The 56,025-nt window shown below is 42.8% G+C and overlaps 1 protein-coding gene across 1 annotated transcript; it reads left to right on the top strand.

Moving 5' to 3' along the window:
- Positions 1–28,488: 28,488 nt before the first annotated feature.
- Positions 28,489–34,151, top strand: LOC127342473 (NEDD8-activating enzyme E1 catalytic subunit). Its single transcript, XM_051368432.2, has 9 exons — positions 28,489–28,716; positions 28,825–28,988; positions 29,442–29,644; positions 30,057–30,289; positions 30,362–30,424; positions 30,512–30,568; positions 31,833–31,954; positions 33,105–33,222; positions 33,687–34,151. The coding sequence occupies exons 1-9, from the start codon at positions 28,597–28,599 to the stop codon at positions 33,972–33,974; spliced, it is 1,368 nt and encodes a 455-aa protein (XP_051224392.1). The 5' UTR covers positions 28,489–28,596; the 3' UTR covers positions 33,975–34,151.
- The last annotated feature ends 21,874 nt before the right edge of the window (positions 34,152–56,025 follow it).

Raw genomic sequence — 56,025 nt, forward strand, 5'->3', positions numbered from 1 at the left:
GTGATGGTCAATAAAGCTCAAAGTTTTCCCTAATGAGCTTTACTTTATTATAATTGTTCATCTTATTTATTATTGTTCATTTACTTAATGAATTTCCTTAATTGAATTATTTAAGGTAATTATTTAATGTTTGAATTTGAAATTCAAATTCAACCTTGGTTTGAATTCAACCATGTCATATCATTTAGAATTCAATCAAGTAAACTCTCCCCTCTCTTCTCAAAACCCTAAACTAGTGAAGTGAGATGCAAGTTTGTCGCACTCTCGAAACCCTAACCCTGTAAGGTGTCGAGAGAGAAACTTGTCCCCCTTCGATGCAGTTTTTGTTTAAAAGCGCGAAATTTCCCCAGAATTTACTATGCAATGCACATCCCTTTCTAAATTCTACCCCTCGATCGTCTCTAAACCTGGGACATTACAGTGCCCCTCCTGTCGACACCCAAAACATATGATCTTGGGTTTCCGGCAATCTTGTGAAAGATGCCCCTTAAACCCACAAATGCGGCAAACAATCTGGTTTGCGGCTTGGTTTCCTTGGTTCCTCCTGTTATTGTAGCTGTTGTTGTTGTTGTTGTTATTGTATCTGGGCTTGAAACTCAAGCTTGTATTAGGCTTGTTACTAACAAACCTCTTAGGCTCAAACTTGGCCTTTTTCCTCTTCTCCTCCTGCAATTGCTTGAAATCATCCTCCAGAGTGATGGCTGCGTCCACCAACTCTTGAAACTCCATCGCTCTCATCATACGGAGCTGTACTTTGAACTGGGGACTTAACCCCCTCAGATATCTCTTTTTCTTCTTGTCCTCGGTATTGACTTCCTCGACAGCGTACCGGGACAGTTTAGAGAACTCCCTGACATAGGTCAGGATTGCCTTGTCCTTCTGCTCGAGACTCTCAAATTCTCGACGCTTCAGCTCCACAATACTTTCAGGGACATTGGATTCCCTGAACTTCCTCGTGAATTCCTCCCAGGTAAATACCTTTCCAGCCGGGTAAACGGCTACAATATTATCCCACCATGATGCGGCAGGTCCACATAGCAGATGGGTAGCATAACGAACCTTCTCTTGGTCGTTACATCCAACAGTGTTGAGCTTGCGCTCTGTATCCATCAGCCAATCTTCCGCGTCCATTGGCTCGGGCGCGTATGCGAAAGATATCGGCTTGGTGTTTTGGAAGTCTGCTAATGTGACTCCCTGGTTCTCAGGTCTCTCCACCCTATTTTGCTGCAACAAATCCTGAAAGAATTTGTTCTGCTGCTCCAGTGTTACACGCGGTCGTTCCTCCACCAGCTGCATGTACTGGATAAAGTTTTGCTGCGTCATGGGTGGTGGTGGTGGTGGAAACTGATCTCTGGCTGCACCCTCAGCCTCTTCCTTTTCTTTTGCTTCGCGCTCCATGCGCTGCGCTTCAGTCTCGTTTCCTAACGTTCCCGACATAATCCCCCTAGTTCTGCAACACAAGATGATACTCATAATTACTCCATGCGCAAGTTTTCTGAGCTCAACTTTGTGCACAGAACTAGTCACGCAATGGAAATCAAGAAGCAAATCCAAATCATACAAAACATATACCCTGTATATACATACTTAAGTGGTCTTATTACAATACTCAAGTCGATGTGAGTATGCAAACTCACTTATTAAAGTATATGTACAAATTTATACAAATATTACAAACTATAATACACGTGGTACTTGTGTATTATAGCCTCGCCTCCCTTGGTGGACTCTAATCGATCTTCACTCCCGATACATTCCAGGCTTCCATCCGGTCGAACGTGTCGTCCTCCTGATAGACCCTGGAACATAAGGTCTCCCCGTTGGCTGGTAATCCGAATCCGATGATGATCCTAGAGAGAAATCAGTGTTCACAAACTGATCGTTGAGTGCATCATAGTCCACCCATCGGGTGTACTCTCCTGTAGCCCCACCATAAGGGTTACCAAAACTCATACCCGACTCAACTTGTGTCGGATATCCTCCATCCACTCCTTCATTACTAGGATAGCTCTGGTTCTGGGTTGTTGCGTCATCATTCATCTCTCCATCATAGTACACAGAAGTACTATGAGTTCCAGTATCCGATCCCCAACGCCAACCCCTGGAATTCTCGATAGGAGTCTCGGAACGCTGGTTGTTTCCGGATTCCTCTCCGCCTTCGTATCCCCCATAAGAACTACCCAGGTAGTTCCCAGGTGTAGCAGGTGTAGGCTCACGTGCAAGTGGATCAATACTGATGTAGTCACCAGCTGAATAAACTGGTGTGTGCACTACATTCTCCATAGGTTCTTTCCCCCTACTCTCCTCCTTGGGTTCAGTAAATTCCTCAAGCATCGTATCAATTGCTCCTATCAGATGATGGTTCAACTGAAAGAGTAATGATATGAAGTTGTGGCTATTATCCATATATTTTGCCGCTGCTATGGGTTTGCGTTTAGCATATTTGTAGTGGTTGAGCATGGGATCTTCTTCCTCCTGATTATGAGGAATATGGGAGAACTCGGAATCCATAAGCTCTTTTGTCTTATGTTCCCGTATGTCGGTTATGGCTCTCATAACAGCTATATGGTAGGCTGTGTTGGTTGTCCTAGCTTCTCCAGCTGGCATGACTACGCTCATTCCCAAAGATTCGGGAAGTCGCAGTCCTACTCTGCACTTGGCCAACACCGGACCATCATAAAACATGTACTTCTTTACTGGAATCTGGGGATCGCACCCAAATTCCAATAACATGGCTCGTAGGATATCAGCAAGTCCTCCTTGGTATTCGTTCAGTGTGGAATCCATAACTTTCACATTTCTTCCCGGTCGTGAACTTGCCATATTGGCTGTAGAAATAGAAAGATTACAAGATTAGTAATAATGCATCATAATAGAGATAATAAAGAATTATCGCACTAAAAGATATGATTGTTGTATTCTCAATTGAATATGCACCATATTTTTAGAGAATTCTTTACTAATCCTATTTGACTCCTAACGTTTGGTCCCATTTACTAGGTTCCAACCTAAGGTCAAAGCTTTTGCTCTGATACCAACTGTGGTGACCCTGCATACCACTGCATGTTGTAGTATGCCAGTCGTTGATATAACATTCACGAAGTACCATTCCGCAAATATTACATCCCTCAGAGTAGTACAACAGAACATAGCAGGGTCCATAACTCATTCATTGATTATTACAACTATCATACACATGTCATCTTGGAGCTCCTCTTGGGTCCTAAGAGGAATACTCCTGGGTTCGAGGTGAACCCAACTTAATTTACAATATAAGAGTCGCATTAAACTAAACATTTATTTCCTCGAGCAGCTAAATACTAAGAGTTCGGGCTGCTCGGTTACTACTACTCATCAGATATCTCTAGGCTTGTTCTCCTCCGGAAGCCTCCCCGGATCCGTAGACTATGAGATAGTCTACGCCTTCAACTCCTCCTGAGAGGTCTGGTTCCTCGTAGCCGATGATCTCGGCTCCATCATTGCTGTCGTAGTCCTCCTCCAGATGATTCAGACAATCTAAGCATGGGATTTAAGAGTGGTATGAGTACGAGCGTACTCAACAAGTTCATTATAGGTAAGAGGTGTTTAATGCACTAGCTACGATATTAGACCAGAAAGTCTAATACCAATGCAAGTTTTGATAAACATTTCTTCAAGAGATTGCTTTTATTTCAAAGAGCTATGTCCGTCAGCCTTCACCGGTTTACTAGAACTTCATGGAGCTCCTTTCCGGCAGCGTTCGCAGTTCCTTATCCCGGAACAGGGAGTGACAGGTCACAGTTCTTTACACTCTGCAGAGGTGTGTTGCTTTACCCATAAGAGATCTTAACCTTGGTGCCAACCGGGCAGCTTTCCCGTCCACACTTCCTTAGGTGTGAGGCCCGGTATAAGGTCTAGCCAATCATGTTCCTCCGCTACCTCGAACACCCGCCCTTTGTTGCATGCCCCGACCCTGGGTCCACGCCGGTCCCATTATTCCCGTAATTTCAGGGTGGACCCCGACCACGACGACGATGCGGGATCGAACCAAACTCCTTCGCCGGTAGCTGCAACCCATCATAGACCGCAATACCGTGGGGACTTAGAATGGGTTCCCCACCCACAAGTTGTTCCGCAAGCCGCAACCGCTACGGTATGCACAGCATAACCGTGGGGACTTAGAATGGGTTCCCCACCCACAAGTTGCTCCGCAAGATACAACCGCTACGGTACGCGCATCCGTTGATGAACGAGAGGTGGAAACACTTTTGACTACTCCGTCCCACTCCGGATCTTATGGTTAACACGGATATTACGGCACAAGAATCACTGGCGACAATTGTTGTTTAATCCTAGATGGATATAAACCCGTGCAATGGAACCTCCACCATATCAACACAATCCATGGTTCCATTGCCCACCACATAGTCATATTCATAGTTATGAAAGTAGTGGTTTTGATTTTTGTGCAATAGTGGTAACCATAATACTTTGCAAGTAATTTGATAAAAATATTCAAATGACATGAGCAAGTGATGAACTTGCCTGAACACTGCAAAGTTTTGCAGTTGGAAGGTGTGGACTGACCCTTGTCCTCTGCTTCTGAAAAATAGCATCATTGTCCGATAAGGGCAATGGTTAAAGAGGCAATTATGCATGATTCCATTTTTAGGGTTTGTTCCCCCCCTTCCGATGTCGTTATTATTTCCTGTAAGAGGTTAATACTAAGAATAATTTGAGGATACTTGATTTCAAGTAAAATACAACCTTGAAATGTTGTCAAGGTGTTTTTAAAGTCCAAATACATTAATGGACTTAATTTCATTTATAGAAAATTAGGTGTGTGATTTAAATGATTATTTAAATCATCAAAATAGGGCTTATTCTTAATTGTCTTTCAAATTTCTCTTTGATATTTTATTTTAATAGAGAATTTTATGCTGATCATTTTTCATATTTTTAAGTTATTTTTAAGAGCTTTTAATAATTTTCTATTGAACTTCAAAATTTCATATTTTTATTAAATTGTAAAAGGTCCTTTTTGCCCCTGGGCCCACCTGTCAGGGTGGCCCAGTGGTTAACCCTAACCCGGGCCGCTCGTCCGGCTCGGTCGGACGCACCCGTCCCCTTCCTCTCGCGCACGCGCTAACCCTAACCCTCTGAGCTCTGGCGACGCACGCGTCGCCGCCCCTTCGCCGAATTATTCCGGCCGACTCCGGCCATCGCCGTCGGCGAGATGTGGCGCATCTGAACCGCCACTCGATGGCGATTCAGATCCACCGCGTCGATCTGTGTTTCGCCGCTTCCTCGACGCATCCCCTTCGCCTCTGCTCGTCTACCGTGGTGTGCTGCGGCGAGTTCGTCGCCGCCGACGCTCCTGGTGTCGAGGCCGTGTGCCTCGCCGTGGTGATGCTGGCGTTGCGGCGGGTATTGCCTGGCTAGGCTTGGCCTGGCGCCGCCGTTCGCCCGGCGTGTGCCGCCGTGCCGCCATGGTCGATCTTCTCTCCGCTCACCAGTAAGTGCTCATCTCCTCCGTCCTTCTCTGCTACTTGTTCTACTGCTTCCCCTTCCCTTCGTCTAGCTTGGCCACTGGCCTGCTACTCCCTGTGGGGATGCATGCTGTGCCGATGTGCTGTGCTAGCTGCTGCGCCTTGCTAGCTTACGCGTATGCTGCTGTGCTATGTTGCTGTGCCGATGCTGCTGCTGCTGTGCATCTGTCATGGTTCCAGTTTGTTGTGCTGTGCTGTTTTTGCTCAATTACTTGCTGTTGCAACTCATGAACTATTGCTCATGAGCATACTGGGGTGCTCTGTGTAATTTAGCAGCTCCTGCTGATTCTCTGTACAATACTCCTCTCCTGTGTATGCCATGAATTGCTCTTGGCTTGATCATTTTGTGATGATCCTTGCCATTGGCAAGTGCCAATGCTTCTGATGTGCTATTATTTGTGCTCTAGTTTATGGATATGCTCAGCTGAGCCTAACTGTTGCATTATCAACTCCATCCTTTGATGGAGTGCTCCTAGATACAATTGATATGCTCTATTCACTTATCTGTGATGCAATTGTTCAATTATATGGTTAGCTTAACTGTCTGGGCCTTGTGATGATACTATGCTTGGCTATAGTGATCTGTAGCAAGAGCAAGTGTGTGCTTCTCTCTGTGATTCACTGGTGCTCACCAGTGCTATTTGTGCTTCATACAGGCTTAGCCTGGTGTGTACTATTGCTGACTTAAGCAACTGCTGTTGCTTGCAGTGATCCATTGGATCACTACAAAGCTCTGGTGTTTTGATTTATTTGCTTAGTTCACTTATCTGTATTTGCCTGAATCTTACTAAAATGGATAAGTGATGTGAACTGCTTGCAGTAATGATCATTTCATTGAGTTTGGCAGGGCTAGATGGATGCCACCACTTGGTTGGGTACCCTAGCCCTCCTTTTGAACCCATCTGGGTGATGATAACTGTGCATGGCTTATTAATTTGGGCTGGTTCAGTGGTTGAGGTGACCTTGACAACAATTCATTGCTGTTTAGGTAGCTCCCACCCTTGTTGGCTTGCTATGGCTTAGTGAATGCATCACTGGGTAATTCCTTGTTGGATTTCCAGTGATCTTTGATGTTGACAAACAAGAATAGACACATATTGTCTATCTGGCTGATGGTGTGCTAGGTTTTAGGTGCTAAGTGGCTTTGGTTGAATAGATAGGATCATTCCCTTGCTGGATTGCCTTGGTTATGCCACTGTTTTGGTCTAGCCAGTGTTCCCTTGGTGATTTCCTATTGGCTTCACCCATTTTTGCTTGCACCAACTGACTTGGTAGCCAGATGATGATACAATCTGGGTATTCTACCCTTCTGTGTTCCTGTGATGCATTGTATGCTTATTTATGAGCAAAACTTGGTTTTGCTCAGGTTGATCTGTTTATACCTCACTCCAGCTCCTAGAAATAGTGTGTTGGTGTAGAGGTTTTTCTTCTGTGGTGATTTCTTGGCTTGCCCTGCTCCTCCTTGTGGCTTGTGCTTGATCTACTCCATGGTTTGTTGCTCAACAGGAAACAGTTCCTTGCTTGAGCTGTTCCTGGATGAAGTTCTGGCTATGTGTTCTTCCTGTTCTAAGTGTTCTTGTTTGCTGATGACTTACCAAGATGCCTGCCGATGAATGAGCTAGGGTTTGGCTCAAAAAGGTTATATATGATGCCCTCTTGCTCTCTCTGGTCGACAGCTTGGCCTGGTTACTTTGGTGACTCTCCCAGGCTGTGTGTGCTGTTGAGCATGCACACTGCCTGGTAAGCAGTGTGGCTGTGTGTGTGTGCACACGATACTCGAACTTGGTTTGGAGATGATCAGCTCGGCAGAGCTGATCCATATCCACAACTTTCCATTTCTTTCTAACCTGCCAAGTGGCTATGCCACTTGGCATAACTTCTATTTGTTGTGTTTATGTGCAGGAATTATCAATTGATCACATTGGACAGGGAGTTCATCAAATCCAAGATCAAATGAAGATGATCTTGTAGAATTTAGACTAGGTCATTACTTGTATTTTTCTTTTCATTTTTCTTGTGTTTTTCAATTTCACCAATTCTTGTAATGTGTTGTAATTCATTTTATTTTCTCTTATGAATATTGTAATGACAATGTATATTGTGTGATGATCAATAAAGCTCAAAGTTTTCTCTAATGAGCTTTACTTTATTATAATTGTTCATCTTGTTTATTATTGATTATTTACTTAATGAATTTCCTCAATTGAATGATTTAGGGTAATTATTTAATGTTTGAATTTGAAATTCAAATTCAACATTGGTTTGAATTCAACCATGTCACTTCATTTAGAATTCAATCATGCAAACTCTCCCCTCTCTTCTCAAAACCCTAAACTAGTGAAGTGAGATGCAAGTTTGTCGCACTCTCGAAACCCTAACCCTGTAAGGTATCGAGAGAGAAACTTGTCCCCCTTCGGTGCAGTTTTTGTTTAAAAGCGCGAAATTTCCCCAGAATTTACTATGCAATGCACATCCCTTTCTAAAACCTACCCCTCGATCGTCTCTAAACCTGGGACATTACACTAATGCTATGGAAAATTCTAAGCTTGGGGAAGCTGGTTTTGATGAGCATGATATTTTTAGTCCCCCAAGCATCGATGAGAAAATTTACTTTGATGATACTTTACCTCCTATATATGATGATTACAATGATGACTATCATCCACCTACTATTGAGGAGGAAATTAATTATGATTATACTATGCCTCCTATATTTGATGATTATGGTGATAATGATAGCTACCTTGTTGAATTTGCTCCCACTACAATTAATAAGAATGACTATGCTTATGTGGAGAGTAATGATACTTTTATGCATGTGAATAAGAATGCTTTATGTGATAGTTATATTGTTGAGTTTGTTCATGATGCCACTGAAAGTTATTATGAGAGAGGGAAACATGATTATATGCATCTTAATAATATTAAGTTTCCCCTCTTTATGTTGAGAATCTTGAAGTTACTCGTGTTTTATCTTTCTATGCTTGTCACTTTGTTCTTCATGAATTTGTTTATTTACAAGATTTCTTTTCATAGGAAGTGGGTTAGGCTTAAATTTATTTTGAATTTGCTTTTTGATGCTCTCTTTTGCTTCAACTATTATTTCTTGCGAGTGCATCATTAAAATTGCTTAGCCCATCTTAATGGCTATAAAGAAAGCACTTCTTGGGAGATAACCCATGTTTTTATTTTGCTACTGTTTTGTTGTGTCTTGGAAGTTGTTACTACTGTAGCAACCTCTCCTTATCTTTATTTTATTGCATTGTTGTGCCAAGTAAAGTCTTGATAGTAAAGATGATACTAGATTTGGATTACTGCGCAGAAACAGATTTCTTACTGTCACGAAATTGGGCCGCCCCATCTGTAGGTAACTCAGAAAAATCTTCCAATTTACGTGCGTGATCCTCAGATATGTACGCAACTTTCATTCAATTTGAGCATTTTCATCTGAGCAAGTTAAGTGCCCCAGAAAAATTCGTCTTTACGGACTGTTCTGTTTTGATAGATTCTGCCTTTTTATTTCGCATTGCCTGTTTTGCTATGTTTGATGGATATCTTTGTTCCATTAACTTTCAGTAGCTTTGTGCAACGTCCAGAAGTGTTAAGAATGATTATGTCACCTCTGAATATGTGAATTTTTTAATATGCACTAACCCTCTAATGAGTTTGTTTTGAGTTTGGTGTGGAGGAAGTTTTCAAGGATCAAGAGAGGAGGATGATACAATATGATCAAGGAGAGTGAAAACTCTAAGCTTGGGGATGCCCCTGTGGTTCATCCCTGCATATTTCAAGAATACTCAAGCATCTAAGCTTGGGGATGCCCAAAGCATCCCCTTCTTCATCGACAACTTATCTGGTCACCTCTAGTGAAACTATATTTTTATTCCGTCACATCTTATGTTCTTTACTTGGAGCGTCTATGTGTTTTATTTTCGTTTTGTTATTTTCATTCTCTGAATAAATTCATGCTTGTGTGGGAGAGAGACACGATCCGCTCGTTCATATGAACACTGGTGTTCTTAGCTTTACTTTTAGTGTTCATGGCGAAGGTTGAAACTGCTTCGTTCATTGTTATATGGTTGAAAACAGAAAATGCTTCATGTGGTAATTGGTATAATGTCTTGAATAATTTGATACTTGGCAATTGTTGTGCTCATATATATCATGTTTAAGATCTTTCATCATGTACCTTGCACCTATTAATGAAGAACTACATAGAGCTTGTTAAAATTTGGTTTGCATGATTGGTCTCTCTAGAGTCTAGATATTTTCTGGTGGGGTGTTTGAACAACAAGGAAGACAATGTAGAGTCTTATAATGCTTGCAATATGTTCTTATGTAAGTTTTGCTGTACCGGTTCATACTTGTGTTTGCTTCAAACAACCTTGCTAGCCTAAGCCTTGTATTGAGAGGGAATACTTCTCGTGCATCCAAAATCCTTGAGCCAAAAACTATGCCATTTGCGTCCACCATACCTACCTACTACATGGTATTCCTCTGCCATTCCAAAGTAAATTACTTGAGTGCTACCTTTAAAATTCTATTCTTTGTCTTTGCAATATATAGATCATGGGAAAATAGCCTAAAAACTATTGTGGTATTGAATATGTACTTATGTATCTTATTTCTTAATAAGTTGCTTGTTGAGCGGTAACCATGTTCCTGGGGACGCCATCAACTATTTCACGTTTGTTGAATATCATGTGAGTTGCTATGCATGTTCGTCTTGTCTGAAGTAAGGGTGATTTATCATGATCAATGGTTTGAGTATGCATATTGTTAGAGAAGAACATTGGGCCGCTAACTAAAGCCATGAATCATGGTGGAAGTTTCAGTTTGGACAATCAATCCTCAATCTCTTATGAGAATATTATCTGTTGTTGAATGCTTATGCATTAAAGAGGAGTCCATTATCTGTTGTCTATGTTGTCTCGGTATGGATGTCTAAGTTGAGAATAATCAAAAGCGAGAAATCCAATGCGAGCTTTCTCCTTAGACCTTTGTACAGGCGGCATAGAGGTACCCCTTTGTGACACTTGGTTAAAACATATGGTATGCAATGATAATCCATGTAAATCCAAGCTAATTAGGACAAGGTGCGGGCACTATTGGTAATCTATGCACGAGGCTTGCAACTTATAGGATATCTTATACATAACACATATGCTTTATTACTACCGTTGGCAAAATTGTTTCTATGTTTTCAAAATAAAGGCTCTAGCACAAAAATAGTAATCCTTGCTTACCTCTGCGAAGGGCCTTTCTTTTACTTTATGTTGAGTCAGTTTACCTACTTCCTTCCATCTTAGAAGCGACTTGTGTCAACTGTGCATTGATTCTTACATGCTTTCTTATTTCACTTATTATTCTACTTTGTGTTGACGATTATCCATGAGATATGTATGTTGAAAGTTGAAAGCAACTGCTAAAACTTAAATCTTCATTTGTGTTGCTTCAACGCCTTTACTTTGAATCTATTGCTTTATGAGTTAACTCCTATGCAAGACTTATTGATGCTTGTCTTGAAAGTACTATTCATGAAAAGTCTTTGTTATATGATTCAGTTGTTTAGTCATTGTCTTTACCATTGCTTTGAATCACTTCATTCATCTCATATGCTTTACAATAGTATGATCAAGATTATGTAAGTAGCATGTCACTTCAGAAATTATTCTTGTTATCGTTTACCCACTCGAGGACGAGTAGGAACTAAGCTTCGGGATGCTGATACGTCTCCAACGTATCTATAATTTCTGATGTTCCATGCTAGTTTTATGATAATACCTACATGTTTTGTTCACACTTTATATCGTTTTGATGCATTTTCCGGAACTAACCTATTGACGAGATGCCGAAGTGCCAGTTCCTGTTTTGTGCTGTTTTTGGTTTCAGAAATCCTACAAAGGAAATATTCTCGGAATTGGACGAAATCAACGCCCATTATCTTATTTTTCCCGGAAGCTTCCAGAGCACCGAAGAGGGGCCAGAGGGGAGCCAAGGGGGCCCCACCCCACATGGCGGCGTGATACGTCTCCGACGTATCGATAATTTCTTATGTTCCATGCCACATTATTGATGTTATCTACATGTTTTATGCACACTTTATGTCATATTCGTGCATTTTCTGGAACTAACCTATTAACAAGATGCCGAAGTGCCGATTCTTGTTTTCTGCTGTTTTTGGTTTCAGAAATCCTAGTAAGGAAATATTCTCGGAATTGGACGAAATCAAAGCCCAGGGGCCTATTTTCTCACGAAGCTTCCAGAAGTCCGAAGGAGAGACGAAGAGGGGCCACGGAGGGGCCACACTATAGGGCGGCGCGGCCCCCCCTGGCCGCGCCGGCCTGTAGTGTGGGGCCCCCGTGCCGCCTCTTGACCTGCCCTTCCGCCTATAAAAAGTCTCCGTGACGAAACCCCCGATGCATCGAGAACCACGATACGGAAAACCTTCCAGAGACGCCGCCGCCGCCGATCCCATCTCGGGGGATCCAGGAGATCGCCTCCGGCACCCTGCCGGAGAGGGGAATCATCTCCCGGAGGACTCTACGCCGCCATGGTCGCCTCCGGTGTGATGTGTGAGTAGTCTACCCCTGGACTATGGGTCCATAGCAGTAGCTAGATGGTTGTCTTCTCCCCATTGTGCTATCATTGTCGGATCTTGTGAGCTGCCTAACATGATCAAGATCATCTATCTGTAATTCTATATGTTGCGTTTGTTGGGATCCGATGAATAGAGAATACTTGTTATGTTGATTATCAAAGTTATGCTTATGTGTTGTTTATGATCTTGCATGCTCTCCGTTACTAGTAGATGCTCTGGCCAAGTAGATGCTTGTAACTCCAAGAGGGAGTACTTATGCTCGATAGTGGGTTCATGCCTGCATTGACACCTGGGACAGTGATAGAAAGTTCTAAGGTTGTGTTGTGCTGTTGCCACTAGGGATAAAACATTAGTGCTATGTTCAAGGATGTAGTCACTAGTTACATTACGCACCATACTTAACGCAATTGTCTGTTGTTTGCAACTTAATACTGGAGGGGGTTCGGATGATAACCTGAAGGTGGACTTTTTAGGCATAGATGCAGTTGGATGACAGTCTATGTACTTTATCGTAATGCCCAATTAAATCTCACTATACTCATCATGATATGTATGTGCATGGTCATGCTCTCTTTATTTGTCAATTGCCCAACTGTAATTTGTTCACCCAACATGCTGTTCGTCTTATGGGAGAGACACCTCTAGTGAACTGTGGACCCCGGTCCAATTCTCTTTACTGAAATACAATCTACTGCAATACTGTTTTACTGTTTTCTGCAAACAATCATCTTCCACACAATACGGTTAACTCTTTGTTACAGCAAGCCGGTGAGATTGACAACCTCACTGTTTCGTTGGGGCAAAGTACTTTGGTTGTGTTGTGCAGGTTCCACGTTGGCGCCGGAATCCCTGGTGTTGCGCCGCACTACATCCCGCCGTCATCAACCTTCAACGTGCTTCTTGGCTCCTCCTGGTTCGATAAACCTTGGTTTCTTTCTGAGGGAAAACTTGCTGCTGTGCGCATCATACCTTCCTCTTGGGGTTGCCCAACGAACGTGTGAAATACACGCCATCAAGCTCTTTTAAGGCGCCGTTGCCGGGGAGATCAAGACACGCTGCAAGGGGAGTCTCCACTTCTCAATCTCTTTACTTTGTTTTTGTCTTGCTTAGTTTTATTTACTACTTTGTTTGCTGCACTAAATCAAAATACAAAAAAATTAGTTGCTAGTTTTACTTTATTTACTATCTTGTTCTCCATATTAAAAACACAAAAAAATTAGTTACTTGTTTTACTTTACTTAATATCATGCATGTTTTTATTTCACTAGTTAAGCATAATGGAAAACAACAAAAATATGAGAGATCTTTATGAACTCTATCTTGAATTAGGACATGATGTGTTTGAAGAGAGAATTAAAAAACCCATGGAACTTTATATGCATGCTAATGGGAATGTTATTACTATGAATGATTTGAACACCATTGTTGCTAATGCTATGGAAAATTCTAAGCTTGGGGAAGCTGGCTCTGATGAGCATGATCTTTTTAGTCCCCCAAGAATTGAGGAGAAAATTTTCTTTTATGATTGCAATATGCCTCCTATATATGATGATAGCCACTTTGTTGAATTTGCTCCCACTACAACTAATAAAATTTATTATGCTTATGTGGAGAGTAATAATTTTATGCATGAGACTCATGATAAGAATGCTTTATGTGATAGTTATATTGTTGAGTTTGCTCATGATACTACTGAAAACTATTATGAGAGAGGAAAATATGGTTGTAGAAATTTTCATGTTACTAAAATGCCTCTCTATATGCTGAAATTTTTGAAGCTACACTTGTTTTATCTTCCTATGCTTGTCATTTTGCTCTTCATGAACTTGTTTAGTTACAAGATTCCTTTTCATAGGAAGCATGTTAGGCTTAAATTTGTTTTGAATTTGCCTCTTGATGCTCTTTTGCCTCAACTACTGTTTCTTGTGAATGCATCATTGAAACTGCTGAGCCCATCTTAATGGCTATAAAGAAAGAACTTCTTGGGAGATAACCCATGTGTTTATTTTGCTACAGTACTTTGTTTTTTTTTGTGTCTTGGAAGTTGTTTACTACTGTAGCAACCTCTCCTTATCTTAGTTTTGTGTTTTGTTGTGCCAAGTTAAGCCGTTGATAGAAAAGTAAGTACTAGATTTGGATTACTGCACAGTTCCAGATTTCTTTGCTGTCACGAATCTGGGTCCACCTCCCTGTAGGTAACTCAGAAAATTAAGCCAATTTACGTGCATGATCCTCAGATATGTACGCAACTTTCATTCAATTTGAGCATTTTCATTTGAGCAAGTCTGGTGCCATTTTAAAATTCGTCAATACGAACTGTTCTGTTTTGACAGATTCTGCCTTTTATTTCGCATTGCCTCTTTCGCTATGTTGGATGAATTTCTTTGATCCACTAATGTCCAGTAGCATTATGCAATGTCCAGAAGTGTTAAGAATGATTGTGTCACCTCTGAATATGTCAATTTATATTGTGCACTAACCCTCTAATGAGTTGTTTCGAGTTTGGTGTGGAGGAAGTTTTCAAGGATCAAGAGAGGAGTATGATGCAACATGATCAAGGAGAGTGAAAGCTCTAAGCTTGGGGATGCACCCGGTGGTTCACCCCTGCATATATCAAGAAGACTCAAGCGTCTAAGCTTGGGGATGCCCAAGGCATCCCCTTCTTCATCGACAACATTATCAGGTTCCTCCCCTGAAACTATATTTTTATTCCATCACATCTTATGTGCTTTGCTTGGAGCGTCGGTTTTTTTTTTGTTTTTGTTTTGTTTGAATAAAATGGATCCTAGCATTCACTTTATGGGAGAGAGACACGCTCCGCTGTAGCATATGGACAAGTATGTCCTTGGTTTCTACTCATAGTATTCATGGCGAAGTTTCTCCTTCGTTAAATTGTTATATGGTTGGAATTGGAAAATGATACATGTAGTAATTGCTATAAATGTCTTGGGTAATGTGATACTTGGCAATTGTTGTGCTCATGATTAAGCTCTTGCATCATATGCTTTGCACCCATTAATGAAGAAATACATAGAGCATGCTAAAATTTGGTTTGCATATTTGGTTTCTCTAAGGTCTAGATAATTTCTAGTATTGAGTTTGAACAACAAGGAAGACGGTGTAGGGTCTTATAATGTTTTCAATATGTCTTTTATGTGAGTTTTGCTGCACCGGTTCATCCTTGTGTTTGTTTCAAATAAGCCTTGCTAGCCTAAACCTTGTATCGAGAGGGAATACTTCTCATGCATCCAAAATACTTGAGCCAACCACTATGCCATTTGTGTCCACCATACCTACCTATACTACATGGTATTTTCCCGCCATTCCAAAGTAAATTGCTTGAGTGCTACCTTTAAAATTCCATCATTCACCTTTGCAATATATAGCTCATGGGACAAATAGCTTAAAAACTATTGTGGTATTGAATATGTAATTATGCACTTTATCTCTTATTAAGTTGCTTGTTGTGCGATAACCATGTTCACTGGGGACGCCATCAACTTTTCATTGTTGAATTTCATGTGAGTTGCTATGCATGTTCGTCTTGTCTGAAGCAAGAGGGATCTACCACCATATGGTTAAGCATGCATATGTTAGAGAAGAACATCGGGCCGCTAACTAAAGCCATGCTCCATGGTGGAAGTTTCAGTTTTGGACAACAATCCTCAAATCTCAAATGAGAAAATTATTAATTGTTGGTATATGCTTATGCATAAAAGAGGAGTCCATTATCTATTGTCTATGTTGTCCCGGTATGGATGTCTAAGTTGAAGAATAATCAATAGCGAGAAATCAAATGCGAGCTTTCTCCTTAGACCTTTGTACAGGCGGCATAGAGGTACCCCTTTGTGACACTTGGTAAAAACAATGCATTGTGATGACCCGGTAGTCCAAGCTAATTAGGACAAGGTGCGGGCACTATTAGTACACTATGCATGAGGCTTGCAACTTATAAGATATAATTTACATGATGCATATGCTTTATTACTACCGTTGACAAAATTGTTTCATGTTTTCAAAATCAAAGCTCTAGCACAAACATAGCAATCGATGCTTTTCCTCTATGGAGGACTATTCTTTTACTTTCAATGTTGAGTCAGTTCACCTATCTCTCTCCACCTCAAGAAGCAAACACTTGTGTGAACTGTGCATTGATTCCTACATACTTGCTTATTGCACTTATTATATTACTCTATGTTGACAATATCCATGAGATATACATGTTACAAGTTGAAAGCAACCGCTGAAACTTAATCTTCTTTTGTGTTGCTTCAATGCCTTTACTTTGAATTATTGCTTTATGAGTTAACTCTTATGCAAGACTTATTGATGCTTGTCTTGAAGTGCTATTCATGAAAAGTCTTTGCTTTATGATTCACTTGTTTACTCATGTCATATACATTGTTTTGATCGCTGCATTCACTACATATGCTTTACAAATAGTATGATCAAGATTATGATGGCATGTCACTCCAGAAATTATCTGTGTTATCGTTTTACCTGCTCGGGACGAGCAGAACTAAGCTTGGGGATGCTGATACGTCTCCGACGTATCGATAATTTCTTATGTTCCATGCCACATTATTGATGTTATCTACATGTTTTATGCACACTTTATGTCATATTCGTGCATTTTCTGGAACTAACCTATTAACAAGATGCCGAAGTGCCGATTCTTTGTTTTTCGCTGTTTTTGGTTTCAGAAATCCTAGTAAGGAAATATTCTCGGAATTGGACGAAATCAAAGCCCAGGGGCCTATTTTCTCACGAAGCTTCCAGAAGTCCGAAGGAGAGACGAAGAGGGGCCACGGAGGGGCCACACTATAGGGCGGCGCGGCCCCCCTTGGCCGCGCCGGCCTGTAGTGTGGGGCCCCCGTGCCGCCTCTTGACCTGCCCTTCCGCCTATAAAAAGTCTCCGTGACGAAACCCCCACACCGAGAACCACGATACGGAAAACCTTCCGAGACGCCGCCGCCGCCGATCCCATCTCGGGGGATCCAGAGATCGCCTCCGGCACCCTGCCGGAGAGGGGAATCATCTCCCGGAGGACTCTACGCCGCCATGGTTGCCTCCGGTGTGATGTGTGAGTAGGCTACCCCTGGACTATGGGTCCATAGCGGTAGCTAGATGGTTGTCTTCTCCCCTGTGTGCTATCATTGTCGGATCTTGGGAGCTGCCTAACATGATCAAGATCATCTATCCGTAATTCTATATGTTGCGTTTGTTGAGATCCGATGAATAGAGAATACTTGTTATGTTGATTATCAAAGTTATGCTTCTGTGTTGTTTATGATCTTGCATGCTCTCCGTTCCTAGTAGGTGCTGTGGCCACGTCGATGCTTGTAACTCCTAGAGGGAGTGCTTATGCTCGATAGTGGGTTCATGCCTGCATTGACACCTGGGACAGTGACAGAAAGTTCTAAGGTTGTGTTGTGCTGTTGCCACTAGGGATAAAACATTAGTGCTATGTTCAAGGATGTAGTCACTAGTTACATTACGCACCATACTTAACGCAATTGTCTGTTGTTTGCAACTTAATACTGGAGGGGGTTCGGATGATAACCTGAAGGTGGACTTTTTAGGCATAGATGCAGTTGGATGACGGTCTATGTACTTTGTCGTAATGCCCAATTAAATCTCACTATACTCATCATGATATGTATGTGCATGGTCATGCTCTCTTTATTTGTCAATTGCCCAACTGTAATTTGTTCACCCAACATGCTGTTCGTCTTATGGGAGAGACACCTCTAGTGAACTGTGGACCCCGGTCCAATTCTCTTTACTGAAATACAATCTCTTGCAATCTTGTTTCTTGTTTTCTGCAAACAATCATCTTCCACACAATACGGTTAACTCTTTGTTACAGCAAGCCGGTGAGATTGACAACCTCACTGTTTCGTTGGGGCAAAGTACTTTGGTTGTGTTGTGCAGGTTCCACGTTGGCGCCGGAATCCCTGGTGTTGCACCGCACTACATCCCGCCGTCATCAACCTTCAACGTGCTTCTTGGCTCCTCCTGGTTCGATAAACCTTGGTTTCTTTCTGAGGGAAAACTTGCTGCTGTGCGCATCATACCTTCCTCTTGGGGTTGCCCAACGAACGTGTGAAATACACGCCATCACGGCGCAGCCAAGGGGGGGGCGCCCCCTAGTGTGTGGGCCCCCCAGGACCCCTCCGAGGCTGCCCTTCCGCCTACTTAAAGCCTCCGTCGCAAAAACCCTAAACCAATAAGCCACGATACGAGAAAAGTTCCAGAGCCGCCGCCATCGCGAAGCCAAGATTCGGGGGACAGAAGTCTCTGTTCCGGCACGCCGCCGGGACGGGGAATTGCCCCCGGAAGGCATCTCCATCGACACCACCGCCATCTTCATCGCCGCTGCTGTCTCCCATGATGAGGAGGGAGTAGTTCTTCCTCGAGGCTAAGGGCTCTACCGGTAGCTATGTGGTTCATCTCTCTCCCATGTACTTCAATACAATGATCTCATGAGCTGCTTTACACGATTGAGATCCATATGATGGGCTTTGTAATCTAGATGTCGTTATGCTATTCAAGTGGATTTTACTTATGTGATCTCCGGAGACTCCTTGTCCCACGTGTGTAAAGGTGACAGTGTGTGCACCGTGTGGGTCTCTTAGGCTATATTTCACAGAATACTTGTTCACTGGGTTATGATTTGAGTTGGATGTCTCTATGAAATTGTGGTGTGTTAGTACCTCCTATGAATGCTCACAGTGACAGCGTGGGGTGTTTATTAGTACTTGGGAATACATCTTTAAGGTTTGCCTACATGATGAATTAGTGTTCGTTATCTTGCCAAAGAGTAATTCAGAATAACATAGTGAAGTGCTTATATTTATGTTCAATTATGATTGCAATGTTGAGAGTGTCCACTAGTGAAGGTATGATCCCTAGGCCTTGTTTCTAAGCATTGAAACACCGTTTCCAACAAGTTCTGTTACATGTTTGCTTGCTGCCATATTTATTTCAGATTGCAATTAGTACTTACAATTATCCATATTACTTGTATTTTACTATCTCTTCGCCGAACTAGTGCACCTATACATCTGACAACTGTATTAGGTGTGTTGGGGACACAAGAGACTTATTGTATCGTAATTGCAGGGTTGCTTGAGAGGGATATCTTTGACCTCTACCTCCCTGAGTTCGATAAACCTTGGGTGATTCACTTAAGGGAAACTTGCTACTGTTCTACAAACCTCTGCTCTTGGAGGCCCAACACTGCCTACAGGAATAGATCGTAGACATCAGCAACGGAGGCTTTAAGTAGGTGGAAGGGCAGCCTCGGAGGAGTCCTGGGGGACCCACAAACTAGGTGGCGCGCCCCCCCTTGGCCGCGCCGCCATGTGGGGTGGGGCCCCCTTGGCTCCCCTCTGGCCCCTCTTCGGTGCTCTGGAACCTTCCGTGGAAAATAGGACCCTAGGCGTTGATTTCGTCCAATTCCGAGAATATTTCCTTTGTAGGATTTCTGAAACCAAAAACATCACAAAACAGGAACTGGCACTTCGGCATCTCGTTAATAGGTTAGTTCCGGAAAATGCATATAAATGATGTAAAGTGTGTATAAAATATGTGAGTATCATCATAAAAGTAGGATGGAACATAAGAAATTATAGATACGTTTTATACGTATCAAGAATCCCCAAGCTTAGTTCCTACTCGCTCTCGAGTAGGTAAATGATAACAAGGATAATTTCCGAAGTGACATGCTACTTACATAATCTTGATCAATACTATTGTAAAGCATATGAGATGAATGAAGTGATTCGAAGCAATGGTAAAGACAATGACTAAACAACTGAATCATATAGCAAAGACTTTTCATGAATAGTACTTTCAAGACAAGCATCAATAAGACTTGCATAAGAGTTAACTCATAAAGCAATAAATTCAAAGTAAAGGCATTGAAGCAACACAAAGGAAGATTTAAGTTTCAACAGTTGCTTTCAACTTTCAACATACATATCTCATGGATAATTGTCAACATAAAGTAATATGATGAATGCAATAGGTAAACATGTAAGAATCAATGCACACAGTTGACACAAGTGTTTGCTTCTAAGATAGAAAGAAATAGGTAAACTGACTCAACATAAAGTAAAAGAAAGGCCCATCGCAGAGGGAAGCATGGATTACTATTTTTGTGCTAGAGCTTTTCATTTTGAAAACATAGAAACAATTTTGTCAACGATAGTAATTAAGCATATGTGTTATGCATAAGACATCTTATAAAGTAATATGATGAATGCATAGATTACCATTAGTGCTCGCACCTTGTCCTAATTAGCTTGGATTTACATGGATTATCATTGCATGACATATGTTTCAACCAAGTGTCACAAAGGGGTACCTCTATGCCGCCTGTACAAAGGTCTAAGGAGAAAGATCGCATTGGATTTCTCGCTTTTGATTATTCTCAACTTAGACATCCATACCGGGACAACATAGAAAACAGATAATGGACTCCTCTTTAATGCATAAGCATTCAACAACAGATAATATTCTCATAATAGATTGAGGATTGATTGTCCAAACTGAAACTTCCACCATGACTCATGGCTTTAGTTAGCGGCCCAATGTTCTTCTCTAACAATATGCATACTCAAACCATTGGATCATGATAAATCACCCTTACTTCAGACAAGACGAACATGCATAGCAACTCACATGATATTCAACAAAGGTGTAATAGTTGATGGCGTCCCCAGAAACATGGTTACCGCTCAACAAGCAACTTATATATTGCAAAGACAAAGAATGAAATTTTAAAGGTAGCACTCAAGCAATTTACTTTGGAATGGCAGAAAAATACCACATAGTAGGTAGGTATGGTGGACACAAATGGCATAGTTTTTGGCTCAAGGATTTGGATGCACGAGAAAAAATCCCTCTCAGTACAAGGCTTTGGCTAGCAAGGTTGTTTGAAGCAAGCACAAGTATGAACCGGTACAGCAAAACTTACATAAGAACATATTGCAAGCATTATAAGACTCTACACTGTCTTCCTTGTTGTTCAAACATTTCACCAGAAAATATCTAGACTTTTAGAGAGACCAGTCATGCAAACCAAATTTCAACAAGCTCTATGGTAGTTCTTCATTAATAGGTGCAAAGTACATGATGCAAGAGCTTAAACATGATCTATTGAGCAAAACAATTGCCAAGTATCAAATTATTCAATACAATATACCAATTACCACATGAAGCATTTTCTGTTTCCAACCAAATAACAATGAACGAAGCAGTTTCACCCTTCGACATGAACATTAAAAGTAAAGCTAAGAACACCAGTGTTCATATGAACAAGCGGAGCGTGTCTCTCTCCCACACAAAGAATGCTAGGATCCGATTTTATTCAAACAAAAACAAAAATAAAAACACAAAGACGCTCCAAGTAAAGCACATAAGATGCGATGGAATAAAAATATAGTTTCACTAGAGGTGACCTGATAAGTTGTCGATGAAGAAGGGGATGCCTTGGGCATCCCCAAGCTTAGATGCTTGAGTCTTCTTGAAATATGCAGGGATGAACCACGGGGGCATCCCCAAGCTTAGACTTTTCACTCTTCTTGATCACATTATATCATCCTCCTCTCTTGACCCTTGAAAACTTCCTCCACACCAAACTCAAAACAATCTCATTAGAGGGTTAGTGCATAATCAAAAATTCACATATTCAGAGGTGACATAATCATTTTTAACACTTCTGGACATTGCACAAAGCTACTAAAAGTTAATGGAACAAAGAAATCCTTTCAACATAGCAAAAGAGGCAATGTGAAATAAAAGGCAGAACCTGTCAAAACAGAACAGTCCGTAAATACGAATTTTTTAGAGGCACTTAACATGCTCAGATGAAGAAGCTCAAATTGAATGAAAGTTGCGTACATATCTGAGGATCACGCACGTAAATTGGCAGATTTTTCTGAGTTACCTACAGAGGGGGCTGCTCAATTTCATGACAGTAAGAAATCTGTTTCTGCGCAGTAATCCAAATCTAGTATCAACTTTACTATCAAAGACTTTACTTGGCACAACAATGTAATAAAATAAAGATAAGAAGAGGTTGCTACAGTAGTAATAACTTCCAAGACTCAAATATAAAACAAAATTGCTGTAGTAAAATAAAAACATGGGTTATCTCCCAAGAAGTGCTTTCTTTATAGCCATTAAGATGGGCTCAGTAATTTTAATGATGTTCTCGCAATAAATAAGATTTGAAGCAAAACGAGCATCAAGAAGCAAATTCAAAACAAATTTAAGCCTAACCCACTTCCTATGAAAAGGAATCTTGTAAATAAATAAGTCATGTAAGCATAATGCAACAAGCATAGAAAGGCAACACAGGCGCAACTTCAAGATTCTCAACATAAAGAGGGGAAACTTAATATTATTAAGATGCATATAACCATGTTTACCTCTCTCATAATAACTTTCAGTAGCATCATGAACAAACTCAACAATATAACTATCACATAAAGCATTCTTATCATGAGTCTCATACATAAAATAATTACTACTCCCAACATAAGCATAGTCATTCTTATTAATTGTAGTGGGAGCAAATTCAACAAAGTAGCTATCATTATTATTCTCATCACCATAATCATCAAATATAGGAGGCATAGTATAATCATAATAAACTTTATCTTCCATAGTAGGTGGCACCAAAATACCACTATCATTATAATCATCATAAATGGGAGGCAAAGTATCATCAAAGAAAATGTTCTCCTCCATGCTTGGGGGACTAAAAATATCATGCTCATCAAAACTAGCTTCCCCAAGCTTAGAATTTTCCATAGCATTAGCAACAATGGTGTTCAAAGCGTTCATACTAATAACATTGCCATTAGCATGCATATAAAGTTCCATAGGTTTTTTAATTTTCTCTTCAAACACCTCATGTCCTAATTCAATATAAATTTCATAAAGATCTCTATTTTTTGTTGTTGTTTTCCATTAAACCTAACTAGTGAAATAAAAACAAGAAACAAAAAGATGCAATTGCAGGATCTAAAGGAAATAGCTTCGAGCACTCACACACCGGCAACAGTGCTAGGAAATAGCTTAGTAGTCGGAGGATGTGAATACCTTTTACCTTACCTCCCCGGTAACGGCGCCAGAAAACAGCTTGATGTCTACGCACGCTTCTATTCCTGTAGACAGTGTTGGGCCTCCAAGAGCAGAGGTTTGTAGAACAGCAGCAAGTTTCCCTTAAGTGAATCACCCAAGGTTTATCGAACTCAGGGAGGTAGAGGTCAAAGATATCCCTCTCAAGCAACCCCGCAATTACGATACAAGAAGTCTCTTGTGTCCCCAACACACCTAATACACTTGTCAGATGTATAGGTGCACTAGTTCGGCGAAGAGATAGTGAAATACAAGTGATATAGATGAATATGAGTGGTAATAACAATCTGAAATAAATATGGCAGCGAGTAAACATGCAGTAGAACAGTAAATAAACGGTGATTCGATGTTTGGAAACAAGGCCTAGGGATCATACTTTCACTAGTGGACACTCTCAACATTGTTATCATAAAGGAATATAAATATAAACACTTCACTATGCTATTCTGAATTACTCTCTGGCAAGATAACGAACACTAATTCACCGTGTAGGGCTGCAAAAGCAAATCTTAAAGATGTATTCCCAAGTACTAATAAACACCCCACGCTGTCACTGTGAGCATTCATAGGAGGTACTAACACACCACAATTTCATAGAGACATCCAACTCAAATCATAACCCAGTGAACAAGTATTCTGTGAAATATAGCCTAAGAGACCCACACGGTGCACACACTGTCACCTTTACACACGTGGGACAAGGAGTCTCCGGAGATCACATAAGTAAAATCCACTTGAATAGCATAACGACATCTAGATTACAAAGCTCATCATATGGATCTCAATCGTGTAAGGCATCTCATGAGATCATTATATTGAAGTACATGGGAGAGAGAGATGAACCACATAGCTACCGGTACAGCCCTTAGCCTCGAGGGAGAACTACTCCCTCCTCATCATAGGAGACAGCAGCGGCGATGAAGATGGCGGTGATGTCGATGGAGATGCCTTCCGGGGGAAATTCCCCGTCCCGGCGGCATGCCGAAACAGAGACTTCTGTCCCCCGAATCTTGGCTTCGCGATGGCGGCGGCTCTGGAACTTTTCTCGTATCGTGGCTGATTTTTTTATGGTTTTCGCGACGGAGGCTTTAAGTAGGCGGAAGGGCAGCCTCAGAGGAGTCCTGGGGGACCCACACACTAGGCGGGCGCCCCCCTTGGCCGCGCCGCCATGTGGGGTGGGGCCCCCTTGGCTCCCCTCTGGCCCCTCTTCGTTGCTCTGGAACCTTCCGTGGAAAATAGGACCCTGGGCGTTGATTTCGTCCAATTCCGAGAATATTTCCTTTATAGGATTTCTGAAACCAAAAACAGCACAAAACAGGAACTGGCACTTCGGCATCTCGTTAATAGGTTAGTTCCGAAAAATGCATATAAATGATGTAAAGTGTGTATAAAATATGTGAGTATCATCATAAAAGTAGCATGGAACATAAGAAATTATAGATACGTTTGAGACGTATCAAGTATATAGGCGATGATTGGAGCCACCCCAGGAGACGCCGCAAGTACCTGGAGCTTCGCCGTCGTCCATAACGTCGCTGCACCACCTCGCCGACGATCGCCGGACCTCCAGTAAGCCACCGACCCCCTAGGCTCGCCGCCAGTAAGCCGTTCTCGTCGTCAACGACGACACACGTGGACCGTTGGATCCTGCTCTAATCCTGCGGCTCACATAGATCATACCGTTTCGCTGTTTAAGTACCGCTGACAATAGGTCCCGCTGTCAGACCGCCCGCGTGTGTGAAACTCACTGCTGGGCCGGCCCGTTTGCACTCTCTGGCCCGTTTTGTTTCCCGCCTAAAGCCCAAAAATTTGAAATTCGTTTAATTCGTTTTAATCAAAATCCAATACTGGTGCTTAGTTAGAATTTGAACAACTCCAAATATACTGGGCCAAATTTTATGAATTTGGTACTGTTGGAAAGCTTATGAAAAGCTCTACCCAACCCCACTGGTTTGAACCCTAGATCTTTTGTAGAATTAAAGTAGCAAAAATAACAAGGCATGGCCTTTTCAACTTCAAACATTTATTAAAAATCAAACAAAAATGCTTTTGAGTTGATTCCAACTCTCATAAATCAAATTTCACATACCCTACATGTTTATGTAAAAATATCACATGGTTACTTTGTATGATCATGGGCTAGAATAAATAATGGCTATGTGGCCATTTCTAGTCCATTGAAATTACCAAAAAATATTTATTAAATGGTATGAGAGGTTGCCTCTCATTTAAATCATTGTCTCAAGTAATTCAATATGAGGAAAAACTTTGGTATAAAGAACCTCATATTTAATTATTTGGTGATATTAAATTGTTCCATAATAGTGTTTAAATTGCATGAGGTGTGATACCTCATTTAAATCATTTTCCCAAATGATAAATGTGAAGTGTTGACCTTGGTCAACATAATCTCACACTTATTAATTGAGAAGATTAAATCTTAATAAGATACAATGAGAGGAATTTATTTCTCAAAAGGAAGAAAATAGAAACCCTAATGAATATTTCAATAAGAGGAAATTATCTTCCAAACACTAAAGAAGAAAACCCTAGTGTCATGTGAGTGATATTTGGGGATGATACTAGATCATCTAGAGTGGGCCATTAGGGCTAACTAGTCTACTTAAGTATTGTTTGGTGATTGTTATCTTCGTATCCGTTTATAGACGCTAGTACCGAAGGCTACGAAGGGGACGACGAGAACATCTACGAAGAAGAAGGAGGAACACTTTGATCAATACACCAACCAAGGCAAGCTAACACCAATGCAAGCTCTACTCTTGCAAGCTATACTCTTGCAAGCTACCCTAGTGCAAAGCTCTACAAGAGTAAGGCACCATTGCAATATTACTTTATGTTTAAGGATCCAATCCCAAGTTTTATTCTTACAAGCTTTTACTTTGATTATCCGAGCTTACTTTTATAGTTAACTTTGGTCTAAGTATAGAGTACTACAAGAGTATCAAATTTAGCCTAGAGAGCTACAAGTTAGCTAGCACCCCTCATGAATAGTTGCTAGTGCTAAACTAAAATTGACTACTCTAAATGGGAACTTGTGAAGCAAATGACTTTGAAAACCTTGGAATGATGAGTCATTATATTGAAAGATTTTGAAGGTGAATATGACTTAAATGACATGGTGAATTTGACAAAAACTGATGGTTGGGTTCGGATGCGATACCATTCCAATTTTAGAGTACCCCCACAATACCTGATTATGGGTAGGGCTTAACTGGAAGTTTATGTACTTTAGTATGGGTTCCCTCTAAACAAGCGTCATCGGGGTTATGTCGAAAGCTGCCTCCACAACAAAAGAAACGACATTAAAGATGAGGTGAATGTCCGGCCCAAGCCCTGTGCAGTTCCCAGGCTGACGGTTTGTCTTCACTGGGAGGCCAAGGTCATGGAGAGAGGTACCTATACTAGGGTATGTAAGTGAAAGGTTATGGTTGATGATCCGCGTATTGAGTTACGATGATTCAGGGTTATCCCTGACGGATGTAATCAAATGTTGTGGCACAAGTGTGCAACCTCTGCAGAGTGTAAACCCATTCGAATAGCCGTGTCCACGGTTATGGACGGTTGGAAATGCCATACTGTTTCGTCATCAGAACTCTTCAAAAATGTTACATGTGACTGGTGACTTGGGATTTGTACTTGAAAGATGAATTTGACTTGAATCACAACAGAGTTGTGGGAATGACACTAATGTTCCCACTTGAGTTAAGTTAGGCAAATGAAGAGTTGTTTTGATTTCTAAATGCTTACGAAATAAAACCGGCTTTATGCAAATGAACCTAGAGCTTAGAATCCTCTTACTAAAATTGTTAGTACTTACACTAGTATTAGTTTGCGAGTACTTTAAAGTACTCACGGCTTTGTCCCTGGCTATTCAAATGGCCAGACTATGAAGAGGAGCACCAGTACCGTGAAGATGGACAGCAGGACGTCTATGATAACTAGGACTACTCCTGACGTCAAGCGTTGCCTGTGGAACAGATGGACCACTACTACGTTTCTTCCGCTGTTGTTTTGTAATTGATCATTAGATCAACTATTTGTGTAACACTGGATCATGTGATCTCTATTTGTAAGACGACTATGGTTTGTAATGAATGATGACTTATGATATCAACTGTTATGTCTCGCAACAGCAATCTTCCTGGGATTGCGATGTATGGCATAATAGGCATCTGGACTAAAAAATCCGGGTGTTGACAACACCTCTTGGGCAGCCTCTGCTCGGTCGCCAGATCCACCGGCACATGCTCTTCTCCCTCGCCACCAAGGCCGGCCGAGAGGAGCATCGACAGTGGTTGGCCTCCATCGAAGAAGAGGCGATGACGCTTATTGAAGGGAGGCCTCACAGATGCGGAGAACTTCCCCATCTCCCACCTTAGGAGCAGAGGGAAGGACCTCACCTATGATTGCCTGGCGCCGCGTCGAAGTGCCAGGGAAGAAGCTGACCTCCAACTGACTTTAGGATCCGCTGCTAGGCCCTAGCTTCCTCATCCCCTCGCCTCCATGGCCGGCCAGAGGAGGAAACCAGAGCAGCAAAGCACACCAAATCCAGCAGCAGCAAAGCAGGATCTTATTGACGGAGAACCCCGAGGTGGAGGAGCTCGCCTTCTCCGGCCGCCGGAGCTCGATGAGACAAGACCCCCACACCCAGACGCACCAGATCTGGCCCTATAGATCTCGTGCCCTACTCCAAACTACCGGCAGACCGCCGAGACACTTAAACCTAACCCTATGTACAACTCCGGCGCCTCCCCTTCGCCATCTCCAGCCGGCAGCGCCGCCGGAGAGGGCTCGGGTTCGGCCCGGTCTCACTTGGAGGACTCTCAAGGAGGAGGAGGAGGGAGAGAGGAGAGTGGTGGGAGAGGTGAGCGTTTTCAAGAAATTCCTTGTTAAGCGTCAAAAGTGTGAATCTAAGTAAATTGAATAGTAGAGATTACAAGCCCCTAAAATTTAACAAACTTGGTCATTATTTTTGCCCATAATATAAAGTATTTTACATTGAGATTTTACAAATTGTTTAAAACTTTGAAGTACAGTTTTCGAAGAAAAATAAAAATAGCTCAATGTAGCCCGAGATAGGCCTTTGGGTTTTCCTCAAAACCAACCATGAGCAAACACCAAATCGGAGGTTTCCAGCCTTCACCCGATGCCGCCCGATGATACATATCACGAGTCCTGACCGTCCACTCCAAAGGTCCCTCCCTGGGTTCTTCCTCTCTCTCCCCCCTTGTGTGCCGCACCCTCGACGCCTACAGATTCCTCCCCCGTCCACTCCAAAGGCAGGCGAGAGAGATGGCTTCCCCTGACGCGGAGGCGGCGCCGCCAACGGAGCCCGAACGGTGGAGGGACCTGGACATGCTCCTCTCCCGTCCCGGCAACCTCGTCCACTCCACCTTCGATCCCAGCCCCGGGGTAAGCAGCCGCCGCCACTGCCTCCCCCAACTCCTGCTCAGCGTTCTCGCTTCTTCTTCTTCTCCTTGCGATCTCTCACCCTTCCAATCTGAATCCTCTCGCTCGCAGCTTCGGGACCTGATTGGGAGCTTCGTCGAGGTGCTCGTCGTGGGGGCCGGCGGTCTGGGCTGCGAGCTCCTCAAGGACCTCGCCCTCTCCGGCTTCAAGAACCTGCACGTCATCGACATGGACACCATCGACGTCTCCAACCTCAACCGACAGTTCCTCTTCAGGTGCTTCTCCACTTGCATTGCCGACTGACTATATGTATATATCCCCGCGTGGTTTTAGATCCTTACCTTCTTATAACGAGTTGCGACAGAAAAATAGGGTTTATGCAGTGTAGTGGGGTTAACCTTTGCTGTTTTGTTCACATGCCAAGCGCTAGACTTAATGTTATCTGGTCGATGGGAAGATATTTCGACCTTGATTTATGCATCGGAAATTGATACTAAATAGAAGAAGGATGTTTGACTGTTAGGCTCTGTTGAATGAAATTGGGTTGGATTGTTTACAAGTTTAGAGAGGATTTGGGGTTTAACATATAGTACTATCTTGTGTGGTTGAATCCCTTTCCTAGCTGTTGCCAAAGACTCACTTTATTGTGGCGACTGTATATCTCTTTAAAGTTTGCATGTTTTCTGTAATTTATCATCTCAATGAACATTCCATATAATTTTTTACAGGATTCACGATGTTGGGAAGCCCAAGGCCGAAGTAGCTGCAAAGAGGGTCATGGAGCGAGTTAGTGGAGTGAACATTGTGCCCCATTTTTGTAGGATTGAAGATAAGGAGCTAGATTTCTATAAGCAGTTCCAAATAATTGTCCTTGGTCTGGATTCAATTGAAGCTCGAAGTTATATCAATTCCGTGGCTTGTGGATTCTTAGGTATATATACTTCCATACCCTTTTTTATGTAGCCCTAGTCCATGACTTGGAGACATATTGAGCCTACAACATGTTCATCTGTTATTTTCTTGTATAAATTCTAACTTGAAATTTGGAGTGAACTGTTAGACTAAACTTTCATCATGTCAACCATGGATTGAGCATCCAGAAAGTTTGACCCAAACAAATTGCTAGAGATGAATGGAAATCATTACTGTTTGATATGAATTTGCACGTAAAATCAAGTTTCTCTTCAATTTACTGCAGATAGTATTTTCCCACTTATTGACCTTCATAGTGCAGTTTGATTATGTTTCCACTCCCCAAACGATCAGAGATTAGTAAGATTACAAAATCGAACTCAAAATATCTTTACTGGTCTACTGATGCCAGTGTATAATTGGAATTGCAGAGTATGACTCAGACGAGAAACCAGTCCAGGAGACAGTTAAACCTATGGTAGATGGTGGAACAGAAGGTTTCAAAGGTCATGCTAGAGTCATTATGCCAGGGACAACACCTTGTTTTGAGTGCAACATATGGCTTTTCCCTCCCCAGGTCAAGTTTCCCTTGTGTACCCTTGCTGAGACTCCGAGAACTGCAGCTCATTGCATTGAGTATGCTCATTTGATCAAATGGGATGAGGTATAGTTCCTATCTCTCTAGTTTCCTCTTTAATCAATATATATTTTGTAACTATTAAGTTCACTCTTGCAGGTTCACAGTGGAAAACCTTTCGATGCTGATGATGCAGAACATATGCAGTGGATTTATTCAGAGGTCTGATCTACTGTGATTACATGTAATTTAGATAGTACTATCCTTTTTTTTTTCTGTCTAATTTGCCATTTATACCTAATAATACAGGCTTTAAAGAGAGCAGAACTTTTTGGTATTTCTGGAGTTACATATTCTTTGACTCAGGTCTGATCTCTTCTCTGTTTATTCTCCAGTTCTAAGATGTAACTTTATTTTTTCCTTGTCTACCCCAGAGTTTAATACTTCTCCTCTGTTGTGATCTGCGCTTGTTAGGCCCTCATTAATAATGTATTCTAATTAACATTCTTGCCAGAATCATAGTATTTAGTATTTTATTTCCTTTATTATTCATGAAACCAATCCAACCTTATTATGTTAACTTCATATAAGGGGCCCTTCTGGGCAGGTGAAAATTTCACTGCCGGATTGGCGGAAATTCCGTGAGTGAGATTGCATGGCATTGCAGCTCAAATTCAAAACCTGCCATATAGAATTCTGGCCCTGTCAAGATTATCTCGTTTCTCTAGCAGTCTGCTGTAACCGAATATTAGGATTTTATTTTGCTACTAGATTTGCTAGTATAACCGTTTCTATAGCTGGATTATGATGTGTACAGCTTTGCACTATGGGTAAACTGGCAGTAGGTAGGAGTAACTCATTATCCCCTTCAGTTGTGGACCATGTTAAGAGTTCCATATAAGAATGGTCTTAATTTGTATATGTAGTTTATAGCTTGTTTAAGTTTTGTTTAATCATGAAGATGTTTAAATTCAGTAGCCTTACAATGTGTAGCAGACCACCTCCATATGATTTTCTTAATGAATATGTATTCACATAATAAGCTCTGGCTCTCTTATTACGTGTGTACACATATGCTGCTCTTTCGCTTTGTGCTAAAAAAACTCAGATTGCATGATTTAGCTGTTACCTGTGCAGCGTCAGCATGCTGTCAATGTTATCAATAATTCATTATTGGTACTTGATGTTTTTATTTGCACAGTTGTTTATGTCGATTTTTCTGTGACATATATTGTTTTGTCATTTGGTTGGTGTATCAGTACCTACTTGTCTGTGTATGCCATTGATGGTGCTTTGGTCTTATTATATCCACCTGCAAAATAGTAATTATAAAAAAAACCACGCTCTATACTTTAATGGGAATAACGAAAGTATCTCGATGTGATATTAGGCATTTCAGAACAAACCTTTTCATATGGAGTCATCCTACTATTTGTTGCGCCAGTGATCTAATCTGCCAGTGTTCGTACCACACTGTATTGCTTTAGGCTAACTACTTTAGGCTCTCAGTTATCATGATCACTAAGTATGATATTATTATTTGTTCAGCTGTATAAATCTTGGAATCAAGAAGCATAGTGTTGTAATTTAAGAGGCCATGAGTGCATGACATGTGTATTCCTGATTACAGGGTGTTGTAAAGAATATCATCCCAGCCATTGCTTCAACAAATGCAATTATTTCTGCTGCTTGTGCATTGGAAGCTTTGAAGCTCGTATCTGGCTGCAGCAGAAGTGTGTCAAATTATCTCACGTGAGTTTCATTGCATCATGCCCCATTCTTAGTCTGTTATTCAAATAGTTGGTGTCACCAAAGAGTAAGAACAAACGTGATATTCAATGATGTATTTGTAAATATCTCTATTATTATTTTTAGCCAAATTTATTACCATATCAATGCATAATATATGTATGCCAAAACTCCTGCAGTTGGAAAGTGGGCAATGCATGAATGCATTGATTTAGTTAGAAATTTATAGCACAACAGTTTCAGAAAATGCCACACGATTAGCATTTCTTTGAATTGCTCCTAGAGATTTGGTTGGGTGGGTTAGTTCTTTAATCTTGTGGCAGATAATTATTATTTTTCTTTCCAAAATATTAGTGGACAATCAGTGGATAGCATGATTTATTTAAATCAAATCTGATTTGCCAAACAGGATAGACTTTTCACAACTTCTCAGAACAAGTTAAATTAGCACAGCAGAACACATCAACTCCAAACTGTGGCAGTCTCCCCTAAATCTATGTTCCAACCTGTAACGGAAATGGAAGTATGAGAAAGTAATGAGAATGTAGACAAAAAGGGCACAAATGGACAATTCCTCCAGCACAAAAAGTCACTAGGGTGCTTGATAATCTATGCATGTGATGCTCATATGCGATATCCGAACTCCTCAGAACTGGTAATCAGCAAGTTCAGTTCAAAACTTAGAACTGGACCAGTGTCCTGCTGTCCACTGCTGGTTGCTCTCAACTATGCATATTGCTGTCAATTGTCACAGCCCTTCTCCGGCCAGACTTGTAAAGTTTGACTGCTGAAGTTGATATCCCGATGCATATCATACCCAGCTTACATGTAAAAATTGTTTGCTCGGTGTAAGTTGCTTTTTTATCTTGTGAAGGCATTCTATTCCATCTTCCAATGATTGAAATTATTTGGGCATTCTATTCTATCTTCCAATGATTGAAATTGTTTGGTCAAAATTGGTTGTTGTCATCATGTTTCGGTTATCCCCTCTAAATATTTTTGTTACTTACATACGCCCACAGAGTGCTGCTGCTGCTATTATTTTGACAACCATATCTGAACTTCTGAAGCAGATGCATTTCCTGATTTGTTACATAAGTACAACACGTTGGCAATTTGAAGAGTCTAACAATTATATTATGTTATCATTCAGGTACAATGGCCTTGAAGGAACTCATATTAAAGTAACAGAGTTTGTTAGGGACACAGATTGCCTTGTATGCGGACCTGGTACCCTCATTGAGCTGGACACATCATCAACGCTTTCGGAGGTTAGTAACATAATCAAACTGAAAAGCATTGCATGCCCTGTGCACATTCCTTCATATAATGAAGTTACATTGGCTTGTGAAGGGCTAAGATGTTAACTTTCGAATACGTAAAATGAGAAATTCTATCTGGCTCACATGTACACAGATGAATACAATCATCATATTAAAATCACAGAATTGGGTCTTGAAGAAAAAAGAAAATTAGCTGCATTATTTGCCAAGTTCAAAACATGTACCACATTTTTCAGCTAAATGACACTTCTAAACAGTGAGTTATTATCTCTCTGAACGAAGAGGAAGCTAAAAAATGAACACTTCCTTACTGACACAGACTAAAGGCAGTTTAATACCCAGATTTATGTTCCTAGTTTTAATTTTAAAATCTTACCCAATAGAAGATGTACTGTTCTGCGCACATGGTTTGCGTGCCTGTTAATTTCTGAATCTTTTCCACTCATGGACAGTTCATCAAGATGCTTGAGGAGCACCCGAAACTGCTGATGTCAAAAGCTAGCGTGACACACGAAGGCAACAATCTGTACATGCAGGCACCAGAAGTGCTTGAGCAGATGACACGGCAAAACCTGAGCATCCCCATGTTTGAGCTCCTTAAAGGAGCCTCATTTGCGACTGTGCATGTTACTGGTATGGCGGAGAGCAATGGGAAGAAAGTGTCATCGCTAAGGAAGCTGCGTGTCGCCTTCAAGGGCTTGGAGGAAGCTTCGAAAATGGATACAACTGAGAGCTCGTGATACTAGTGTTGCTGCTGCCAATGCCTTCCGAGAAAGATAATATTAACCTCCCTTTTATTGAGAGTAGTGTATTTCGAAGCAGACGAAACCGGAGCTGAAATTACTTGACACGATCTCTTTGGGATCAACTTGAATATGTTAGGCAAAACTGAGTCATCTGTGCAGCTTAATGGCTTATATCTCGTGTCTGACTGGTCATGCTATTTCACCGGCTTTAGTTTCTGTACGACGCACGGTTTCACCCGAAATATAGTTTTGTTTCTGCCGTGATCTTATAAGATAGTTCAGTGCTCCAGCGAGTAGTGCAGTTCCTGCATATTATGCTTCATAAAATAGTTCCCACTTCCCCGTAACCTAGAGAAATCTCTCATTTAAACCCGCCCTTCCCTCAGCGTGTAATCGTTTCATATTTATTTGGCATAGAGCTGTGTCAACAAGCGTAATCTAGCTATCTCTGTATCTTATAAGCCTGTAGCTTGACTTTTTCTTTTCAATTACCCCTTTTCCTGTTCAGCTTCCACACAATATGTGTGAGAAAAAAATTCATACAAAATTGAAAACAATTAATTGAGATTCCTAATGCATGGTCCAACAATTTCTTAAAATTAGGCAGCAATATTTTGTTTTCCTTAATTGAACTTGGCTGCACATATATGTGGAGAATCAACAAGACAGTTTTGTGGAATTTGTTACGGTAAGTTAGGAAGATATATTTCCCAAATTTTACGTTGATCTCTGTAAGGGTACATTGCCCCTATGTGTGGTTTTGGTAATTAATGACAACCTCTATGGACTAATGTTTTCATTGAGTTTATATGAAAGAATATTCCATAGGTACTACTTGTATTCCATGTGTTGGATTCAAGTATGGATGTCATGAAGATAAAGATACACCTTGTGTATTGGCATCAAGATCATCGATCAAGATAGTATGATAGAGCATGAGAAGATACAAGGTTGACCAATACAAAGAGTGAAGAATAGATTCAAGTTTGGTCAACATATGAAGCATGAAGAATGTGCCACGTGAAGTCACGTGGTATGCCCATGAGAGGATGACATCAAGTTGTGATCGTCATCAAGGTTGAGTTGGGTAAGTTCAAGTTGAGTATCTCAAAAGGATCATATACTTGAAGCTTGCCGTCCATTTGGTGATAATGGACATGTGAAGATATGCATCAATGGAGTTTTCCCATCATGGTGTATGGGGGAGCATTTGTGAGTCTTCACGAAGTAACAATGATCAAGTGTGACATTCCGGCTTGAGTAGAGGTTGAAGAGTTATCATCAAGATCAACGGGATGCGCAAGAAAAAGGTATGGTCTTGCTAGGTTTTCCTTTTACCGGTCTCAAGGTGGTTGATGGGAGACCGGATTATAGCATAGATAGCCGCACTATCAAGAGGGCCTTTCGGTTGGGTAACTTGATCACATCGTCTTAGGGAGCTCAATCCTTTGCATACTTTGCATATCCCTATTGCTTCTTGGTGTTTCTCTATGAGAGGTTCTTGAGCTTGTTGCTAGCTTTACAACAAGTCCAAGTTCATCGAAAACGGAATCCGCATGCATCTTCTATTGCGTTTTCGAGTTTGGACGTCTTCACCGTTTCTTGACGGTGGGAGACTTCCTCTCTAAAATCATCTAAAATGTTCTGTGAGGAGTCTCCATATTTCCAGTTTTTGTTGGGATTCTATTCGTCGTTATCTTTCCAACAAAATTGGTTTCATGTCAATCGGGATCCGGACACAAAAGTTATCACAGTTTTTGTATAACATGTTTTACCTGCTGGCCCGATTTCTCACCCGGCGTGACCGGCCGTCCCACCGGCCGGCCCGGTTCAAACCGGCCCGTGGACTGGTGCCAACCAGACCATGTACTGTAAGACACAGAAGTGTCCCGGTCATGGCCCGGTCACAGGCCCGGTTTGGACCGGCCGGGTCCGGCCCCTCGTCCGGTCTGACCGGGAGGTGGACCGGCCTCCCCGGCGCAGGTTCTGCGCGACAAAGACCCGCCCCGGTCACGACCCGGTGCCTGGTCCGGTTTTGACCGGCTGGTCCGGTCTGACCGGCCCCTGGACCGGACGGCCCGGTCCCAGGCCCGATTGACCGGCCTCCTCGACGGTTGACTCAGCCCAACTTTTCCCCAACGGTTATATTTGCTCTTGGGCTCCCTTCTTCCACCTTGGGCTGAGTTAGTTCTTCCACTCTCTCTCCTCCATTGTTGACTTTGAAGAACTTGCCCTCTCTCTTGATTCCCCCCATGATTCTTGCTCATTCTTGAGGGATCTAAGAGAGGAGATCTAGATCTACAATCCCCACCAATCCATCTCTCCTCTAAGTGAGGGGAACCCTTTGGATCTAGATCTTGGAGTCATTTGTTGATTTCCTCTTTGTTCTTCCTCTCTAATCTCATCCTAGCATTTGTTGCTTTGGTGGGATTTGAGTGTGAAGAATTTGAACACCTATAGTGTTCTTGCTTTGCATCATTGCATAGTGTTGAGCTCTCCACCACGATTAGTTCGAGTGAGAGACCGTGAGCTTGTGTAACATCCCAAATTTCAATAAAAAGAAAGTTAGAGAATTCCAGAGAGCAAAATTTCAAACAAACAAAAACTTTTTAAATTGCATATAGTGCCATGCATAGGACTTGTGCATTTGAGTGATATGCCATGATGAGTGTTATTATTTGTTTGTGCTATACTCTAAAACCCTAAGGTGATCATATTAAGATCACCAACCAAATAAATCAAAGAGGAAGAAAATCCATTAAATGAAAAACCCTAAAAACCCTCACATATGCCCTATGGCATTTTTATAAATTTTGATCCTAGACCAATTTGGTCTTCACCATTAGTTGAATAATGTTACTAAACACTTATTACAACTTTTGGAATCAAAGAATCACAATTCAAATATTTTTCAAATGCAAAACTAGCTCACATATGATAATGGTCAAAACTGAAATTTATAGTCTGATCACTACTTTGAGCCATTACAATTCAATTTTCTCAAACCAAATCTTGCTAACTCTTTGCACCATTTCAAAGTCAACATCAAGGTGAACAACTTTTGTAAAGATCACCCTACCAAAATCATTCTTGATCAAGAGCTATGCTCATCAAAAGATTCAACTTTTTAACATATTCAACAATCTCCACTTAGCCTAATTTTGCAAATTTTCGAATTCAACAATTCCACCACCACCTCTAATTATCTCTGGTCAAATACAACTTATCTAAACACACACATTTCAAATTGTTCAACCATTTGAATTAAATCAAATTTGGACAAATTCATCAATTTCCAAATATGACACTATTACACACTATTGCAAATAGTGATTCTACTCTACCTAATCTACCCTAACCTACACCATTTGATCCCCTGGTCCCCTCTAACACTAAGTGCTGCATAGCAAGGCTAAGGAGAGGAGGAGGGCAGCTAGGGCATGGCCATGCCGGCCATGTCGCCCAACCCGACGAGCTCCCCTCTCTCCCATTGCTTCTCTGCCCTGGCCACCGCGCCACAGCACGCCACCGCATCGCCTAGCAACGCCTAGCACCGCCATGGTCGAGGAGGACGACAACATTGGCCGGACGACGCGCGCCCAGAACACGCCCAGATGCCGATCACGTCGCACATGCACGTGCATGGACGCGCTCTGGCCACCTCTCGCGCCACCACCCTGCACTCGCCCTGGCCCCGCTCGAGAGCCGTTGAGCATCACCTCGCCACCTGGACGCCACCAGACATCACCTCGACCAGACCCTGGACCGCCGCCGCCGTGGACGGAGAAGAAGATCCCGCCACTGCCGCGACCTGCCTGGAAGCAACGCGACCCAACCAAGCCTCCCCCGACCAAGCTGTCGCTGCCATTAGACTCGCCTGGACACGTAGAGCACTGCCGCCACCTCGCCTAGCTCGACCACTCGCCGGAATCGCCGTGCCACGGTCGACCACCACCCTGCCCCGTAGCACCCATGCGCTGCTATAAAAGGAGACCTCCCCTGGATGATCCAAGCACACCACCGCACTCCCCACCTCTCACAGCTTCTCAACCACCTCACCACTCACCTGATTCACGCCGGAGCAAGGCCAATCGGGAGCTCGCCGCCGCGGAAGCTCTGCAGCAATCACCGGCGAACCAGTCCACCTCAGGCGACGCCACCTGTACCTGGAGCTTCGCCGTCGTCCACATCTACCCCGAGCATACTGCCATCCCTCGCTGGAGCTCTGGTTAGCCCTCCGACCCCCTACCGCCGCCACCAGAGCGTCGGGTTCTCGTCGGAGACGACGATGAACCACGGCTGTCGATCTGTGATCTAATCCTACGCCTCTCATTCACCCATACCGTTTCGGGTTTAAACACTCGCTGACGGGTGGCCCCCGCTGTCAGGCAGCCCACGCGTCACTGGACCGTGGCTGGGCTGGCCTTGGGCCGTGTAATTTGAATCTGGCCGTTTAGTTTTCCCGCCGGCCTTTTAATTCAAACTGGATTTAAACAAATTCAAATAATTCCAATACTGCCTCCACTTTGAAATTCAATAGATTCAAATTGGCTCAACCAAATTTAATGAACTTTATATGGTTGGAAAGCTAGTGAAATTATCTGTCAAATGCCACTGGTCCCATGACCAGATTCCTTGTAGAAGTAATTTGATAAAAATAACAAGGCAGGGACTTTTCCCTATACAAATAATTATTAAAAATCAACCAAAATAGATATTAAGTTAATTCCAACTCTAATAGCTCACATTTGACTTACACTAATTGTTTATGAAATAAAATGGTATGGTCACTTTGCATGATCATGCCCTAGTTTAATTAATGGCTAATATAGCTAGTTTGACTAGTTGATATTGTCCAAAACTATTAAGTAATTCATATGAAGTCTTAAACTTCATTTAAATCTTGTCTCACATGAATTCATGGGATGTTTGGACCCCTGGTCCCAACTCTCTTATATGAATTACTTAGAGATTTAAATCATATGTAGTGTTATTAAATGATATGAGGTCATCTACCTCATTTAAATCATTCTCACAAATGATGATGATGAACATTTGACTTAGGTCAATATGAGTTCATATATGATTGTTTGAGAAATTAAATCTTAAGAAGATTTCAATGAGAGGAAATTATTTCTCAAGAACCCTATGGAAACTATCATTTACATATTAAATACAAAGAAGTGAATTCTATTTTAAATAACCCAACCCATGCACTTTAATTAGATTATTTTGTGTGCATAGAATAGTTTGTGTGTTTATATGTGATACATGGACTAGCCATTGAATTAGTGAGTAATTATACTCGTATTCAAATTTAGACGCTAGCACCGGAGAGTACACCGAAGAAGAAGGTTGCTACCAAGAGGAGGAGGAGGAACAGTTTAAGAACTACCAAGGCAAGCTAATATTCTTGCAGAGTGCAAAGCCCCTTGGGGCAAGGCACCATGAATCTTACCTTTTCTTACATAAGTCTATCCCAAGTTTATACTTTACAAGTTTTATTTGTTGTTTTTCCAAGAATTACTTTTATAGTTAACTTTGGTCAAAGTGATGGTAGTTACTAGAGTAGTGAAGTAGTTTCAATCAAGCAAAGCAAGATAGCACCCCTCATGATTTAGAGCTAGTGCTAATGAATAAAACTTGACTACTCTAGATGGGAACAATGTGAAATTAAAATGAATTTGAAACCTTGGAATGATGAAGCATTCCATTGAATGATTTTTGAAGGTGAATATGACCAAGAGAAGATAGTGATTTTTGATAAACAATGATGTTGGTTTGAATGCGATACCTTTCCAATTATTAAGTACCCCCACAATACCTGATTATGGGTAGGGCTTAACTGGAAGTTTATGCATCTTAGTATGGGTTCCCTCTGAACACACGTCATAGGGGTTACGCTTGAGGCTGCCTCCGTTGTTGAGAAATGATGTGAAATTGAGGTGAATTGTACGGCCAAGCCCTGTGCAGTTCCCAGGTTGACAGTTGGTCTTCACTGGGAGGCCAAGCTCATGGGGAGAGGTGCTCATACTAGGATTTGTAAGTGAAAGGTTATGGTTGATGATCTGCGTACTGTGTTACGATGATTCGGGGTAATCCCGACGGATGAAATCAAATGTTGTGGCACAAGTGTGCAACCTCTGCAGAGTGTAAACTTATTCGAATAGCCGCGTCCATGGTTACGGACGGTTGGAAAGGCCATACAGTTTCCAATGTCATATATTTGAAAATGATGTTGAAAGATGATGGTGAAATGACTTGTGGTGAATTGAATTGAAATCACCACTTGAATAGTGGGAATGACACTAATGTTCCCACTTGAGTTAGTTAAGCACTTGAACAAAGCTTTTCTCAAATACTTGTGAACTAAAACTAGCTTTATGCAAATAAACTAGAGCTTAGCAAACCTGACTAGAATGTCTAGCACTTACATTAGTATTAGTTTGCGAGTACTTAAAGTACTCACGGCTTTGTCCCTGGCTATTCAAATGGCCAGAGTATGAAGATGAACAAGGAGACGACCAGCAGGACGCCTACGACAACTAGGAGTCTTCCGACGTCAAGCGTTGGCCTGTGGACTAGAGAGTCCTTGTGTCTTACGCTTCCGCTATGAACTATGAACTTGTGTTTGGTCGTTGATCAATAGATCAACTATTCGTGTAATATGGATCATGTGATTCTAAATTTGTAAGACTTATGGTTTGTAATGAATGATGACTGTGATACTTAACTATTATGCCTCGCAACAACAATATTCCTGGGATTGCGATGTATGACATAATAGGCAGCCGGACTTAAAAATCCGGGTGTTGACAAGTTGGTATCAGAGCCATTGTTTGACCTTAGAAGACCTTAGTTAGAATGGGCGTTCTGAAAAACTTAACTTTGAAATGAAATGAAAGAAATTATTTGTGAAAATTTACTACACTCTTGTCTTTGAGACTTTGCCAAAATTTGATGAATCATGTTCTATCTTATTTGAATCAACTTAAAATTTTGCCACACTTTGCACTCTCTAACTTACTCATCCAATTCTCTTTCAGATGGAGCCGAATGAACCCATCAACACCAAGTTTTATCAGCTTGGGAACGGAGGGAGCTTGATCTTCGAGCACGACCTCAACGCCGTCTCTGACTTCCTTGGGCGCCCACACCCCGAGTTCCACGGGGTTCAGCTGGACGACACGCCCGGAGGAGAGTTGCAGTGGGTGATCACTGCCGACTTGAGGGGCAAGATGGAGCCTCCCACCTCGGAGAGGATCCTCTTCTCCTTCAACGAGAGCAACTGGCTCGACGGACTCACACGTGGCCTTCAGGAGGCACTTGCGTGCCTCTGTGGACAGAACGTGGTGCGCATCCTTGCGTCGCGCTACGCACACCTTGTGAGGCGTGATGCTGCGGGAGTACCCATGGAGCTGCAGCCGCACCCGGAGTTGAGGCACCATGCTGAGCACCTGGACTTCATGCTCTACCAGACTCAGAGGGACCTCGACACCACTCGCACTTACGCGAACCAGACCCATGCTCACATCACCGAGCAGGGTGAGGCGATCAAGCTACTCAACAACGACCGCAAGAGCCTTCGCCAGTGATACGTCTCCGACGTATCGATAATTTCTTATGTTCCATGCCACATTATTGATGTTATCTACATGTTTTATGCACACTTTATGTCATATTCGTGCATTTTCTGGAACTAACCTATTAACAAGATGCCGAAGTGCCAGTTGCTGTTTTCTGCTGTTTTTGGTTTCAGAAATCCTAGTAAGGAAATATTCTCGGAATTGGACGAAATCAAAGCCCAGGGGCCTATTTTTCCACGGAGCTTCCAGAAGACCGAAGAACACACGAAGTGGGGCCACGAGGTGGCGACACCACGTGGCGGCGCGGCCCAGGGGGGGGCCGCGCCGCCCTATGGTGTGGCCCCCTCGTCTGGCCCCCGACTCTGCCCTTCCGCCTACAAATAGCCTCCGTGACGAAAACCCCAGTACCGAGAACCACGATACGGAAAACCTTCCAGAGACGCCGCCGCCGCCGATCCCATCTCGGGGGATCCAGGAGATCGCCTCCGGCACCCTGCCGGAGAGGGGAATCATCTCCCGGAGGACTCTACGCCGCCATGGTCGCCTCCGGTGTGATGTGTGAGTAGTCTACCCCTGGACTATGGGTCCATAGCAGTAGCTAGATGGTTGTCTTCTCCCCATTGTGCTATCATTGTCGGATCTTGTGAGCTGCCTAACATGATCAAGATCATCTATCTGTAATTCTATATGTTGCGTTTGTTGGGATCCGATGAATAGAGAATACTTGTTATGTTGATTATCAAAGTTATGCTTATGTGTTGTTTATGATCTTGCATGCTCTCCGTTACTAGTAGATGCTCTGGCCAAGTAGATGCTTGTAACTCCAAGAGGGAGTACTTATGCTCGATAGTGGGTTCATGCCTGCATTGACACAGGACAGTGACAGAAAGTTCTAAGGTTGTGTTGTGCTGTTGCCACTAGGGATAAAACATTGATGCTATGTCTAAGGATGTAGTTGTTGATTACATTACGCACCATACTTAATGCAATTGTCTGTTGCTTGCAACTTAATACTGGAAGGGGTTCGGATGATAACCTGAAGGTGGACTTTTTAGGCATAGATGCAGTTGGATGGCGGTCTATGTACTTTGTCGTAATGCCCAATTAAATCTCACTATACTCATCATGATATGTATGTGCATTGTCATGCTCTCTTTATTTGTCAATTGCCCAACTGTAATTTGTTCACCCAACATCTTTGTTTCGTCTTATGGGAGAGACACCTCTAGTGAACTGTGGACCCCGGTCCAATTCTCTTTACTGAAATACAATCTACTGCAATACTTGTTCTACTGTTTTCTGCAAACAATCATCTTCCACACAATACGGTTAACTCTTTGTTACAGCAAGCCGGTGAGATTGACAACCTCACTGTTTCGTTGGGGCAAAGTACTTTGGTTGTGTTGTGCAGGTTCCACGTTGGCGCCGGAATCCCTGGTGTTGCGCCGCACTACATCTCGCCGCCATCAACCTTCAACGTGCTTCTTGGCTCCTCCTGGTTCGATAAACCTTGGTTTCTTTCTGAGGGAAAACTTGCTGCTGTGCGCATCATACCTTCCTCTTGGGGTTGCCCAACGAACGTGTGAAATACACGCCATCAAGCTCTTTTTCTGGCGCCGTTGCCGGGGAGATCAAGACACGCTGCAAGGGGAGTCTCCACTTCTCAATCTCTTTACTTTGTTTTTGTCTTGCTTAGTTTTATTTACTACTTTGTTTGCTGCACTAAATCAAAATACAAAAAAATTAGTTGCTAGTTTTACTTTATTTGCTATCTTGTTTGCTATATCGAAAATACAAAAAAAATTAGTTTACTTGCATTTAATTATCTAGTTTGCTTTATTGTCTTGCACTCTATATTAAAAATACAAAAAAAATTAGTTACTTTTGTTACCATGTCTAGCTCTGAACCTGTTACTTCTTCACCTGAAGAATTAGTCTTCACTTTTAAACAAGGGGATGAGGAGAGTTTTAAGGATGCTTGGTCTAGAATTTTTTCTTCTTATCGTAAAACTGAACCTCAAATGACTCTAAGTTTGCTCCTTAGTAATTTTTATTTTGGTCTTATGGTTCGCTATAGATATGCTTTGGATACTTTGGTGGGAGGAGATTTCCTTCATTGCAATGGGGATCAAGCTTTTAATGCCATAAAGAAGTTGGTTGCATCACATGATTCAGCTAATAACTTTGATTCAGTCCTCACTAGCATATATAGTAGATTAAATAATCTAGAGATAAGTACATCTCGCTTGAATGATAACTATTGCCACGTTCGTAATCGTCTTGAACAAGTTTTAGTGAACTCTAAACTCTCATTGTGGGATCCTGCTGTTAAAATTGTTATCGGTGATCGAACCCTCCATGCCTACTGTGATATTATGTATGAATTTTGCCTTATGCCTGAAAGTATTTATAAATCTTTGAAACTTTGGGGAGTTGAGGAAGGAGGAGAAGAAATAACTCTCATTGATAACTCTACCATAACTCCTAAAGGAATAGCTGCAGGTGTGCATACAACTATTCGTGGAAGAACAATATCCATTGATTATCTTGTTGTTGAAACAGGAAAACTCACACTCGGAAGATCCCTGCTGAAACTATTGGGAGCAGTCATTGATGTCGGAGAAGGCACTCTGAAATTCACCTCTATACCGGGAGAAACTCATATATTTCCTAAACCAAAGGGAAAGAAAAACAACAAGAAAGGTAAGGGTAAAGCCCAAGGTAAGGTTGATGCACCATCTCTTGATAATACTTGATGCACACTTTCTGCGCCTAGCTGAAAGGCGTTAAAGAAAAGCGCTTATGGGAGACAACCCATGTTTTTACCTACAGTACTTTGTTTTTATTTTGTGTCTTGGAAGTTGTTTACTACTGTAGCAACCTCTCCTTATCTTAGTTTTGTGTTTTGTTGTGCCAAGTTAAGTCTTTGATAGTAAAGTAAGTACTAGATTTGGATTACTGCACAGTTCCAGATTTCTTTGCTGTCACGAATCTGGGTCCACCTCCCTGTAGGTAACTCAGAAAATTAAGCCAATTTACGTGCATGATCCCTAGATATGTACGCAACTTTCATTCAATTTGAGCATTTTCATTTGAGCAAGTCTGGTGCCATTTTAAAATTCGTCAATACGAACTGTTCTGTTTTGACAGATTCTGCCTTTTATTTCGCATTGCCTCTTTCGCTATGTTGGATGAATTTCTTTGATCCACTAATGTCCAGTAGCATTATGCAATGTCCAGAAGTATTAAGAATGATTGTGTCACCTCTGAATATGTCAATTTATAATGTGCACTAACCCTCTAATGAGTTGTTTCGAGTTTGGTGTGGAGGAAGTTTTCAAGGATCAAGAGAGGAGTATGATGCAACATGATCAAGGAGAGTGAAAGCTCTAAGCTTGGGGATGCACCCGGTGGTTCACCCCTGCATATATCAAGAAGACTCAAGCGTCTAAGCTTGGGGATGCCCAAGGCATCCCCTTCTTCATCGACAACATTATCAGGTTCCTCCCCTGAAACTATATTTTTATTCCATCACATCTTATGTGCTTTTTCTTGGAGCGTCGGTTTGTTTTTGTTTTTTGTTTTGTTTGAATAAAATGGATCCTAGCATTCACTTTATGGGAGAGAGACACGCTCCGCTGTAGCATATGGACAAGTATGTCCTTGGTTTCTACTCATAGTATTCATGGCGAAGTTTCTCCTTCGTTAAATTGTTATATGGTTGGAATTGGAAAATGATACATGTAGTAATTGCTATAAATGTTTTGGGTAATGTGATACTTGGCAATTGTTGTGCTCATGTTTAAGCTCTTGCATCATATACTTTGCACCCATTAATGAAGAAATACATAGAGCATGCTAAAATTTGGTTTGCATATTTGGTTTCTCTAAGGTCTAGATAATTTCTAGTATTGAGTTTGAACAACAAGGAAGACGGTGTAGAGTCTTATAATGTTTTCAATATGTCTTTTATGTGAGTTTTGCTGCACCGGTTCATCCTTGTGTTTGTTTCAAATAAGCCTTGCTAGCCTAAACCTTGTATCGAGAGGGAATACTTCTCATGCATCCAAAATACTTGAGCCAACCACTATGCCATTTGTGTCCACCATACCTACCTACTACATGGTATTTTCCAGCCATTCCAAAGTAAATTGCTTGAGTGCTACCTTTAAAATTTCATCATTCACCTTTGCAATATATAGCTCATGGGACAAATAGCTTAAAAACTATTGTGGTATTGAATATGTAATTATGCACTTTATCTCTTATTAAGTTGCTTGTTGTGCGATAACCATGTTTACTGGGGAACGCCATCAACTCATTGTTGAATTTCATGTGAGTTGCTATGCATGTTCGTCTTGTCTGAAGTAAGGGCGATCTACTCTGAGTTGAATGGTTTGAGCATGCATATTGTGAGAGAAGAACATTGGGCCGCTAACCGAAGCCATGTTCCATGGTGGAAGTTTCAGTTTTGGACAAACATCCTCAAATCTCTAATGAGAAAAGAATTAATTGTTGTTGAATGCTTAAAGCATTAAAAGAGGAGTCCATTATCTGTTGTCTATGTTGTCCCGGTATGGATGTCTAAGTTGAGAATAATCAATAGCGAGAAATCCAGATGCGAGCTTTCTCCTTAGACCTTTGTACAGGCGGCATAGAGGTACCCCTTTGTGATACTTGGTTAAAGCATATGTATTGCGGTGATAATCCAGGTAGTCCAAGCTAATTAGGACAAGGTGCGGGCACTATTAGTACACTATGCATGAGGCTTGCAACTTATAAGATATAATTTACATGATGCATATGCTTTATTACTACCGTTGACAAAATTGTTTCATGTTTTCAAAATCAAAGCTCTAGCACAAATATAGCAATCGATGCTTTTCCTCTATGAGGACCATTCTTTTACTTTCAATGTTGAGTCAGTTCACCTATTTCTCTCCACCTCAAGAAGCAAACACTTGTGTGAACTGTGCATTGATTCCTACATACTTGCTTATTGCACTTATTATATTACTCTATGTTGACAATATCCATGAGATATACATGTTACAAGTTGAAAGCAACCGCTGAAACTTAATCTTCGTTTGTGTTGCTTCAATACCTTTACTTTGAATTATTGCTTTATGAGTTAACCCTTATGCAAGACTTATTGATGCTTGTCTTGAAGTGCTATTCATGAAAAGTCTTTGCTATATGATTCACTTGTTTACTCATGTCATACACATTGTTTTGATCGCTGCATTCACTACATATGCTTTACAAATAGTATGATCAAGATTATGATGGCATGTCACTCCAGAAATTATACGTGTGTTATCGTTTTACCCGCTTCGGGACGAGCAGAACTAAGCTTGGGGATGCTGATACGTCTCCGACGTATCGATAATTTCTTATGTTCCATGCCACATTATTGATGTTATCTACATGTTTTATGCACACTTTATGTCATATTCGTGCATTTTACGGAACTAACCTATTAACAAGATGCCGAAGTGCCGATTCTTGTTTTCGCTGTTTTTGGTTTCAGAAATCCTAGTAAGGAAATATTCTCGGAATTGGACGAAATCAAAGCCTGTGGGCCTATTTTTCCACGGAGCTTCCGGAAGACCGAAGAACACACGAAGTGGGGCCACGAGGTGGCGACACCACGTGGCGGCGCGGCCCGGGGGGCCCGCGCCGCCCTATGGTGTGGCCCCTCGTCCGGCCCCCGACTCTGCCCTTCCGCCTACAAATAGCCTCCGTGACGAAAACCCCGCATCGAGAACCACGATACGGAAAACCTTCCGGAGACGCCGCCGCCGCCGATCCCATCTCGGGGGATCCAGGAGATCGCCTCCGGCACCCTGCCGGAGAGGGGAATCATCTCCGGGAGGACTCTACGCCGCCTTGGTCGCCTCCGGTGTGATGTGTGAGTAGTCTACCCCTGGACTATGGGTCCATAGCAGTAGCTCGATGGTTGTCTTCTCCCCATTGTGCTATCTTTGTCGGATCTTGTGAGCTGCCTAACATGATCTAGATCATCTATCTGTAATTCTATATGTTGCGTTTGTTGGGATCCGATGAATAGAGAATACTTGTTATGTTGATTATCAAAGTTATGCTTATGTGTTGTTTATGATCTTGCATGCTCTCCGTTACTAGTAGATGCTCTGGCCAAGTAGATGCTTGTAACTCCAAGAGGGAGTACTTATGATCGATAGTGGGTTCATGCCTGCATTGACACCTGGACATGTGATGAAAGTTCTAAGGTTGTGTTGTGCTGTTGCCACTAGGGATAAAACATTGATGCTATGTCTAAGGATGTAGTTGTTGATTACATTACGCACCATACTTAATGCAATTGTCTGTTGCTTGCAACTTAATACTGGAAGGGGTTCGGATGATAACCTGAAGGTGGACTTTTTAGGCATAGATGCAGTTGGATGGCGGTCTATGTACTTTGTCGTAATGCCCAATTAAATCTCACTATACTCATCATGATATGTATGTGCATTGTCATGCTCTCTTTATTTGTCAATTGCCCAACTGTAATTTGTTCACCCAACATGCTGTTCGTCTTATGGGAGAGACACCTCTAGTGAACTGTGGACCCCGGTCCAATTCTCTTTACTGAAATACAATCTACTGCAATACTTGTTCTACTGTTTTCTGCAAACAATCATCTTCCACACAATACGGTTAACTCTTTGTTACAGCAAGCCGGTGAGATTGACAACCTCACTGTTTCGTTGGGGCAAAGTACTTTGGTTGTGTTGTGCAGGTTCCACGTTGGCGCCGGAATCCCTGGTGTTGCGCCGCACTACATCTCGCCGCCATCAACCTTCAACGTGCTTCTTGGCTCCTCCTGGTTCGATAAACCTTGGTTTCTTTCTGAGGGAAAACTTGCTGCTGTGCGCATCATACCTTCCTCTTGGGGTTGCCCAACGAACGTGTGAAATACACGCCATCAAGCTCCTCCTGGTTCGATAAACCTTGGTTTCTTTCTGAGGGAAAACTTGCTGCTGTGCGCATCATACCTTCCTCTTGGGGTTGCCCAACGAACGTGTGAAATACACGCCATCAGCCAGCAGCGTGCCAAGAAGGACGCTACGATTCGGCGCCTTCGCGCCAAGATAGCGTCACTTGAGGCCACTGTCAAGGCCCAGGAGGATCAGATTCGTGAGCTGGAGGATGACGACGGAGGCATCGACATTCAGGGAGGAGACGCCTTCCTGAGCGACGACAACGACTTTGAGGAGGACGAGAACACCGAGGAGGAGGACTACGAGTTCATGGAGGCAGGACCCGACGACTACGTCCCGATCGATGTCGAGGATGAGGAGTAGTTGCACTAGTCTCACTTATGTAGGTGTGAGTTGTATCCCGTCCCTTGTATCGTAGCATGAGAATGGTTCTTAAAACCATTGGAGTATGTGTGTTAGTTTGTACTGTGTGTTGAATGAATGAATGAATGTTATGTTTGTCATGAAAAGATTACAAGTTTTCAAATGTTTTCAAACTTAACCAAAATGAACCATAGAATGTTCCCTCTTATCTCATGATCTTCTATATCTTCAGATGGCCCCTCCCAATCGCACCAACGACGCGATGTTGCAACTGCTGCAAACCATGCTTGCCGACAGGGAAACAGAAAGAGCCGAACGCCAAGCCAACCTCATCGCCTTGCAGAACATTGCCAACCAAGGCCATGGAAATCATGATCACCCTGGATCCAAGCTCAAGAACTTTCAGAACACCAATCCCCCGGTGTTTAGCAAGACCGAGGAACCCCTCGACGCCGACGATTGGCTCCAGACTATGGAGAACAATCTGGAGGTAGCCGGAGTGGAAGCCAACGAGAAAGTCTTGTTTGCCACCCACTATCTCGCTGGACCAGCCCGTGCTTGGTGGACAAGCACCCGTGCCATGAACGGAGGTCAGTTCATGACTTGGGAGGATTTCAAGCTAAAGTTCAGCAAGTACCATGTACCCCCGGGTCTTATCAAAAAGATGAGGGATGAGTTCCGTGAACTGAAACAAGGTCGCATGACGGTGGTTGAATACCGCGACAAGTTTCTTACACTATCGAGGTATGCCCATGATGAGCTGTTGAGAAGAGGAAGGAGAGATTCCTGAACGGACTGCATGATGAGATGCAGACTGACTTCGTCAACATCCCCTTCGCCGACCTTGAAGCCCTTGTCGACTCCGCCATCCAGATGGAGGGCAAGTTGAACCAAGCCAATGAGAACCGCAAGCGCCGCATGGCGAATCAAAGTGGATCAAGCCACCCCCAGAAGTATCGCCCTAGCTCAAGCGGAGGTTTCACTCCGAGAAACAATAAGCCCCCGATGCATAACTCGCGCCCCGGTTATCAGAACCGGAGTGGAGGAAACTCCAAGCCAGGAGGCTACAACAACAACAACAACTACAACCGCGCTCCGCCCCGAGCCCCCAACAACAACAATAACAACAACACCAACACCGCTCCCAGAACCGGAAGCAACGCCGTCCCCGTTGCGAACAAGCAGGACAAGACCACCATCACTTGTTATGAGTGTGGTGTAGTGGGGACTACTCCAACGAGTGTCCCAAGCGTCTTGCCAAGCTCGCCGGCAACACCACTGCACCTGCTCAGCAGCAACGCCGTGTCTACACCTGCAAGAAGTTCGCCCCCAACAACCCCAATAACCGCAATGGCCGCCTCTACCACATGAACGCCGAAGAAGCCCAGGAAGCACCAGATGTTGTACTGGGTATGTTTTCTGTCAACCACATCCCTGCCAGAGTGTTGTTTGATTCCAGAGCATCTCATTCTTTTGTCACTGAAGACTTTGCATCAACAAGTAAAATTCAACCCCTCAGTTTGAAGCATGTTATGATAGTTCAAATCCCCGGATCAACCACCAAAGCCAGAAAATTTTGCAAAAATGTACCAATCAAAATCCATGATGTAGATTTCTATGCCAATCTAATCATTCTGGGAACCAAAGGTTTGGAAGTTGTCCTAGGAATGGACTGGATGTCCAAGCACAATGGATTGATAGACTGTGCCAAGAAAGCCATAACCATGACTAGCAGCACCGGTATCGTAGTAGAGCACGTCTATGAAAAACTACCCAGAAAATTCACCTGCAACCAAAGTGTATCCAAGCCAACTCTGGATCAAATCAGGGTCGTTTGTCGCTACCCTGATGTGTTTCCGGATGATCTACCCGGTATGCCCCCGGATAGGGATATCGAGTTAATCCCCGGAACTGGACCCATAGCCCAGAGAGCTTACAGCATGAACGCAACCGAGCTTGTGGAGCTGAAGAAGCAAATAGATGATATGTTGGCCAAAGGTCTGATTAGACCAAGTGCATCCCCCTGGAGATCACCCGTCTTGTTTGTGGACAAGAAGGATGGTGCAAATCGTTTATGTACGGATTATCGTAAGCTTAACGATGTCACCATCAAAAACAAATACCCCCTACCCAAGATAGAAGACTTGTTTGATCAACTCACCGGATCCAAAGTTTTCTCCAAGATCGACCTTAGAACTGGATACCATCAGCTAAAGATCCGAGCCACCGACATCCCAAAAACTGCCTTTACCACCAGATATGGGTTGTATGAGTACAACGTCATGTCGTTTGGACTGACCAATGCCCCCACTTATTTCATGAATCTCATGAATAAGATCTTCATGAACTTTTTGGACAAGTTTGTCGTTGTCTTCATAGACGACATTCTCGTATACTCCAAGTCCGAATAAGAACATGAACAACACTTGGAGATTGTCCTAGAAACCCTTAGACAGCACAAGTTATATGCCAAGTTTAGCAAGTGTGAGTTTTGGTTGGAAGAAGTTGGATTCCTGGGACACATCTTGTCTGCAGGAGGAATTGCCGTAGATCCCGCCAAAATCAAAACTGTTATGGAATGGCAAGCCCCAACCACACAAACCGAGGTCCGCGCTTTTCTTGGATTAGCCGGATACTACCGCAGATTTGTAGAAGGTTTTTCGAGCATCGCTCGACCAATGACCCAATTGCTGAAAAAGGACAGGAAGTTTGAGTGGACCGACAAATGCGAAGAGAGCTTTCAACAGCTCAAGAGTAGACTGACAACAGCCCCAATCCTGATCATGCCAGATATCGCAAAGCCCTTTGACGTATATTGCGACGCCTCCAAGACTGGACTTGGATGCGTGCTTATGCAAGAAGGCAAGGTTGTATCCTACCTTTCAAGATAGCTAAAGCAACATGAACAAAACTACCCAACCTATGACCTCGAGCTTGCAGCCGTGGTCTTAGCCTTGAAAGTTTAGCGTCATTACCTCATGGGTAATCGATGCGAGATCTACTCCGACCACAAAAGCCTCAAATACATATTCACCCAGAAAGAACTGAACATGAGACAACACCGATGGATCGAATTGATCAAGGATTACGACATGGAGATTCACTACCACCCCGGCAAGGCCAATGTGGTAGCAGATGCTTTGAGTCGACTGCCGTGTCAGTTGAACTCCATGCTCGCAACTGAACAGCCCAGCCTACATCAAGAGTTTGAACAGTTCAGACTTGAACTCGTTAGTGAAGGATTCCTAGCCAGCATAGAACTGCAACCCACCTTGGTTAGCCAAATCAAGGAAGCCCAGAAGGACAACGCTAGCATTGACGGAATCAAGAAACAGATAGCCGCAGGAAAAGCCCCCGGATTCACCGTAGACGAAGCCGGAGTTCTTTGGTACAAAGAACGTCTCTGCGTACCATCGGACTCTGACTTGAAACAAGTCATCCTGCAAGAAGCCCACGACACCCTTTATTCAATCCACCCCGGAGGTACCAAGATTTACCAAGACCTAAAGGAACAATTCTGGTGGCACGGAATGAAGAGAGAAATCGGCAGCTATATCGCCAAGTGTGACATCTGTCAGAGAGTCAAGGCAGAACATCAACGACCCGCCGGACTGTTACAACCCCTCCAGATTCCAGAATGGAAATGGGACTCCGTAGGAATGGACTTTATCACCGGACTGCCCAAATCCAGCAAAGGCAATGATTCCATATGGGTAGTTGTCGATAGATTAACCAAAGTCGCCCATTTCATCGCCGTCAAAACCACTTACCAAGGCCCAAAGTTAGCTGAACTATACATCTCCAGAATAGTTGCCCTGCACGGAACCCCAAAATCGATAGTGTCAGATAGAGGATCACAGTTCACCTCAAGATTCTGGCAGAAAGTGCATGAAGGACTAGGCACTCGTCTAAATTTCAGCACCGCCTATCACCCTCAGACCGACGGACAGACTGAGAGAGTAACCCAGATACTGGAGGACATGCTGAGAGCATGTGTACTGGAATACAGATCCAAGTGGGAAGACTGCCTACCTTACGCAGAATTCTCTTACAACAATAGCTATCAAGCCAGCCTACAGATGGCCCCCTTTGAAGCCTTGTACGGAAGGAAGTGCCGTACCCCCCTGAACTGGTCGGAAGTCGGGGAAAGCCAAGTTTTTGGCCCCGATGTTCTTCGTGAAGCCGAGGAGAAAGTACACAAAATCCGAGAGTACCTCAAGATGGCGCAATCAAGACAGAAGAGCTGCACCGACAAGAGACGTCGGGAGATGACCTTCGAGATCGGAGACTTCGTCTATCTCAAGGTATCCCCCTTGAAAGGAATGCAGAGATTCCAACTGAAAGGAAAGCTCGCACCCCGATATGTCGGACCTTTCAAAGTCCTCAGCCGCCGAGGTGAAGTATCTTATCAACTGGAGTTGCCCGAAGAGATGTCGGCTGTACACGACGTGTTTCACATCTCACTCCTCCGGAAGTGCCTTGAAGTCCCGGAGAAGACCGACGTGTTCAAGAACATCGATCACCGATCGGTGGATATCAACAAGGACCTGACTTACCGCGACGTGCCGATCCGCATCCTGGAAGAAGCTTACCGAACCACCCGCACCCGAAGCATCAAGTTTCTGAAGATACAATGGAGCAATCATACCGAAGATGAAGCCACATGGGAACGCGAAGACTTCATGAAGAAGGAGTACCCAGATCTCTTTAGTACCTAACTTTCTTTTCGATCTCGGGACGAGATCTTTTGTAAGGGGGAAGGGTTTGTAACATCCCAAATTTCAATAAAAAGAAAGTTAGAGAATTCTAGAGAGCAAAATTTCAAACAAACAAAAACTTTTTAAATTGCATATAGTGCCATGCATAGGACTTGTGCATTTGAGTGATATGCCATGATGAGTGTTATTATTTGTTTGTGCTATACTCTAAAACCCTAAGGTGATCATATTAAGATCACCAACCAAATAAATCAAAGAGGAAGAAAATCCATTAAATGAAAAACCCTAAAAACCCTCACATATGCCCTATGGCATTTTTATAAATTTTGACCCTAGACCAATTTGGTCTTCACCATTAGTTGAATAATGTTACTAAACACTTATTACAACTTTTGGAATCAAAGAATCACAATTCAAATATTTTTCAAATGCAAAACTAGCTCACATATGATAATGGTCAAAACTGAAATTTATAGTCTGATCACTACTTTGAGCCATTACAATTCAATTTTCTTAAACCAAATCTTGCTAATTCTTTGCACCATTTCAAAGTCAACATCAAGGTGAACAACTTTTGTAAAGATCACCCTGCCAAAATCATTCTTGATCAAGAGCTATGCTCATCCAAAGATTCAACTTTTTAACATATTCAACAATCTCCACTTAGCCTAATTTTGCAAATTTTCGAATTCAACAATTCCACCACCACCTCTAATCATCTCTGGTCAAATACAACTTATCTAAACACACACATTTCAAATTGTTCAACCATTTGAATTAAATCAAATTTGGACAAATTCATCAATTTCCAAATATGACACTATTACACACTATTGCAAATAGTGATTCTACTCTACCTAATCTACCCTAACCTACACCATTTGGTCCCCTGGTCCCCTCTAACACTAAGTGCTGCATAGCAAGGCTAAGGAGAGGAGGAGGGCACCTAGGGCATGGCCATGCCGGCCATGTCGCCCAACCCGACGAGCTCCCCTCTCTCCCATTGCTTCTCTGCCCTGGCCACCGCGCCACAGCACGCCACCGCATCGCCTAGCAACGCCTAGCACCGCCATGGTCGAGGAGGACGACGACATTGGCCGGACGACGCGCGCCCAGAACACGCCCAGATGCCGATCACGTCGCACATGCACGTGCATGGACGCGCTCTGGCCACCTCTCGCGCCACCACCCTGCACTCGCCCTGGCCCCGCTCGAGAGCCGTTGAGCATCACCTCGCCACCTGGACGCCGCCAGACATCACCTCGACCAGACCCTGGACCGCCGCCGCCGTGGATGGAGAAGAAGATCCCGCCACTGCCGCGACCTGCCTGGAAGCAACGCGACCCAACCAAGCCTCCCCCGACCAAGCTTTCGCTGCCATTAGACTCGCCTGGACACGTAGAGCACTACCGCCACCTCGCCTAGCTCGACCACTCGCCGGAATCGCCGTGCCATGGTCGACCACCACCCTGCCCCGCAGCACCCATGCGCTGCTATAAAAGGAGACCTCCCCTGGATGATCCAAGCACACCACCACACTCCCCACCTCTCACAGCTTCTCAACCACCTCACCACTCACCTGATTCACGCCGGAGCAAGGCCAATCGGGAGCTCGCCACCGCGGAAGCTCTGCAGCAATCGCCGGCGAACCAGTCCACCTCAGGTGACGCCACCTGTACCTGGAGCTTCGCCGTCGTCCACATCTACCCCGAGCATACTGCCATCCCTCGCTAGAGCTCTGGTTAGCCCTCCGACCCCCTACCGCCGCCGCCAGAGCGTCGGGTTCTCGTCGGAGACGACGATGAACCACGGCCGTCGATCTGTGATCTAATCCTACGCCTCTCATTCACCCATACCGTTTCGGGTTTAAACACTCGCTGACGGGTGGCCCCCGCTGTCAGGCAGCCCGCGCGTCACTGGACCGTGGCTGGGCTGGCCTTGGGCCGTGTAATTTGAATCTGGCCCGTTTAGTTTTCCCGCCGGCCTTTTAATTCAAACTGGATTTAAACAAATTCAAATAATTCCAATACTGCCTCCACTTTGAAATTCAATAGATTCAAATTGGCTCAACCAAATTTAATGAACTTTATATGGTTGGAAAGCTAGTGAAATTATCTGTCAAATGCCACTAGTCCCATGACCAGATTCCTTGTAGAAGTAATTTGATAAAAATAACAAGGCAGGGATTTTTCCCTATTCAAATAATTATTAAAAATCAACCAAAATAGATATTAAGTTAATTCCAACTCTAATAGCTCACATTTGACTTACACTAATTGTTTATACAATAAAATGGTGTGGTCACTTTGCATGATCATGCCCTAGTTTAATTAATGGATAATATAGCTAGTTTGACTAGTTGATATTGTCCAAAACTATTAAGTAATTCATATGAAGTCTTAAACTTCATTTA

This window comes from Lolium perenne, chromosome 3 (assembly GCF_019359855.2).
Source record: "Lolium perenne isolate Kyuss_39 chromosome 3, Kyuss_2.0, whole genome shotgun sequence".
NCBI classification, from domain to species: domain Eukaryota; kingdom Viridiplantae; phylum Streptophyta; class Magnoliopsida; order Poales; family Poaceae; genus Lolium; species Lolium perenne.

Coding starts and splice junctions, on each gene's coding strand:
- LOC127342473 (XM_051368432.2), top strand. CDS start 28,597: ATGGCTTCCCCTGACGCGGAGGCGGCGCCGCCAACGGAGCCCGAACGG. Junction 28,989..29,441: donor AACCGACAGTTCCTCTTCAG/GTGCTTCTCCAC, acceptor AATTTTTTACAG/GATTCACGATGTTGGGAAGC. Junction 30,425..30,511: donor TGCAGTGGATTTATTCAGAG/GTCTGATCTACT, acceptor CTAATAATACAG/GCTTTAAAGAGAGCAGAACT.